The sequence below is a fragment of the Oncorhynchus keta genome, chromosome 34 (assembly GCF_023373465.1).
Source record: "Oncorhynchus keta strain PuntledgeMale-10-30-2019 chromosome 34, Oket_V2, whole genome shotgun sequence".
NCBI lineage: Eukaryota > Metazoa > Chordata > Actinopteri > Salmoniformes > Salmonidae > Oncorhynchus > Oncorhynchus keta.
Genome location: NC_068454.1, coordinates 62,693,623 through 62,765,711, shown reverse-complemented (window position 1 = coordinate 62,765,711; position 72,089 = coordinate 62,693,623). Strand labels below are relative to the sequence as shown.

Genomic DNA, 72,089 nt, shown 5'->3' with positions numbered 1-72,089 from the left:
AGTGTAAGACTTTCCTAAACATGTAATATACAGAATACCGTAGTAGGTATGTTCTGCTCTGCTGGTCAATCTCTTCATACGTACTGTTGATGCCCTCTGTGTTGGCGATGGTACCAGTGGTGCCCAAGGCGTCGTAGTACTGCTTGTTGCTCATCAGTGTGTACATTCCCAGAATAGCTGCAAAGAAATGGGACGGATTTATATATCTGGAACTCTCATCCACCATCCAGTAATATTTCCTCAGTTCAACATAATTAATGGTAGTTGTCAGCTGAGACCTTTAGCATGTTATTGTCCCAGTAAGTAATCACAAGGCCTTAATTATAACTAAACAGAGAGTGTATGTGACTGCAATTATTTATGAGGGCATTGTTTTGACAGGCAGGTCTCCCAATCTCAATTATACTCTACACATCTTCACGTAGAGAGGTGTATCTATTTCAACAACTGAATTGTACGTTTACAGTATACACCCAACACTGTGCAGTACATTGTATCATGAGAAATACTTGGTACAGTATTTACCATGTTATGCACGTGCCTACTCTATGTCTGCTTGACCAGATAAGGACATTGTAGCCTCTCCTCAGTTCTTACAGAGAGAGCTGCAGTCCCTGTCTTTAATCTCAGTGCCTCCAGGCCCTAAGGACGTTATGACACCAAACATGAATGTGAGCCATGCAGACACACCAAGCCCAATGTTATTCTAACTGAAAATGTGCCAACACGTAATGAATGGTTATTCGGCCCCTCATTTAGATGCATACATAGACATAGAGGCCATTGTATTGTTCAGTTTGACACCATGCCCTGGGGACGAGTACTTTGAATTCCAAATATGCGGTGACTTAGCTCAGCACTGCTAATTTTACAAGATGGGACGTAGGATGTAGAACAATGGGCTCCTAAAAATATAGACTGGTGCTGCTGTTGCTTTGCTCAAATCTCCAGTAGAGGGCAGCACTTTGAATGCCTCTCCCAGTCTCATTACAGTCAGCCCCTCGCCACCAAACTGTGTCACACACCAACTGCTGTGACAGCAAACCCCCACCGGCCCCTGCCCCCGGGCTCCGACCTGGGGCAGGCTGGGAATTATGGGAGGGAAGGCCTTGTGAGGAGAGAGGGATCCAGAGTCAGCTGGTCTGGTGCAAAATGTGCCAATGTCACCCGGCTTGACTCTACAGTAGCTTTACAGTACAACCCAGCCTCTCAATAATAACAACAATTCCCAAAATACCATCAGTATTATTAAGAGTAAAAAGTATCCATTAAATCTCTACCGACTGAGGTCTCCCTCCCTTGCTGCTGGTGGAGCCGGCCAGGCAGCTATGCTATTGTGGACTCAGATCCAGCCCTAAACAAAGAGTGACAGAGGCTAACGAAAATTTAATCCTCATCTGGACTCCCTCCAGGGTCAAAACTTTGTTCTCAATGAGGGGGTTAATGACAGGCTAATCTATGTGGACACACAGTTCCACTCCCCAAACTCCCCCACTGTGACTTTCCAGACACCTATGCTCTGTGTGTGTGGCTCTGCCATTAAAGGAAAAGCAGTTAGGAGGCCTGCCCCTCGGACTGAGGCAGGCCTGGCTCCCTTGCACAGTGGGTGGATACGGACGGGGGATTTAACTATTGTGATAAACAGTGTTTGTTCTGGGCCATACTCTGAATGATATATGCATAAGGGTGTTATGGTCTCGAATGGTTGTGTAGCTTAAAAGAGGATTCTCATCGAATTAGATATCATTTGGAAACAAAAAATGTACTCTTGTGATTTTTGGGTGAAAATCTCCTATATCAAATTGAACCATAAATAACTTTGTTGTTTTGAAAACAATGTCAGAGAGCACAGATGCAGTAAATGATGAAGTTCTTGTTAGGCGTTGTTATGAAGTAAGCACAGTGAGAGTGTAAAAACCACCAACAAATCTGGTTGGTACTGTAAGTGTTGACCGCACGAGACCAAAATATCTGTTGAACGCATGTTCAAGCTGAACTGAACTCATTTCACATCTCCATTGGGGTAAACATGAAAAAAAATGAAAACTTGTTGATTCAATGAATTACCTTTAAAACAAGGTTGCCTCTTGTTTGGTATAAATTGATATAGTAGCTTTACCTAACAGACAAGTCTTTGACTCCCTCCCCATCCCTCTTTCCATTCCTTCCTTCTTTTGGTGGCTCTTGGCCAGCTTATTTTCGTGTTGCTGCTGAGCGCATGGAATTGGAGCCCTCCCATGCCATGTCCCACATCCAATGTCTCTGCATGTCTCTATGTGTGGGAGTGGGTCTGTGAAGCACTGGAACAATTATACTATGGATCAATGAGGAATGGAATAATATGGGTCTATGACAAAATAACAAAATAGGCCAGGGTCACTGTAAACAATTGGGTTCCAATACACAGGGCTGGCTGTGAGCCAATGAGGTAACCATGGGCTGTTTTCCCCTAAGGTGGGCGGGGCCACAATGTTCTATCTACCGGCTGGGAGTATTGGGCAACATCACATTGAAACAATGTAAGGACACAGAGGGATAGGGCGGCAGGTAGCCTAGGTAACCATGGGCTGTTTTCCCCTAAGGTGGGCGGGGCCACAATGTTCTATCTACCGGCTGGGAGTATTGGGCAACATCACATTGAAACAATGTAAGGACACAGAGGGATAGGGCAGCAGGTAGCCTAGGTAACCATGGGCTGTTTTCCCCTAAGGTGGGCGGGGCCACAATGTTCTATCTACCGGCTGGGAGTATTGGGCAACATCACATTGAAACAATGTAAGGACACAGAGGGATAGGGCAGCAGGTAGCCTAGCGGTTGGGCCAGGTAACAGAAAGGTAGCTGGTTGGAATCCCTGAGCTGACTAGGTGAAAAATCTGATGATGTGCCTTTGAGCAAGGCACTTAACTCTAAATGCTCCTGTAAGTCGCTCTGGACAAGAGCATCTGCTAAATGACAAACAATGTTTTTTTAAATTATAGATTCTCACCTGCGATGTCACACATCTCAGCATCTGTGGCATTCTTCAAAGCCTCCTCCAGCTCAGGCTCCAGGGTGATCTGCTCATGGTCGGGGATCTTTCCATGGCCCTCCTTAGGAACAAATGCTCTCCCTGGAGAGGAACAGAGAGAGAGAGAAGAAGGAGAGAAGGAGAGAGAAAGGCACACATACAAAGGGACTGTCAGGGCAACAAGTATCCAAGGGGTCATTAGCAGACTGTGTAGCACACGTGTTTGTTTGGTACAATCGAGGGGGAAATGTTTGTTCTCTCAGTAAGTATCTTGTATCATATAACATTCTTTGAGACGATAAAAATTGCCATGATTGTAATTATGCCCCTTACAGTGGATTTGTCTGTTGTGGTAAAAAAAAAAAAGTATTTGGATTGTTTCTGAAAACACTAAGAACACCCTGGTTTATATGGGCTTTGTGAATAAACTCCAATAAACTACATTTTCTATTGTATAATTGTATATGCATCTCATTTCCATATCAATGTTACACAAACTGCTAAAATTGCACTTTTAAGTCATCACTTACCATTACTTATTTATAAAGTTCAAAACATTGGATTGTTTTTCAGTTTAAAGCAGTGGTTCTGAAACTGTGGGTCGGGACCCAAAAGCCACTCATGTAAGAGCCCCGCACCCCCCTTCCCCTTTCTTACCTTTCTTCTCGCCAGTAAAGGGCACCAGGTCGTCTCTGTCCTCGTGCTCCAGAGCTGTTTTCTCTAAGTGATCCAGCAGGGCGTCACGGTCAAACGCCCCCGTTGGGCTCTTCTTGGTCTGGTCACGCTGGCGGTACCCGGCTGGCAGGATAGCATTCTGGGACAGAAACAGTAGGGGTCAGAGGGCATGTGGACATTGTACAAAGAGTTCTGAATCCTCTGGGGTTCTAGTAACTGGTTGTGTGAGACTGTGTTTTTTTAGATGTTGTAAAATGGATTTATATGATTTATGACTACAGTATAAAGCTACGTAATCCCCAGCGAATTCCCAAGTCTTACTATGTCAGAGAACAAGATAACATGGGGATTGTGTTCTGTGTGTATCAGTGAATCTGTTGTACAAGGCACGCCAGGATTGTGGGTTCGGTTCCAGGGCCACCCACACAAAATGTATGCATGGATGTCGCGTATGGAAGTCGCGTTTGGATGGAAAGCGTCTGCTAAATGGCATATTATTATTATTATTATTATTATTATTATTATTATAATATGAGCCTTGTGCATTCCTCAGTCTTTGAGTCCTAAAGGCTTCCCCCATGCCGATATATTGTGTGCTGGAGGTATCTTTTCTACAATGAATTCTCTTTTTTTGTCACCAGGGGCCCTCTGGGGCCCTCAGTACCTCGGGGTCCATCTCCTGCAGCTCACACTCTAGCGCCTCTATCTCCTCGGGGCTCATCCCTTTAAGGATGGCATCCTCGTCGATGTCCCGGGGGTCGCTTTTCGACATGTCTGCAGGCTGGCTGGGCTCCTAGCTAGGGTCACAAACACACCACACACCCCTGGGGTAGAGCAGGGCACTGTCTGTGGGGAGAGGCAAGAGAAAGGAGAGGGTACACTTGTGAGACAGGGATACAGATTGGACAGCTCTTGACAGATATGACCTCTGATAATAACAGTGAAGGATACTATGTGTTGGTGTCCTGTTAGAACTAGCCAGTGTGACAGAACCTGGGTAGCTAGGACTTAAGCACACCAGCTATTTTCATGGACTGTGTCTCGTGAGCAACTTACGATCTCCATTGAGTATTATTGTTGCCAGTCCACAGTGTTGCCTCTATGAGGGTATGATGGTAATAATAACTGTATTTCCAGTGATCAACACACATTTCACTGGAGAACCCTGCGGTACACATGAATGCACAAATAAGCACTACTGGGCTACAATGCACAAACACTGCAACATTTGAACTGAGCACTCCTTTTCCCTCCGGAAACTGAACTGAAATGAACACACTCCTATAGAACTGAAGCTATGGATTCAAAAGGTAGAGGTAGAGAGCGAGGGAGAAGGAAAGAAAACGTGAAGGAGAGGGAGAGAGAGTGCAGGTTCTTTGCTATTCTTAGTTCCAATGTGGTGAGCTGGGGGTTTAGAGTTACAGAGGCGAGGACAGCGGAGCAGAGGGATGCGTTCCCTTATTTATCACTGGCTGACACCCGCTAGCGGCCCCACCCGTATTCCCTCTACACCCACCGGTGGACAAGCCCCGATAGAGACACAACACAGATCTGAGGTCAGTTTCAAGCGAGAGATGAGCTCAACCATGAAACAAACACAAAGCCTTGGCACTCAGTGGAATAAATACAACAACAATATCATACTGTATATACCTCTGGCAAAACAGGTGACTCATAGGTATGAGTGACACACCTATCAAGTGTAGGGTCAAAGCCATTTACATATTCAATTTTAAATCCACATTCATTTCATATTAGTCTTATTAGGAAATGTTTTCAGAATTGATCCTAATTGTTGACCCTGACCACTTATATGGTAAATAAAACACAAAATTGGACCTTTATGTGAGGAACCGTAAGTTTACCATTGAAACCGAAAAAGTTCTATGAGAGCTATTCAAGGTTACTGACAAGCTCAAGTCAATGATTGGCAATTTAACACTCCAAGTCAATAACAGAAAACCTCATTCATCCATCAATAGGAAATCAATGTCCTGAGTGTTGAACACGTCCATTAGCAGCTGATTGTTGTGGTGTCTAACCTTGTTCCTTTCTGCAAAGGTAACAGTGGTGTGCTTTGCAGCCCTAGATCAAGTTACAATGTCAAATGTTATTAGAGTGGCCACACACACATCTTGTGACTTATTGCAAACACACACCGACACACCTTGTGACTAACGAATAGACTGCATTCACTGAATGCTTAGTCTACCTGTAAATAATGCTCTGGGGATGACAATACCCTTTGTGTGTGTGTGTGTGTGTGTGGTGTGTGGTGTGTGTGGTGTGTGGTGTGTGGTGTGTGTGGTGTGTGTGTGTGTGTGTTTTGCCATGTCGTAATTAGTGAGTTATCATAGAATTACAGTAAAACATACCATTACCACAGAAATATTGTAAAGGGTGTGTATAATAACTTCAAGTGTGTGAAGTGTTTTCATGTGTGACGACGGCATGTGTCCATGTATGTTTGTGCTGCATTGTGCTGAGGGGACACCTCGTCAGCTGACGAGGGGACACCTCGTCAGCACAATGCAGCTCTAATGTGTTAAGCCAATGACACAAACATTGGATCAAACAGCTGAGTGTGTAAACAGATGGAAGTGATTATGGAGCAAACAACTGTATGTACCTTTAAGTTGACATCTTTCCCTGATGAGGACGTAGTGCCAAGAAGCATTGGCATTTTGTTTGTTCTTTTGCACATTGCAGGAACAACTTGGACTTGACTGGATGCAAAAGCAGCACGGCTTTCTCCTTTTCTCAGTTGTATGGACAGATGAGAACAAACTTACAACTTCATTGAGCTACATTCAGGTGTAACACAACTGGGCAACATCCAAACATGAATCTCCTGATTCAACTGCACCAAAGCCCTTGAGCCCATGAGGTTTGTTTGAATAAATAGGCTGCGTGAACTATCGCGCTGAGTTTTACAACATCCTTGCCACAGTATACAACACTACCAAGTGCAGAAGTTTTACTGTGTATGAATGAGACTATACCATTTCAGCACAACAGGTGTTCTATCTGAAACCTTAAAAAGCCTTCTGACAAATGTGCTTGATAAGTGTTCAAGAGGCAGAATGCCATGTTTTGATTTATTATGTGATTTTAATGTGCTTTTAAACATACAGCTTTCAGAATTTAATGAGCATGTTTCATATTCCTGTGAGATGTCAGACTGGAAAGTAGTGCGCACACACTGGTCCATAGTATTCTCATTGGGTTCCAATGGGAACCAACCAACCTAGTATCTGAGGGGAACAGTGTCACCTGACAAAGCCTGCTGGACATTTCTTTCAATCTGGAATCTCAACCATTCCCTGCACCTGGGTTATGCCTGGCTAAGAGATTAATTTGGTAAAGATAGTTATTTAATCGCTACACACTACTTAACCACATACCACTTCAAGCATCTTTATCTTAGTTGTGGCCGCTAACCATCTGAGGAGTTGGTTAGCAAAATCCCAGCGACCTGTGCCGCTCCGGGGGACCTCTGGTTCAGCCAATCAAAACTTCAGAAAATTGACACCTGGCTGCACAGAAAGCCACTCGGAGCACATCTGTTGAGAGGAGTGGGGACCACCAAACTGGTGCATCCACTTATATATTCATCATGGCTTTATGTTCATTTCCCATCAACTGCATGGCATGGTGGCCATGGTGTCACACGCTGTTGTGTTAGAGAGGCTCTGCTTTTTCCACTAGTGTCATCTGGTTCTGACAACGCTCACTCCCACTTTGTAATCTCAGCTACTCTGTGCAGGTCCACTAAAAGCTTGTGGAGCCGTGGGACCAAATTAAGGGTCCACAAGCTGTATGGTGATGTCCACTCCAAGTTTAATATCCTACAAAGTCCAAGTCTCTGAGAGGTACAAAGTTACAACAACTCATACAAAACCACTGTCTTGTTGTACAGTCAAAAGTGACTGTTCGTACAATGTTCCGACAAACCACATGACTTGGGTGATACTGGAAAGATCATTAGAGAGAGGGCCCAAAGTGTCAAAGCAGTGAGTCACTCCTCCGTTTGACAGGTCAAAATATTTCACATTATTGTGTAAAATTCCAAATCAACTGCAGCTTAATTTTAGCTTCACAGGTCAGCTACTTCCAATGGTGTAAATCTTTCCCGGCTTTGGCTGCGGCATTCACCACACACTGGAGTTCCACTTGGAGGACTTAAAGCAACTTGTCTGAGAATATCGTCTACTGTCCAACATGGAAGGGTTGTTGTTCCACTGAATTGTGGGAGGAAAAAGAGGCAAAGGTACCTGAAAAATGTTAATGCTCATATTTTTGATTTAGCTGAGGAAACTGTTCTCATCTACATTGTATGAACATATGTTCTTGGCTTCCATGGTATTTGCCATTCACCATAACTACAATGTTTTGATGACAACACATCAATATGGAAGTTTTCATAGCCTGAATGCAAGTAGAATTGCTTTTAAAGTACAAGCAACTGTTCAGAAAATAGTAAGAACTATCTAATAGGTGGGAATATATCTTTACAGCAATACAAGGACATTGTAATTCAGCTCCATGCGTCTCTAAGCTGCCGTAAGTCCACATCGTTAGCCACGGTGAATACACACATTTTGTGCCTGTTTTACAGACTTTAGCACAAATCAGCTGCAACTGGCCCTAAAGACGCCTTGATCCAGCCAACACAGCTATTCAAACGTCATGTGCAACAGTGAAGTTAGCTGAGAGTGGGGTTGAGGGACGACCCCTTAAATCTACCGTCCCCTGAGACAACACCACAAAAGTGTAGAGCGATGGACAGCTATGAGATGACCCCAGCATACCATAAAAAGATCTTCAATTGAGTGACAATACTTTAGCTTAGGGTTTCACTGGACTCCCATAGGAGAAACAGGAAAACGTCTCTGCATACTTCCAGTCAGATGCAAATGTATTTAATTGTGGCTGAGCTTTCGGTCAGTCAACCTTCATCAGAGCACTGGACTCCCATTGGAAATGTCCAACTGTCAACTGTCAAAGCCGTGGCCAAAATAATCCAAGGCAATTAGAAGACCAACACACCAACTTCTACAGTCAAAGTTAAGTATTCAAGCAATACCAACATATTCCAATGTTGGATGAAATTAACCTGCTATAAAGTCGTTCAATTCTAATGATGTCAAACCATATTCACAAACTCGTCTCCCTAACTTTTCTGTCCCTGACACAGTCTCTCACACACAGACACATGCACATTGGGTATAGCTTAGCCCCAAGCAGACACAGAGAGAGAGAGAGATTAAAGAAAGGGCCACCCTCATGCCAACGGTATCCCCACAGTTGAGAGAGAAGCAGCCTCCCACCTACCTTCACAGAGTTGCAGTGCTGGAGCCCTCTACAAGGCAAAGCCTGCTGTTGGAACCTGAGAATGGTGGTTCTCTTTTTTCTATCCCCTCCCACCGGTTGTCTTTTTTCTATACCCCCCTCCCCCCACTCCCTTCTCCAATCTCCCCCTCCTCTTATCTCCCCCTCCCCTCTCTTCTCTTGCTGTCCAGCCTTCTATGCTGAGACATGGATACTGGCAGCACTTTGAGAGATCAGCATTTTATTACTCTGGCTTTGCAAGAGTGACTGTGAATCACTAAGCAGAGGGAGAGGGAGAGAGCAAGAGAGAGAGAGAGGGAGAGACATGAAGGGAGGGGGTTGAGTGATGCCAATGTACTAATCAGTGCCTCAATTAATAGAGAGCCAACCAAGTGTAGTAGGTAACAGTGACATCTACTGGTGCTTTCTGACAAAAGTTGTAACTACAGTTTATCAGGTTAAGACAGTATACAGTGGTACTCTGTGTGTATTCATAATTCCTATCGTACCTTTACTCGACATCTCCATCCCAGACTCCACTTTAATAATATGCTCGGCTACCACATTTAGCGACAACATGTGATTTGAGTATCAGAGGGGCCTCCTTGTCCAATAGGGTCATCAGATGAGTCCATCAAATTGACCAACACTGGGGTGACCTAAACTGTGAACTTCCAGTGACCTGAAACAAACAGAAAGCGTAAGTGAACAGGTTACATGTTTGGGTTCATGCACGCTTCAAAGTAGCTCTAGGGGTCAGTGTTACCCTCAGTTGATACTTTTAGGAAGAGATTAAGGGACAGGAGAAGGATTTTAGACCTGGGTTCTAATAACTGTCACTACAGTCTTTATCTCTTCCCTTATGTAGATATATTCCTTGCCATCCTTTCTCCCAACTTCTTTGATTCATTCTCTTCGTCGATGCATGTTTTCTTCACTGTGAGGAACTGTGTGCTAAGCACCAAGAACTGCCCTGGGCCCATCTGTAAGATTTAATTGCGCCTCTATAAACTCTATTCAGTACAGCAGGTTTGATATCAGGTGCAAGAGACAGTCTAACAAATGCCCACACGGTGGCAGCACATACTCAAAGTTGAGTGTGTCCTAATGATTTATGACTTATAAGAGTTAATATGGGTAGTTTCTTGTATTTGGGGGTTGTTTCTGATAGTATGATGTTTTTGGGTTGTATCGGGTTGCTAGGATCCCAACATATATGGCTTGACATAGAGTCCTCTGCCTTTTTGAATGAACAATAGGTTGGTTTACTGTTGAAGGAAATCAATCATTAAATGTAGGGAAACTGCCTTCTCCAAAGCTAGGTGCCAGGTCGTCAAGGTGGTGTTACCAAGTATTTTCTTTGTTGACTCTACGTCTTATCACAGTATCTGTCTGATGTTGTTTTGCTTCAAGGTTGTGTTTTCCACCCTCTCTGGTTTCATTTTGACGTTTTTTGATCATTTGAGGCTCTTTATCACATACTGTTTTGATCATTCAATGTAAAACTCAACTAAACCTCATGATTTGTTTTGCACATTGGCATCACTCAACCACCCCAACCAGAGAGAGAGAGAGCGAGACACAGAGAGACACAGTGAGAGACACAGAGAGAGAGACACACAGAGAGAGAGACACACAGAGAGAGAGACACACAGAGAGAGAGACACAGAGAGAGAGAGAGAGAGAGACACAGAGAGAGAGAGAGAGAGACACAGAGAGAGAGAGAGAGAGAGAGAGAGAGACAGAGAGAGAGAGAGACACACAGAGAGAGAGAGAGAGAGAGAGAGACGCCAGGGCTATTATCAGTCAACAGGAAACTACACTAGAGTTGGTAGAATGGGGCTCTCCCCTGACGTTCAAACACTCACACCGCACCCGATCCCCACTGAACTAAGCAAATGAAGTGGTTTCTGAAATTCTGTTTATATATATATATATATATATATATAAATTTACAGAAGAAACCCCTCCTGTTTTAATAGTAACCAATGGCTCTAAGATCACCACTTTGAATAAGAAGTGGGTGTATTTTCCCCATGAATTACCATCACACAACTACCTGCTAACTAGAAAAGAGAAGTCACACACACAGGAACGTACACACTTCCCCATTCAAGGCTGTGAATTGAATGTAGAAACCTAATTTCGATGACAGAAATAGGACTGAGCTAAACAGGGGGCCTTTGTCTTAAAAACTCAGCACATCCCTTTTTCAGGGCCCTGTCATTCAAAGATAAAAATCAAAATAACTTCACAGATCTTCATTGTAAAGGGTTTAAACACTGTTCCCCATGCTTGTTCAATGAATCATAAACATTTAAGACACTTGCAGACGGTAGGCATTTAAGGTCATAGTTATGAAAACTTAGGACACTAAAAGAGGCCTTTCTACTGACTGAAAAACACCAAAAGAAAGATGCTCAGGGTCCCTGGTAATCTGCGTGAACGTGTCTCAGATGTGGCCAGGGCGATACATTGCAATGTCTGTACTGTGAGACGCCTAAGACATCGCTACAGGGAGACAACATGGACAGCTGATCGTCCTCGCGGTGCCAGACCATGTGTAACAACACCTGCACAGGATCGATACATCACATCTGCGGGACAGGTACAGGATGGTAACAACAACTGCCCAAGTTACACCAGGAACGCACAATCCCTCCATCGGAGCTCAGACTGTCCGCAATAGGCTGAAAGACTGAGGGCTTGCAGGCCTGTTGTAAGGCAGGTCCTCACCAGACATCACTGGCAACAACGTCGCCTATGGGCGCAAACCCACCCTCGCTGGACCAGACAGGACTGACAAAAAGTGTTCTTCACTGACGAGTCGCAGTATTGTCTCACCAGGGGTGATGGTCAAATTCGCCTTTATCATCGAAGGAATGAGCGTTACACCAAGGCCTGTACTCTGGAGTGGGATCGATTTGGGGGTGGAGAGTCCGTCATTGTCTGGGGCAGTGTGTCACAGCATCATCGGACTCAGCTTGTTGTCATTGCAGGCAATCTCAACGATGTGCATTACAGGGAAGACCTCCTCCTCCCTCATGTGGTACCCTTCCTGCAGGCTCATCCTGACATGACCCTCCAGCATGACAATGCCGCCAGCTATACTGCTCATTCTGTGCATGATTTCCTGCAAGACAGGAATGTCAGTGTTCTGCCATGGCCATCGAAGAGCCTGGATCTCAATCCCATTGAGCACATCTGGGACCTGTTGGATCAGAGGGTGAGGGCTAAGGTCATTCCCTCCATGTCTGGGAACTTGCAGGTGCCTTGGTGGAAGAGTGGGGTAACATCTCACAGTAAGAACTGGCAAATATGGTGCAGTCCATGAGGAGGAGATGCACTGCAGTACTTAATGCAGCTGGTGGCCACACCAGATAGTGACTGTTACTTTTGACCCCCCACCTATGTTCAGGGACACATTATTCCATTTCTGTTAGTCACAGGTCTGTAGAACTTGTTCAGTTTATGTCTCAGTTGTTGAATCTTGTTATGTTCATACAAATATTTACACATGTTAAGTTTGCTGAAAATAAACATAGTTGACAGTGAGAGGACGTTTCTTTTTTTTGCTGAGTTTAGAAGGAGGATGGAACATGGTGAGCCCATAACTGACAATAGGCCTTTGTCCCAAGGAATGTTCCCACAGAGCTGGTGTCGCAGCCTACATAGAAGGATCAGAGCAGTTGGTGCTGTGTTTACAGTAAACAAGCTCTGTACTTCTTGGACTTGACTGTATGTTCCTCCATGTTTGTTATGGTTGAAGAACATCTTCACCCATAGGCTACATGGGATAAGACCACAATGTTCAATGTGTGTGTACTGTATAAGCTGTATCCTTGGTGATCGGTCAATACATGGTGGTAACTCTGTTAAAGTACCAGATCATTGACTAGGATCAGTAGTAGATTCTGAATGGCATGGCCGCTCCCTTTGACTCATCTAAATGCCTATACAAAGTCTAGTGACTATCAGGTACATTGTAGATCTGGGCAGTGTTCAGGGTGGAATTACATTACTTGAATGTCGTAACACATAAATAGCGTTGAGCTGAATATTTGTGTTGTCTGAGTATTGCCAGCACAGCAACGGAGACTCCAATCGTGTGTAAATGACCTTAAATATTTCTTGAGATATCAATAACCTTTTGAATTTCTGTCCTTGCCGCATGATTATGATATCACCTGTCCACAGGGCAGGGTTATTACCTTTGTGTTTGCCATATTTTTATTTATTTAACTAGGCAAGTCAGTTAAGAACTAATTCTTATTTATAATGACGGCCTAGGAACACTGGGTTAACTGCCTTGTTCAGGAGCAGAATGACAGATTTTTACCTTGTCAGCTCAGGGATTCAATCTAGTAACCTTTCGGTTACTGGCCCAACGCTCTAACCACTAGGCTACCTGCCGCCCCTATAGGGAGGTAAGTAATATGGGATTGATAAAGACGGCATAATATGGCTATGAGGTCCCACCATGAGTTGCATGTTTCAAACACGTAAAGAGTCAGCTTTTAGAACTGAGATAAGCCAATTCATTTTAAACCTCTCCCTGTCACCTACCTTTCTCTTCTTTTGAGCATGTGCAGTCCAGATAGCTCAGTTGGTGGTAGTATGATGCAGGCAACATCAAGATACATTTGTAAATAAATACATGTATAAATAAATAAAGGTGAATGGGAAAAAGCTGAATGGAGACGGGTATGTGATCTATGAGTTAGGACATAGCGTTCATGGTCACATGGCTGATCGTATTTCCTTTGTCCCTGAACCTCACAGGGTGCTTTGTCTGTGAGAGGGGATCCGATTCCCCCTCTTGTTTGATGTCTCCTCCTCCCACACCGCTCTCCCCCTATTCCCCTTACACCCCCCCTTCCACCCTCTGTTCAAGCAATACAGAGAAACTTGATATAAAACAGCATCTGCCGTGGCTCTAAATCCTACTGAATTAGCAGTATGCTTGAATGTACCACGAAACACACCTCTTTAGGACAAAATGTCTAGGCACAAAATGGAGAATTTGTGCTATTCCTCTACGTTTTCCTAGCAGGGTTTGGTATGTATTTGGTATGTATTTTTTATTTACATTTTTAAAAAAACACATGACCTGAATTTCTATACCCTCCCCAGACTATAGGATAATCAATTTTAACGATCGAGACGATCTCACCCAATTTATAGTGGAAAACAACATGTGGTATGTAAAGCATCCATTTGAATGTATTGTGAGTGGGTTCTCCTTTCAGGCTAGTGGGCTGTCTGAGAGGCTCCTGCAGACTAACAGGGTCTGCCTGGGTCAGGGGCCTCTTCCCGTAACACAGGCGCCATTGAGCAGCATTACAAGAACCCCCTCAGCGTCCTTCCTCCAGCCAGACTGATGTAAGGGCTGTGGAATGTGGAAAACAGATCGTACGGGGGGCCTTGTTCTCCCTACTGAATAGTCCTTGGGCAGGAATCCAGACCACATGCCACACAGAAGGGGGGCAGAGAAAAAAATAACTTTACTGGAAACTCAGTGTGAAAGTAGTCAGAGAGAAATCAATCAAGGGAGAGAGAAAACATTGGTACACTGTAAAAGAAAGAGAAAAGGAGCGAGGACAAAGTGAAAGCAGTAGTTTGTCAGTAGAAAGGATGTGGATGAAGAGTGGAGGGAGAAAAAAATAACCACTATATCAATCAAAACGGAGAGGGGAAATCCAAAAAAACAAAATGAAATAGAACTATAAACAAATCAGAAGAAAACCTTGAGCAAAGTAAAAACACCTAAAAGTCTAGATGAGCCTAAAGTAGCTGTACAGTGCATTCAGAAAGTATTCAGACCCTCTGACTTTTCCAGAGCCTTATTCTAAAATTGATTGAATAAAACAATCCAATAAATAACAATAAATCAATCGACATACAATAGCCCATAATGACAAAGTGAAAACAGGTTTAGACATTTTTGCAAACGTATTAAAAATAAAAACAGAAATACCTTATTTACAGTGCATACGTGTTCAGACCCTTTGCTATGAGACTTGAAATTGAGCTCAGGTGCATCCTGTTCCATTGATCATTCTTGAGATGTTTCTACAACTTGATTGGAGTCCACCTGTGGTAAATTCAATTGATTGGATATGATTTGGAAAGGCACAGACCTGTCTATGTAAGGTCCCACAGTTGACATTGCATGTCAGAGCAAAAACCAAGCCTTGAGGTCGAAAGGAATTGTCCGTATCGTTCAGAGACAGGATTATGTCGAGTCGGAGTTCTGGGGAAGGGTACCAAAATATTTCTGCAGCATTGAAGGTCCCCAAGAACACGATGGCCTCCATCATTCTTAAATTGAAAAAATGTGGAACCACCAAGACTCTTCCTAGAGCTGGCCGCCCAGCCAAACTGAACAATCGGGGGAGAAGGGCCTTGTTCAGTGAGGTGACCAAGAACCTGATGGTCATTCTGACAGAGCTCCAGAGTTCCTCTGTGGAAATGGGAGAATCTTCCACAAGGACAACCATCTCTGCAGCACTCCACCAATCAGGCTTTTATGGTAGAGTGGCCAGATGGAAGCCATTCTTCAGTAAAAGGCACATGACAGCTCGCTTGGAGTTTGCCAAAAGGCACCTAAAGGACTCAGACCATGAGAAACAAGATCCTCTGCTCTGACAAAACCAAGATTGAAGTATTTGGCCTGAATTCCAAGTGTCACCTCTGGAAGAAACCTGGCACCATCCCTATGGTGAAGAATGTTGGTGGCAGCATCATGCTGGGGGGGGGGGGGTTTCAGCGGCAGGGACTGGGAGACTAGTCAGGATCGAGGGAAATATGAACGGAGCAAAGTACAGACAGAGCTCAGGACCTCAGACTGGGGCGAAGGTTACCTTCCAACAGGACAACGACCCTAAGCACACAGCCAAAATAATGCAGGAGTGGCTTCGGGACTCTGAATGTCCTTGAGTGGCCCAGCCAGAGCCCGGACTTGAACCCGATTTAACATCTCGGGAGAATAAGGATGTAATGTAACAAAGTGTGGAAAAAGTCAAGCTTTCCGAAAGCACTATGTGTTGGATAGGATTCAGTTTGTTCACTTCAGTTCACTTTACCTTATTGGCCTTTGAAATGAATAAGCTCACACTTCTCAAGCACTTAAAAGACAATAGTATATTGAGAATAGTCAACAGGTGAGAGGGAGAGAGATGGAAGTCATGATGTCATACAGTAGGAAATCAGATGCGTTATCAAGGACGGTGGCACAAAGCACCAGTAGGTTATACACACAAAAACAGATGATATCACAACATGAAAATTACATCAACAAAAGCAACATAACAGACAAGAGACAAGTCTATACAAAATATGATTAAATAATGAAACACAGAAAGTGAAAGTGTGACGTCATGATTGAGAAAACAACAACAAAACAAAACAGAAAATGCAAAAGTTAAGCTAATGAAGTCATGGAGTGCAATCCTCCCCAAATTCCCATGACCTCATTTTCTCATCATGGTGAGCTGTTACGCCATGTTTTGAAACTAATGCACATCTTCTGTCTGGAACAAACTGTCCGCCTTACCACTGTACATTTAGTTCCACAATACTGTCCTCATTCTGTAGCAGCATGACATATGACCCCTGAAATGAAGTAGGATTACGGTGTCTGGATAGGTACATTAAACATGTTGACGGTTTACTAAAGAAAGATTAGCATCAATAATAGGGTGTTTGTTTGTTTTGCTGCAGTGGTATGTCATCATACGTGCCCTCCGCTGCCTAACGCTGGAGGATGAACTGACCATGTCATTTCATGTCAGTTCAGCATCACGTAATGTCTGTTAAAGCGGCGACACCTCTCTCTTATGTAAGATTCCTCCTGCAAGCCGGGGCATGCTCCCCGTGCAGGCACGGCCCAATGCTGGATTCCTAACTGCTGTTCGAGACATAGTGTTCCTCCTTTGGCCAGTGATGCAAAGGTTCCATTAGGCATCCACGAGTCTGAAAACAAGCTGAAACAAGTTCCTTTCCCATAGTATTTGTCTTTGTCACACTCACATAGCTGGTCTCGTGTTCACTCCTTCGTGCACAACAACGCACGGTAACAGTGGTGTCATATGAAGATTACTTTTTGTTAATTGCACACAAGGTCCAACCAACATTTGTCTTCCACTTTTACAGGTTTTGGAGAGGTGTGGGGGGCTGCCACACTGGGCGCCCAGGGAGCTGTTGTTGTTGGGGGGTTAAAGAGCCTTGCTCAAGGGCACATATGGTACAGTGACAGTGCAGGCATAGACTAGGGGGAAAGATGGGTTGTGTAAAAACATTGCATGTTTACTGTATCTACATCTGATAGTATACATAGGTCATAGATATTAGACCCTGACCTGACCACTGAAATTACATTTTCGGCTCATGTTATGTTCCTTTTTAGAGGGTTAATACTAGGGGTGGCAGGTAGACTAGTGGTTAGAGCGTTGGGCCAGTAACCGAAAGGTTGCTGGAATGAATCCCCAAGCTGACGAGGTAAAAATCAGTCGTCCTGCCCCTGAACAAGGCAGTTAACTCACTGTTCCCTGGTCGGCCGTCATTGTAAATAAGAATTTGTTCTTAACTGATTGGGTAAACATAATTCAATGGGTTTGAGGGCTGTGTGACTTGTGAATGTAGTTATTCAACGGCAAAATAGTCTGTGGAACCTTGCCAAACTTCCACAGAAATCTACCCATTACCCACCAGATAAATCCCATGTAACTCCCATCTGCAGCCCTGGGTACAATTGAAAAAGCACATAGAGATATTTAGGCCTATCACTAATAAAAACAATGAATCAAATTAAGTGCTGGATGGATTTCAGGCAGAGCTCGTTAGTCAAATTTGCACAAGACAATTCTGAGTATATTCAACAATGAACAATTTCATTGCAATTAAGAAACCAGGAAAACATCCTGGTACTTCGAATCTAAAAACAAACAATCGTGCCTCTGCAGGTGATTTGAAGGAGCTGTATGACTGCCACATGACTAAGAAGGTGTATGCTCCATTCTTTGTTCAATCTTTCACTTAAGAACATTTCAACCATCCTTAGTTTGTTTTAATGGGTGCAGCGTGGCATAATAGCTTGGTTGATATGTAAGATTCTAACAATCTCAATACTAGGAAGGTGTCCTTAATATTTTGTACACTCAGTGTAGGTCTGGCTATATTTACTGTATAATATATATAGCCCATAAAGTGTGTTCATGTACTGTATGGTCTTGGATACTAAAAACTTTGAGATAAGAGGTAACCCTTAGACAAAAACCCATACCTTCATATAAGACATAAAAACATATATCTTTATTGACGACTGGAACACAACACACATTAACATTATTGAGACCATACCGAAATCTTGGGTTTATATAATAATAATAATAATAATATATGCCATTTAGGGTTTGAATGTGTACACAAATCACCTTGGCTTGGAGACAAATCACTTTGCAGAGCCTTCATCCGCTCCTTTGGTACATCTGCCCATTTACATTTCGTCACTGTGGGGCTCACACAGATTTTTTTTTTTTTACAGCTCTGATCCTTCTCCCAGCTGTTGTAAACATGGGATCTGGCAGAGTGTCAGAGTAAATGACACAACAGACAGCAACACTGGGATAAAGGTGCCGCGCTGTACCCGGAGACGGATACACAATTATGGTCCTTTATAGCTCCTTACAAACCATTGAATATCCCTAATTTCTTTTCATTTGTTTAACACTTTTTTTTTAAACACAAATTCATGTCGGAGTCCGACCGACCAAATTGGTCTTTACGATTTGGTCAAAATTTCCAGTAGTGGTGAAGTATTAATATTCTCAATATTTGAATTGTTTTTATACCATTTGATGTACTTAAGCACTTGAAGAGTTTATTTACAAAATGCAATAGACGCCAATTTTTCACATTTGTGTTTTTTCCATCAGAAATTATTGCTTTTGGGTACCTTCATGTGTCTGTAAAATATTGCTGTTATCAGATTCTTAAATCGTAGATTTTAGAGGTGTATGCTTTTTTTTCTATATATCCATTGTACATGTGGAATGTTTTCTTATCCTGTAAATTTGACTGTGATATGTGGTTGCCTCACCTAGCTATCTTAAGATGAATGACCACTTACTGTAAGTACTGTAAGATAAGAGCATCTGCTAAATGACTAAAATGTAAAAGTTTTACATTCAGATCTCATATTACTGTATTGAAGTATAATATATATATATATATATATATTGATGTCACAAATGTATCATTTGTAAATGTCTTCATTAAAAACGTAGACATTTGTTACATTTGACTGTGTATTTCTCTGATAGTGAGCATTTAGCAAAACATTTGTCTCTCTGATGTGAAACCAAGTGTTGTAAATGTATTTTATATTTTGTACTGTCACCCCTTTTTCGTGATATCAATCTGCTGTACAGCACCATTAACCACTGCGCCACCCGGGAGGCCCTCACACTGCTTCTTGACGCACTGCTCGTTTAACCAGGAAGCCAGCCGCACCAATGTGTCGGAGGAAACACCGTCCAGCTCAAGTGATAGATTTTAAACAAATATGTCTGTCATTGAACAACCCCATGCCATGATTGGATCTCTTTTATAATTTCTTTAAACAATAAAGCAATTTAAGCAATAGGGCCCGAGGGGGTGTGGTATATGGCCAATATACCACGGCTAAGGGCTGTTCATAGACATGACGCAATGCAGAGTGCCTGGATACAGCCCTTAGCCATGGTATATTGGCCATATCACAAACCACTGAGGTGCCTTATTGCTATTATTAACTGGTTACCAACGTAATTACAGCAGTAAAATTAAATGTTCAATATATTTATAAACTGGGTGGTTTGAGCCCTGAATACTGATTGGCTGACAGCCGTGGAATATCAGACTGTATACCACAGGACAACATTTTTACTGTTCTAATTACATTGGTAACCAGTTCACAATAGCAATAAGGCTCCTCGGGGGTTTGTGATATACGGCCAATATACCACGGCTAAGGGTTGTGTACAGGCACTCCGCATTGCGTTGTGCTTAAGAACAGCCCGTAGCTGTTGCACATTGTTATATAGCCAAAGGGGTGAAAGTACAAAACAAAAACAAAAAATATCACTTGATGGTTTCAATAAATGTATATTGGCTATATACCACACCTTCTTGGGCAGTATTGCTTAAATATAGCGTTTTAGAATTAAACTTCTATGTTGCGATTTCAGTGCACTTGTTCTACCAATACAAAAAAAAACAATGATTGGAATTCAAGTACAATTTCTGTTGGCACTGAAATCGCTCCATATTCGTCACAAATATACTTTGATTGTGCACCACCTGGCAAAATAGGTACTTTCTGGGCAAAATGGGTACTTTCTGGGCAAGCATGGGTACTTTCTGGGCAAGCATGGGTACTTTCCTCTTGTAAAAGCACAACTACCAAGTAGGTATATGGGTCACTAACTTTTTCTGCTCCACCTAATAGCTTTATGTGACATGATGGTTGATCTGAAACCTCTCGCTAACTAACTGTACACTCTCACACACTAATAGTGGTCTGTTTTACCGCATTCTACCCCTTTCGGAAATGTCTCTTTCAATTCCACCGAGGGACCTTTTTCACATTTCCAGCTGTCTTAACTGGTAGAACAACCAGCCCCCATCCAGTACCCTGCCCTGAACTTTAGTCACCGTCAATAGACGGCTACCACCTGGCTACTCTACCATGCACCAGAGGCTGCTGCCCTATGACCATAGTCATTGAACACTGGCCACTTTAAATCATGTTTACATACTGCTTTTCCCACTTGATATGTATATACTGTATTTTAGTCATGGCCAATCCTATTTAACTATTGCTGTACATATACTATTATTAGGATATACTACATAATCTATCCATAGGCTGTCTAAACTGTCTATACATCCCGTCACATATATACAGTACCAGTCAAAAGTTTGGACACAACTTCTCATTCAAGGGTTTTTCTTTAGTGTTACTATTTTCTACATTGTAGAATAATAGTGAAGACATCGAAACTATGAAATAACACCAATGGAATCATGAAGTAACCCAACAAAGTGTTAAACTAATCAAAATATATTTTAGATTCTTTAAAGTAGCCACTCGTTGCCTTGATGACAGCTTTGCACACTCTTGGCATTCTCTCAACCAGCATCATGAGGTAGTCACCTGGAATGCATTTCAATTAACAGTTGTGCCTTCTTAAAAGGTAATTTGTGGAATTAATTTTTGAGCCAATCAGTTGTGTTGTGACAGGGTAGGGTTGGTAGACAGAAGATAGCCCTATTTGGTAAAAGACCAAGTCCATACTATGGCAAGAACAGCTCAAATAAGAAAACAGAAATGACAGTCCTTCATTACTTTAAGACATGAAGGTCAGTCAATGAAAAACATTTCAAGAACTTTGAAAGTTTCTTCAAGTGCAGTCGCAAAAACGATCAAGCACTATGATGAGTTTGCAGCAGATACCTCTGCTGCAGAGGATAAGTTCATTAGTTACCAGCCTCAAAAATTGCAGCCCAAATGAATGCTTCACAGAGTTCAAGTAACAGACATGTCAACATCAACTGTTCAGAGGAGACTGTGTGAATCAGATCTTCATGGTCGAATTGCTGCAAAGAAACCACTAAAAAAGGACACCAATAAGAAGAAGATACTTGATTGGGCCAAGAACCACTAGCTATGGACATTAGATCAGTGGAAGTCCAAATTTGAGATTTTTGGTTCCAACCGCTGTGTCTTTGTGAGATGCATAGTAGGTGAACGGATGATCTCCGCACGTGTGGTTCCCACCGTGAAGCATGGAGGAGGTGTGATGGTGCTTTGCTGATGACACTATCTGTGATTTATTTAGAATTCAAGGCACACTTAACCAGCATGGCTACCACCGCATTCTGCAGCGATACGCCATCCCATCTGGTTTGCACTTAGTGGGACTATCATTTGTTTTCAACAGGACAATGACCCAACACACCTCCAGGCTGTGTAAGGGCTATATGACCAGAAGGAGAGTGATGGAGTACTGGATCAGATGACCTAGCCTCCACAATCACTCGACCTCAACCCAATTGAGATGGTTTGGGATGAGTTGGACCGCAGAGTGAAGAAAAAGCAGCCAATAAGTGCTCAGCATATGTGGGAACTCCTTCAAGATGGTTGGAAAAGCATTCCAGGTGAAGCTGGTTGAGAGAATGCCAAGAGTGTGCAAAGCTGTCATCAAGGCAAAGAGTGGCTACTTTAAAGAATCAAATATATATATTTGTTTAACACTTTTTTGGTTACTTCATGATTCCATATGTGTTATTTCATAGTTTCGATGTCTTCACTATTATTCTACAATGTAAAATAGTAAAAATAAAGAAAAACCATTGAATGAGTAGGTGTGTCCACACTTTTGAGGTACTGTATATACAGTATTTATACTCCGGACTCAGACATTGCTCGTCCTAATATTTCTATATTTCTTAATTCCATTATTTTACTTTTTAAATTAGTGTGTATTGTTAGATTTAACTGCACTGTTGGAGTAAGGAACACAAGCATTTCGGCTACACCTGCAATAACAACTGACAAATATGTGTATGCGACCAATAAAATAGATTTTTTAGTGATTAGGCTGGAGTCACTTCCTCCTAGCCATATATGGCACTGACTTCCTGAAACAGTCACTGTTAATGCTGTAAAGATAATAGAATGGAATGGGGAAAAAACGTCATTACCACATACTTAGAATGCCTTATCAATTCCGTTCCCACGGCAGCTATAATTAACTTCTACATGCATGACTGTGAACAACAAAGTATGCGACAAGCAAAATATAGAAACATTTTAAAAGATCCAGAATATGTTGACTTGACACCTAATACTTTTTGTCAAAGACAAACTCCAAGCAAACACCTCCCAAACCCTTGGGTAAGTACAGCGTGGTGTCTGCTACCAGGACCTGCATAATCCAACACAATGTGCTCTTCACAGGATTCAGGACTCTCTCCCAGTGTCAGCTGACAATGTTTTTCCCTAAGGTGCTTACAAAGCAAAAACAGCTCATTTTCCTGAGATAGGCGTGGGAACACTGTATTTTAGAGCCAGATGCAGCTAGCTAACAATGAGCTCAGGCAAGACTATACCTCACATTGCACTAATCCTGCTCCTACCTTGCTGGTTAGGAATAACCCTCCTCCACCTGCCACCCATACCCAAAACAGAACGGTGATAACAACAATGAATTGAGCATGTTGGGACTTGAAAGAGGATGCTAATTGCAGCGGCATTGTCAGCAGTTCATTTGATTACTAATGTTTACATGTAAGGGTGTGATATATAGACATTCAAAGTAGTGAGCATAGCCCAAGAGTAGCCCAAATGATTGTACTACTCAGAGGAACTGAAATTAACCTAAACTCGGGTTCATAACTGAATTAGCCTCCAAACATCCATCCTAATTCAATTTGTCCTGCAAATCTAATCACTAATCCAAACTTTGTAACAAATACACATGAAAGAGCTTGTTTTCCTCCAGTACACAGTTCCATTGCCTTTGCTGGCAGCCTGGACAGAAACTTCATTACCACACAGTTACAGTACATGCTTACCATTCCAAGCACTACTCACTAAACAAACAGTCACAAAAACAGTATCTGAGAGAATAAGCTATTTCTTATTTTATTCCGGCTGGTTCGAGTCCTGAATGCTGATTGGCTGAAAGCCGCAGTATATCAGACCGTATACCATTTATTTTTACTGTTTTAATTACGCTGGTAACCAGTTTATAATAGCAATAAGGCACCTCATTGATTTGTGATATTTTCCCAATATAACCAGGCTAAAGGATGTATCCAGGCACTCCGTGTTGCGTCGTGCAAAAGCACAGCCCTTAGCCATGGTATATTGGCCAAACGCCACACCTCCTCAGGCCTTATTGCTTACACATACTGTCCATCTTATTCAGTGGGAAGACTATGTTACTGAACATGGTTTATCAAGGGCCATAACCAGAAGACAACAACACATCAGATGAGAGAGGAGCTGTGTGTGCTAAATCTAATTTCCTGGTATATGGCTTCACCACAGACAAGCCTGCTCTTGTATGCCTGCCTACTGGTAAACTAGCCGGGGTAAATTTGTTTTTAGGAGGAAGCAAACATCATGTGCAAGGAGTGGGGAGAAGGACAGAACGCCTATGGGAAGAAAAGTGGAGGCTGTGGAGAGAGGGAGAGAATATTGACTGACACTTACATTTCTGAAAATAACATTATATTTACTGTCAGTGTCAAATGTCACTGTCTTGTCACGGCAAGGACAAGACAGGTGACTGTGACAATGGAGGGGAAGGGTGAAAAAAAGCAGGAAGTAAATATGAATCCAGGTACACACAATGAGAAGTTTATTTGTTGAAGATTGATGATGTGAGCTGAAATAGGTTAAAAGTACTACCAGGCAGACATGTCAGCTAGAATATGAGATGTTTTTATTTTGCTACTGTGACAGAAGAAAAAGAGATCCAAAGAGTTGGCCAGCCATTTATAAAAGGGGACATGACCAGACAACAGCACACCAGAACAGTTCTATTGAAGTCTCATGAGCATCAGTCGATGCTTACTCATCCAAACCATAATAACACCACTGGAATGTTTAGGGTGAATCATAGACTGGCCTTTAGTGCCACAGAGATTCAGTAAGTTAAAACACTGAATATTGTGTGGGTGTAGTGAAGTGTGTCTAAAAGCCTGAGTGTGTTTGAAACTTGAGAGCCGCTTCCTTAAGAGACTGTGCGTGGGAGGTGAAAGCATGCGGTGAGCCGAGCCAACCTGTCATTTTCTGTAAACGTAGACGTAAATTCTCAGTCTACAGACTCCAACACAATGGCCTTTAATAAAGCTAGCACTGAGTGGGAGAGCCAGAAGTTGATCAAAAACCCTGGAGGTGTGTTTCAGTTCAGAGATGGGTAAATACCAGACCATAATAAAAAGTACAGATCATAAAGGAGGGTGTTTTCCTAGATCAAAACAAAGTGGGAAAATACTTGTGCAAAAATACAACTTTAATCAATTAACAGAGGAAAGATCCCCCTTCTAGAACAAATTGTAAACATACCAAAATAATTGCTCCATTTCACTATGTACTTTTGGGATCCTGCAAAAAAAACACTCCGTTCTGTGTTCATTCATGGGATTCTTTGACCTTCTCTCTTGGCAGCTCATTCAAGAGTCTGTGAAGGGCTATCTACACCTCCCTCCCCTCCCCTCACCTCCTTGAAATCTAGAGGCAAGGTCAACGACATAGGATGCAGGGGTAGTATGTTCTTGAACCATCACTGGCTAGAAAACCCTCCCCTTATCTACAACTTTCCTCCTAGGTGACTTTTACATGTTATAAATGTTTTGTGTTTTTTCATTTAGTATATCTGTCAGCCTATCCTCTCTGCAATGTAATGTGTTTCTCTTCCCCTCAAGTATTTACTTTGTTCCCATATTGTGGGAAATTGCTTGTCCTGGGTTGTTTGGTTCCATTCTCAAGAACCTGCTAATCTGCTGAATTCCTGTGTTGAAAAAAGAGAGAGAGAGAAAGAGAGTGAAACAGTGTCCCTGGATAAAGAACATCATGTCTGGTCACATCAAACAACCTAAGTCTAACATGCTAAAAACATATTTTCATTCCGAAAAATCTACAAGCAAGCGATGACACGTTCTTATCATATATTATATATACAAAAGTATGTGGACACCCCTTTAAATGAGTGGCTTCGGCTATTTCAGCCACCCCCATTGCTGACTGTGTATAAAATCAAGCACATAGCCACACAATCTCCATAGACAAACATTGGCAGTAGAATGGCCTTTCTGAAAAGCTCAGTGACTTTCAATGTGGCACCGTCATAGGATGCCACCTTTACAATAAGTCAGTTCGTCAAATTTATGCCTGCGAGAGCTAGCCCCGGTCAACTATAAGAGCTATTATTGTGGAAATGTATAGGAGCAGCAAAGTGGTAGGCCATACAATTCATAGTGCCAACTGTTAAGTTTGGTGGAGGAGGAATAATGGCCTGGGGCTGCTTTTCATGGTTCGGGCTAGGTCCCTTAGGTCTAGCGAAGGGAAATCTTAACGCTACAGCATAAAATGACATTCCAGACGATTCTGGGCTTCCAACTTTGCAGAAACCGTTTGGGAAAAACCCTTTCCTGTTTCAATATGACAATGCCCCTGTGCACAAAGTGAGGTCCATACAGAAATGGTTTGTTGAGATCAGCATGGAATAACTTGACTGGCCTGCACAGAGCCCAGACCTCAACCCCATCGAACATCTTTGGGATGCATTGGAACGCCGACTGCGAGCCAGGCCTAATCGCCCAACTTCAGTGTCCGACCTCACTAGTGCTCGTGGCTGAATGGAAGCAAGTCCTTGCAGAAATGTTCTACCATCTAGTGGAAAGCCTTCCCAGAAGAGTGGAAGCTGTTATAGCAGCAAAAGGGGGACCAACTCCATATTAATGCCCATATTAATGCCCCTAGCTGTTATTAGTAGTGCCTGTTTAAAAGAGTGAGCTATTAGCCATTGTGCTGAAGGCTAAACTTTAAACACTGATGCCATTAATGTGTGCTGATAACATGTGCTCCTGTGTACCTGCATTTGCATATTTCCAGACCAAAACAAACTTGCTTCAAAACAATGAGTTGCAAATACACTACCGGTCAAAAGTTTAAAGAGCACACACTCATTCCAGGGTTTTTCTTTATTTGTACTATTTTCTACATTGTAGATTAATAGTGAATATCAAAACTATGAAATAACACATATGAAATCATGTAGTAACCAAAAAAGTGTTAAACAAATCTAAATATATTTTATATTTGTCAGGCTGTGTGCTACTGGTCAGAAGTCAGGTGCAGGTGAGCAGAAAGTTGTGATCAGGCGCACACTTTAATTGGCAGAAGTAACAGACGGACGCAACTGCATCAAAAAACCTCCAGCCAAAATGGCAAAAGTGCAAAGCGTGACAACAGTCACAATAATGCATAAGTTAAACAATTAAACACACTCAGGTTCAACACGGTACCAAGGGAAAAACCAGCCTGTCGCGTAACACGAAACGCGTAACAAAACAATTCCACCCAAAGATATGGGGGAAACAGAGGGAATATATATGTAGTGTGATTAGGGAATGTAAACCAGGTGTGCGGGGTAACAAGACAAAAACAAATGAAACAATGACAAGTGGAGCAGCGATGGCTAGAAGACCGGTGACGCCGACCGAACAAGGAGAGGAGTCGACTTCGGCGGAAGTCGTGACAATATTTGAGATTCTTCAAATAGCCACTCTTTGCCTCGATGACAACTTTGCACACTCTTGGCATTTCCACAACCAGCTTCATGAGGTAGTCACCTGGAATGCATTTCAATTAACAGGTGTGCCTTCTTAAGGCAGTTCATTTCTGGAAATTCTTTCCTTCTTAATGCGTTTGAGCCAATCAGTTGTATTGTGACAAGGTATGGGGGTATACAGAAGACCAAGTCCATATTATGTCAACAGCTCAAATAAGCAAAGAGAAATGACAGTCCATCATTACTAACATGAAGGTCAGTCAATATGGAACATTTCAAGATCTTTGAAAGTTTCTTCAAGTGCAGTCGCTACAAACCATCAAGCGCTATGATGAAACTGGCTCTCATGAGGACCGCCACAGGAATGGAAGACCCAGAGTTACCTCTGCTGCAGAGGATAAGGTCATTATAGTTACCAGCCTTGGAAACTGCAGCCCAAATAAATGCTTCAAAGAGTTCAAGTAAAATACATGTTCAGAGGAGACTGTGAATCAGGCCCTCATGGTCAAATTGCTGCAAAGAAACCATTACTAAAGGACACCAATAAGAAGAAGAGACTTGCTTGGATCAAGAAACACGAGCAATGGACATTAGACCGGTGGACATTTGTCCTTTGGAGTCCAAATTAGAGGTGTTTGGTTCCAACAGCTGTGTCTTTGTGAGACACGGTGTGGGTGAACGGATGATCTCCGCCTGTATATTTCCCACCGTAAAGCATGGAGGTGTTATGGTGTGGCGGTGCTTTGCTGGTGACACTGTCGTGATTTATTTCGAATTCAAGGCACACTTAACGAGCATGGCTACCACAGCATTCTGCAGCAATACATCATCCCATCTGGTTTGCGCTTAGTGGGACTATCATTTGTTTTTCTAACAGGACAATGACCCAACACACCTCCAGGCTGTGTAAGGACTATTTGACCAAGAAGGAGAGTGATGGAGTGCTGCATCAGATGACCTGGCCTCCACAATTCCCCAACCAAATTGCAATAGTTTAGGATGAGTCGGATCGCAGAGTGAAGGAAAAGCAGACAACAGGTGCTCAGCATATGTGGGAACTCCTTCAAGACTGTTGGAAAAGCATTCCAAGAGCGTGCGGAGCTGTCAAAGGCAAAAGGTGACTATTTGAAGAATCTCAAATATATTTTGATTTGTTTAACACTTTTTTGGTTACTACATGATTCAATATCTGTTATTTCATAGTTTTGATGGCTTCACTACTTTCTACAATGTATAAAATAGTAAAAAATAAAGAAAAACAGTTGAATGAGTGGGTGTTCTAAAACTTTGGACGGGCAGTATATGCAGATTCTGCTCAAGGATGTTTGTTTGATAAACTCAACTCAATTCATGAATCATATAGGATTAGTTACCCACAGAAAGGGTGTGCGGGTGTGGGATTGAATGGAATTGGTTTGAAAGGGCACAGACTCACGTCATAAATAGAGCTTTAATTATCGATATGGGCATTAAATTGTGAAATACGTCCGGGGTTTGATACCTTGTTCACATGAATAATACAACTTTGGTTGAGTAGCAGGATGACGATAGTAGACAGTGGTGTTCAGTTTCTCTGTTCCCTAGGTAAGTGGGGGGTCAATGAAACTACTGTTTCCTGATTGACTGTCTGTGTGGTCTTTGGGGTTGTTGTTTTCCCTCAATCTATTTCCCTCCCATGGGTGGGAGCGCTCCAGGAAGCAAAGTTATCAGTGTTACCGATGAGAAAACTACCTCCATGTAAACTAGGAGAGATGCTAATAAACAAACTGCTAAACACACACACCTAGGGATTAAGGTTGGACAGTATATTATTATTATTTATATTATATTATATTACTCAGGTGAAATTTTCACGTGATGCATTCACTATTTACCTATTTTCCAGTCACCTTCACCTGATACCACCTAAGCTTCTAGATGTACAAAACAAACCATGCTGCACTGCAAGCTGAAACCATTATAATCAATATTGAAAGCAGTTAAGATGTGAAGCTATGGTCACTTCTTAATCCATTTAATTTCTTAAATTGAATACAACTCAAGTATTTTTGGTTTATGATGTCATAACATTCTATTTTATACAGTTGTTCATTTAGATTTACACCAACAGCTACACTATGTAGTAAAAAATAAAAGGTTAACACTTTATTTCATGGTGTAACAATGGACAGTTTTTTATAGGAATTACATGGCAACATTGTAATTAAAACACAATAATAACCCATGAACCACCATTAAAATAAACACCATAGGCACCACTTGGTACAAGTTAATAACCAATAGTTTAATCTTTTACAAAAAGTACCAGTTGATACAACACATTTCCTAGTAAATACCAGTGGAAACTACCATCAAATAAAGTGTTACCAACAATGTGCTGTTGAGGTTGACTACCTCCAACCATGTATTTATGATGTTTATAACATAGCTTATGATGTAAAAAAAACTAGGAAACAACAAATTAAGCACGAGACAGGTACAGGCCTACTGCTCTCCATTGACCAAAACTACAAACACATGGTTAAGGCTAGTGTAACGGGTGTGAAATGGCTAGCTAGTTAGCGGTGGTGCGCGCTAAATAGCGTTTCAATCGGTGATGTCACTTGCTCTGAGACCTTGAAGCAGTAGTTCCCCTTGCTCTGCAAGGGCCATGGCTTTTGTGGCGCGATGGGTAACCATGCTTCTTGGGTGACTGTTGTTGATGTGTGCAGAGGGTCCCTGGTTCGCGCCCGGGTACGGGCGAGGGGACGGTTTAAAGTTATACTGTTAAAGAAATAACCTGTGGTGGTGAATCACCAGCATTCACCTCATCAAAATGTCCTCCGGTAACCTTGACTGTAGTTTATGATCGAGAATCAGCACTCTCATTGGCTGAAAAAAAAACCACAAGATCTGTCAAAGGTTAACATGGTCATAAAACATGTAGCCCTATGCGCCAAACTGAAACACCTTTCATCAGCATTCAAACCTCATTGTCACGATATGTAACCAACTAGTACTATGGCACACAAATACACGGTGGAGGTTTGGCTTTGAACAATAACCAGTGAATGTATGGTACCATCCTTATTATACAGTCATCTAAAACCATTAGCAAAACTACTTGTCAATAGTGACACGTGTATTCCAAAACATTGGGTGATGACTAGGGCTGTTACATTGACCCTATTACCTCCACACACACCAGTCATGACCAGTCAAATTCCACATGACTGTTTAGTCATGGTAACTAGGCTTCTCCAATCCCTGATGCTGCTGATGGTCATTAGTAGCCTACCAAACTTGCTAACTGCTTGGTATTCAGCTCTCCATTGTGCCTCCAATCACTCTGACATCAATGCAAAAGTTTATGAAAATCAAATAGAACACTTCAAGAGAACCCATGAGCTCATGTTGCACATTTCTATAGGCCTTGCAATTGTGCGAGAAAAAGTGTTTTGAAGCCCTCTTTTAAAAAGAGGATCCCATCAGTGTTCTATATACTATATTTATTTATCAATTTTCCTTATATTAAGCACATTGCTTCGCTTTTACAACAGGAGTATAGCCTACCTGGCTGGCATGAAAATGAACAGGGAAAGCCATTCGCTATTTAAGTATAGATGACATGTATTTTTTTCCCATGCCCCTGTTCTGAGACAGGTGCATGATATTGGTCCATTCTAAATCAAAACTAATTTGACACATTTATTTAGTATATGTAAAGACAGCTTGTGAATGATGCCCAGCGTGTGCAGTAAGACAAGAAACAAGCCGTGCCTTTTTTAGTTGCGCCTTTTTCAAATCATAGTCGCACACCTCATGTAGTCTAGCCCGTAGGCCTGCAGTATGTTTATCACAAGCAAAGTGACCAAATAACTTCTTAAAATTAAGCACATTATCCATTTTGCAACCGGTGTAGAGCCTAACTGGAATAGTTAGGCGGCGCGTGAGTTTCAAGTTTGGGGAAGATCATTTTCGCCATAAAAATGCACCTTTATAATAATATAATAAAGGCATTTGCTGTCACTTTTGAGAACAGTGTTTTCCCACTAATTGATTGGATTTTGGAACATTCATGCTTATAGCGTACGGCTACGCTTATAATATGAAGAAATAGCCTAATAGTTTTACATTTTAGCTAAACGTTCTGATCGGTTTCATCAGCCTCGTTGCTTTTGGAAGCTTTTTTTGATGAGAGTGGTTGTATTAATTGGGGTCTATTGCATCCGACAACTGTCCCAGAGATTGTTTTAAATATTTATTTATTGCACAGAAGGACAAGTTGACCAATATAATAGGTCAACTTTTGTACTATGGGGATAATAGATTGACATAAGCTATTGCTTGTAACGAGTGCGCTGAGTGTCGGGAAGCAAGCACAGGGAGTGAGTGTTTTAATAAATAAACAAAACAACAAACAACTCACCGAAATGAAACATAGTCAATAACACCTGAGGAAAGAATGACATATATAGGGGAGATAATCAAGGAGGTGAAGGAGTCCAGGTGAGTGTCATGAGGCGCTGGTGTGCTTGATGATGGTGACAGGTGTGCGGGATATTCAGCAGCCTGATGACCTAGAAGTCGTAGAGGGAGTATACGTGACACTACCCCCTCCCCTGACGCGCGGCTCCAGCCGCAGGACGCCGATAAGGGAGACAAACCCGGGGATCAGGAGCAGATTGGTCACCGCTGCTGAAGCGTGGAAACCTGTCACGCCGGCTGAGGCGCGGGAACCTGTCGAGCCTGCTGGGGCGCGGGAACCTGACAGACCAGCTGAGGCATGATATCCTGACAAGCCGGTGGAAGCAGGGGAGTCTTGCGATCTGGCAGAGGCATGGAAGCCCGACGAGCTGGCTGAGGCAGGGGAGTCTGGCGATCCGGCTGAGGCATGAAAGCCCGATGAGCCGGCTGAGGCAGGGGAGTCTGGCGATCCGGCTGAGGAATGAAAGCCCGATGAGCCGGCTGAGGCAGGGGAGTCTGGCGATCCGGCTGAGGCATGAAAGCCCGATGAGCCGGCTGAGGCAAGGGAGCCTGGCGATCCGGCTGAGGCATGAAAGCCCGATGAGCCGGCTGATGCAGGGGAGCCTGTGGCGGCTCAAGGACCCAACGTAATTTACACTGACACCCCTTAGGTGAGGTGTTATTCTGTAATGAGTGTGCTGAGAGTCGGGAAGCAAGTTCAGGGAGTGAGTGTTTCAATAAATAAACAAAACAATAAACACGAAACACAAACAATGTACAGATATGAAACAGAGTCAATAACACCTGAGGAAAGAAGCAAGGGGAGTGACATATATAGGGGAGATAATCAAGGAGGTGAAGGAGTCCAGGTGAGTGTCATGAGGCGCTGGTGCGCTTGATGATGGTGAAAGGTGTGCGGGATAACCAGCCGCCTGATGACCTAGAGGCCGGAGAGGGAGTATACGTGACAGCGCTTTTGCTGTCCGTTAGGGCATAATAATTTTGTTGGCTGACGTAAAATAGGCTAAATGTGCAGTTCTTCCAGCATCGTCAATGTGCACCTCGAAATTCGATATTCGAGAAGCGCAGTTGCGTCCCCAATGTGTCAGTCTTCACTTAGCTGAAAGGCCTGTGAAAAGGACCTGATCATGTGACAGGCATTGGCGAATAAGAATTGAGATATCTGAGAGAGCGATGTGAGTGAGAGGTGCTTCGGAGCATGGCAGGCAGGGGAAGGGAATTATAATGATTATATTCAGCCCAAGAGCACCACGGCCACTTTGGCAGCAAAAGGCATGGATTTTTTAGGGGGCATTACGGCCACACAATTGGGATGCCGCCAGGAAATTCAAGACCTGGTGAGATTATTATCAAGTACTTGTCAAATTGTAAATGAGAGACTGATGAAGTGTGTGCAGCCTGCACAAGAAACAAATCAGAGCTCATGCCTTTCATGCATTTTTTTTTCAAATCATAATTTGAGTTGCATCATGTAGCCTTTGAATGTATTAAAAATCAAAACATATAGCTGAACGTTTGTTTCACAACTAAAGTTGCATGAATAACTCTAAATGAAGCATATAGGAGGACCGGTTTCTTTGTTAACCGCTCAACACAGAATAGCCGCATTTGCGCACTTCCATGGAAATCATTTGAAGAAAATATCCTTTCTATGTTATTCAACTATCTTCAATTGTATTCTTCATACTATAAAACAAAAATAATGCCATGTAATTCTAAGCAAATATTTTCTGCTAAATGAACTTGTGTAGCCCACAGCCATATCATATCAACATAATGACAACTAGACTACATTTTTCTTCATAACATGTTTTTTTTTAGACCTGTCTAAAATAAATCATGGACTTATTGTGACAGTGTGGAGGCTATATTAAATGGAATTAGACTTTTTAAATGCAGATGTTTCAAACGGTCTGCATCAGTGGCTTGTAGGCTGGGTGGAAGCCAAGAGATGCTAAACGTGTTTATGTTAATTATGTTAATTACCGTGAGCCCGTTAATTGCTTGGCAATCCCCAGCTGACAGAAATGTCATGATTGCCACAGGCCTAGTGGAAGTGTTTCATGGTTAAACTACTGTTCAGCCAACAAACATAAGTATTAGCCTTTTAGGAGATGAGGATTTTATGTTTTTCATCATGTTATAAACCTGTAGCTGATGTAAGATGAACAACAACATAAAAAGCAACAGGCCAAAGTATAGGGATCATTTGTTAAACGGCACTCTTGGAAATCGCTTTTGACAACATCACTGTCTCGGTCAAGGAAACAGGTTTGAGCTGGTCTGGCTTTTTCTGTCACTTAACAGTAAAGCACTTATTTTGACTGTGTTGTAATCCCCCAGTCATCTACAGGGGGAGGATAAAAGTGCTGACCCAAATTCATATGTAGGCCTATAGAGACAAAACACACGGCAACAATAAGAAAGATACCCTCTAATTATTTTTCTTTATAAGGGTAAGACACAGATAAACCACATAACAATTGAATACATGTTAAACTTGCTGAATATAGACTACAGCGTTGAAATAAATCACAAATAAGGCTGCCATTTGGATTCCCAACAGATCATAGATGATTTGAGATTAAACCAAGACCATTGATGTTTGATTTGTAGTCACAATTAGGCTATTGCCATTTCTGTCTTTACTTGTATAAATCCCTCACAATGTTACACATTGAAAACATGCCATAATAGTGTATGCTCAGCAGCTCTAATGATTCCAAATAAAAAAATAGTAATAATTATACTAGTTATTGTGAGGTCACTTCTATTTTTGGGGGACAATGCCATGGCTCATCATCAACCTTGATCCCTGTGCTAGATAATAGATGTCCCAACACTTAGTCATTCAGACTGAGTCACATCCTGTGACATCCTGCTGAATGGAACATGTGGTACATGATGTCCCATTAAAAATGGTGGGAAAAGTACAGATCATTTAAAAGTAAAGATCATTAATATAAAATGACTAAAGTAAAAGTCACCCAGTAAAATAACCCGTTGACCCCCACCCACTTAATGGACTCACCATATAAAACAACATCACACCTGAGAGCGTCAAGGGCAACCAAGTCTTGGCCTGTTGCAGCTTGACCTCAAGAGGCTAAAAGCCATGGAACAGGTCTGTCTACAGGTCGATTTAAATGTTTGCCACAGAATCTCTACGCAAACATGACACCAAGGCACCATTCCAAAGGCACAAATGGTTACAGTGCAATGGGTTCCTATGAGTTTCTGTAAAGTCAAACAGTGTCTAGTTTAAAAACTGCATTTTCACCTAGTTTCATGGTAATTAACAAGTACACATAGTGACTCTGTGTACAAACACATTACACTGTGGCAGTTGAAAGAATGCAATTGTGACTCTTAAAATAGTTACACAGTAAATGGAATGACCACCTATGCATGAAATGTGAAACTAATTATTAAAAGGTAAAAGTAAACCATTGACAAACACAATGGTGGATGTCAAAACACTAGAGGAGCCTATAACCACTGCAGGGGGTGGAAATGTCCTCAAAGATGGGTGTTGCCTGGTCTCCAAGTTAGAATCCACAAGGAATGCAGTGTTCTGGCTAGATTGGTATTCTTAGTAACATAACATCACCCACTGCTTCCTTCCGGGCTGTTATGAGTTGGGATTCTTGGGAACATGTTACACCCCTACTGTAGGGAATATTTGTCTCTGGACTGCACTGTTGTCCTCTCACAGAGGGTGGGGAAACAGGCCCTATCTGGAATGGCCCAATGTGCCCTCACATCTGAGGTTACTGCCCTCCCTGAGACTACATGTACTGAGAAGGGATAGTTAAAATGTATCTCTTGCACCAATAAGTTTGACAAAGTAAACTTATACTGAACAAAAATATAAATGCAACATGTAAAGTGTTGGTCCCATGAGCTGAAAGAAAAGATCCCAGAATTGTTCCATACACACACAAAGCTTATTTCTCTAAAATGATGTGCCCAAATTTGTTTACATCCCTGTTAGTGAGCATTTCTCCTTTGCCAAGATAATGCATCCACCTGACAGGTGTGGCATATTAGATGACCCTTACACAAGTGCACCTTGCGCTGGGGATAATAAAAGGCCACTCTAAAATGTGCAGTTTTGTCACATAACCCAATGCCACAAGTGTTTTGGGGGAGCGTGCAATAGGCATGCGGACTGCAGGAATGTTCACCAGAGCCATTGCCAGATAATTGAGTGTTCATTTGACTACCATAACCCCCCCCCCTCCCCAATGTTGTTTTACAGAATTTGGCAGTACGTCCAACCGGCCTCACAAGCGCAGACCACGTGTAAACACGCCAGCCCAGGACCTCGACATCTCGGTTCTTCACCTGCCGGATCATCTGAGAAGCCACCGGGACAGCTGATGAAACTGTGGGTTTGCACAACCAAATAATTTCTGCACAAACTGTCAGAAACCGTCTCAGGGAAGCTAATATGAGTGCTTGTCGTCCTCACCAAGGTCTTGACCTGACTGCAGTTTGGCGTCATAACCGACTTCAGTGGGCAAATGCTCACCTTCGATGGCCACTTGCACACTGGAGACGTGTGCTCTTCATGGATTAATCCCCATTTCAACTGTACAGGGCAGATTTTAGACAGCGTGTAAGTAAGTCATTGTGTGGGCGAGTGGTTTGCTGATGTTAATGTTGTGAACAGAGGTCCCCATGGTGGTGGGGTTATGGTTTGGACAGGCAAATGCTACGTACAACAAACACAGTTGCATTTTATCGATGGCAACTTATGCACAGGCATACCGTAACAAGATCCTGAGGCTCATTGTCATGCCATTCGTCTGCCGCCATGATCTTATGTTTCAGCATGATAATGGAAGCTGAAAATGTCCCAGTTCTTCATTGGCCTGCATACTCGCCAGACATGTCACCCATTGAGCATGTTCATGACGCTCTGGATAGACGTGTACAACAGTGTGTTCCAGTTCCCGCCAATATCCAGAAGTTTCACAGAGCCATTGAAGAGGAGTGGATCAACATTCCACTGGCCACAATCAACAGCCTGATCAACTCTATGCAAAGGAGATGTGTCAGGCTGCATGAAGCTAATGGTGGTCACACGAGATACTGACTGGTTTTCTGAGCCACACCGCTACCTTTTCTTTTAAAGGTATCTGTGAGCAACAGATGGTCTGCATTCCCGGTCATGTGAAATCCATTAGTGCTTAATGCATTTATTTCAATTGGCTGATGTCCTTATATGAACAGTAAATCTTTGAAATTGTTGCATGTTGCATTTATATTTTTGTTCAGTGTAAAATTAACTTGGCCTTAATGTTGGTAAATGTGGAAGAACAAGTTATTCTGTTGAAGGCAAGGTAGTCCAAAAGTGGAACAAGTTATTCCTACAAAAGCAAGACAGTCCAATGCAAGATTAACAGCTCAACTGACAGACAATGAATGTGCTTTACATTTGATGACATGACACAGCGTACCATGTGGATGAGATGTGATCTCAGCCCAACGGCCATGCAACTCTGGGTGTGTGGGACTGGGTTCAGAGTTCACACTGAGGTGGCCTGTGTTACAGCACTTCTGGAACTGGGAAAACTCCCTCTAGAATTTCCTAAGGCTATGCTCTGGCCCTGCACGACATCTCAGGTCATATTAATCCAAAGTATGAGTGCACTATTTGATTCAGAAGTAAATGGACTGCGTAGAAGAGTAGTCTCTCCATTCTCTCTGCTGTCACAGATAGACTTCTGTGTCAGCTGACTTCTGGGAAACTGTTGCTTTTTTAAGTATCAGGGGCGGGACTTAGTTGGCTGTTGCTAAGGGGAAGTGGAGAAACTTTCAGCTAATCTTCAACTTTGCTTTATTGAACACTGCAGTTAAAGCCAGCCCTCTTGTAGAAGTTACATAAACTTGCAAACAGCCTAAATCCCAATCTTGTTGAGAAAAAGCTTTTGTGTGAGAGGAACTTTAGTGAATTAAAGATAGTGAACTGATTTAAAACAGAAAAATGTAGCTTTTAGCCTGTTGTGGTTATAGTCAGACATTTTCTTTTCTCATAACATCAAAACTCCATGGTTTCATCATACTCAATGATCAAAACATTCCTTGATGTTAAAGGTAGGCCCGAATGGAGAGGGTAAATCTTCCACATTCCAGAAAGAGATAATGAAGGCTACAAACCAATTAAAAGCATGTAAACTACAAAGTCTTTGATGGCATAGAAACAAACCTGTTTACAACATGCTCTAAACCTGTATAACACTACAGGTGACAAACCTCTGCTGTTCAGTGTTGACTTTATGCACAGGCAGGAAATGGCAAGAGAGAATAAAGGTATAATCTGGGACACCTTATCTAGTGCACTACCTATTTTTCTTTCCTCCGGTAAAGTCTGCTTTAACATACTGTAGGTAAACATGCCTTCAAAAGTCACATTTATAGAATGCTTACCTTGCAACCACTGGGTGAAGAGAACACCACCACAGGTATGCTAGTAATCCACTCCTGAGCTACAGGTATTTGATTCTGTGTTGGTGGTTGGCTAGTTTCACAGGAGTGACTAGGCAGAGATGAGGCATGATTAAGAACAGTTATTATTACACAAAGATACCAAATGTACATGTATGTTAACAGGGTTTTCCAGTCTGGTCCTTGTGAGTGCATATGAATAGATGCGATGCAAATAAGGTTTTATATGACACACATTTATTTTTAAAAATGCAACAGTGTTTGGGGGGGGGTGGACTGCATTAGTCTGCGAAGTCCTCCTGACTTCAGAATCTGGAAAGTCTCTCACTCACACCCACATGGCAATCACCTCATGGCCCCCCTGAGCGCCACCCCCTTCCAATAGAACTGTTGGACTCTCTCATCCAAAACAACTTCAGGATTTTTGTCTCCCTAGCTGTCTAACACTTGAGTCGCATCAGGAAGTCTAGGACTGCGTAGGGTGGATCGCCTGGACACTGAAGTATGTGTGACATGAAGCCAATCTGGTACAATTTACACTGAAACTTCCTTGCCCAACCTTAACAATGAGCCTGGTCACAATGAGTAGGACTTTCATGAGAACTCAGGCCTGGCTCCAGGAGCGGAGAAACTTGTACCCCCCTCAATTTTTGTTTTATGTTCCTATATAAAATTAGCTAAAAAGCCTCCCGGGTGGCACAGTGGTCTAGGGCACTGCATCACTAGTGCACTGGTTTCCATAAAAAGCGGGAAAAACATCTCATCTTTTGTAGACATCACATTTCCGGTCACAACTTGGACTCGTTCATAGAAAGAGAGTGGTTGGAATACTTGGTTAATGCAGAATTTAATATAATTCCAATGTAAGAATCCAAATAACACCGCTGGGTATAGCTACATTTCAGGTTGTTGTATTGATGAGCGGCATGATTTTCAGTCCAACGCTTAACCACTAGGCTACCTGCCGTGCCATGCAATTATCGATCTGATTTTTTGTTTACTAGGCCTACTTGGTACGGTTGTTTTGTTCTGATCGCATTCATTCGTTTGCATTCCCAGTTGTGTCGGTATTCTAAGCCAAACTGCTATTCAGTATTTTTGTTTGCATGCATGAATAACTAGGCTACTACTTTCAGCATGTGTACTGCTGCATTCACATAGGCTGTTGTAATAGGTGAATTACCATATCAATCTTGTAGCCTATATTCATTACCAAAATGGCCTTGCTTTAGTCTATAGGACGCTGTCCATTGTGCTGATACAACGCAGCGGAGATAGGTTGGCGGGAAAACTGTAGCCTGTCATTTCAAAAGCACTCAATGGTCTCTGAGTCTCGGCATTTGAACTTTATATTTATTGTGGCATAGTGTGATATAAGTATAATATAATTCCAAATGGAAGAAACCCCCACAATTATGCCCCTCAGCGATTTCAACTGCCCTAAGACTTCCACACACGTCAGCAAAACTTGGCTAGTTGCACTGAACGAATGTGCTCGCATACACCCTTAAACCTTTGCTAGAAAAACGAGAAACGTGGCAACACTGTTTGCCCATCTTGAGACGCCATAGCATGCATGCATATATATATATATATCCCAAAAATATGGGGGATTGGAAATTATGCAGACAATTACATTGTTGCTTCCATCAATCTATCCGCAATTATTAAAGCTGATCAAAGTCTATAAGACTTTTAAAGCTGATACACACACACTTTCTCAAAAATAGTCCGAATTGATCTAAGATGACTCAATACATTTTATTAACTTAGGTGTTTCTGCAAAGTTAATCTTTTAGTTGTGTTGGTGCAGTATGTCTGAAGTCATTTTTGGGGGATGAAAACAAGTGGTTTATAGTTGAATGACAAACACGTAATTGAAGAATCCCTACTGTTGACCAATGACAAACAAAAAGGCATAGACAACTACTCTTTACCTTAAAAAAAAATCCACTCTGAAATAACAGTTTAGTTACGGTGTCATATGTGATTTGTGCTTAATATCAATCTATTTTTATGGTGTAATATGTGGCTGCCTCAGCAACTCCAGTCCTCTGGGACCTGATTGGTGTCACAATTTCCCCCCATCCCGAGCAAACACACCTGATTTAAACTAATTGCATTTAACTGAAGATCACGATTAGAGTCAGGTGTGTTAGCTGGGACTGGTTCAAAAGTGTGACACCAATAAGGCCCATGAGGACTGGAGTTGCCCAGGCCTGATGTAGCTAGTGCCTGGCAAGGCCCACTTGAACTAGCCCTTTGATGATGGTAACCACGGTGGTTGCCAACTTCATTAGCAGGAGGATTAGGGGAGGTCTGAAGTGAGCATTAGTCACCATGGAGAGGGCCTACCATGATTCCCCATAAGACCTCTATGGGTGTGTGTTTGTGCTGTAACCAGAGACGACAAAAGAGATCTGAACAAACAGAACTACCACACACAGAGTGATCATTAATGACTAAGCGCAACATAACCCTTTGAAAGGGTTCCCTTAATTGAGGCTTGATATAGCTGCAGGCCTCCTGCACAACCTTGTTCACATGAAATTAAAGTACATTGTATGTTTACTCTAGCATATTGGTTGTTTCCATACCCCTTCTCATTACCAAAGAAAATCCTCTTTATCGGAAGTACGGCATGCTCTGACACAGGTAATGTGAATTTGTTGCAAGATTAGCCTAGGTGAGACTAGTGAGTCTTCTACAGATGTCATTTTCTCATTGACAACATCATGAGTTACACATACTACATTTGGAGAACGGTTCTTATGAGGCAGAGCGCAAACAAAAGTGAACTCAAATTTCCTCTCAACTTCCGCCACTACCCTGTGATATCTCCAACTTTGCTCGGCCCAGCAGAAGTCAAACAATACCTGCTCTGTGGCTGATTTCCATAGCTGTCTAAAAGCATGCCTGATTAGATTGTACATTGCTGACCTATGCTTCCTTCCGCCATTAGCCCCCGATCTGCTCCAGTTCTCCTTAAGCTTCAGGGGAAAGCGTTATCTACAATAACCAGTCTGGTTCTGACCTTTCTATACATCAGTGACGGACACATATGCAAAAGGAGAAGTGTGGTATTTCCGGGCTGTCGCTCAAATCAGCCATTTTATGGCCTATGCGCAAGAGGGTTACAATGTCATGTCATTTTAAATGTGCACATCATTAAATAAATTGAGACTGGATGCATCTCACCTGTGGCACTCGGAGATAAAATACTGCTTTGGTATGCAGAAGAAATTCTCTAGCTGGTATATTAGTGTGAGCAACAAAGGACGTGGTTAATATTTGCTTCAACTGTTGCAATGCTATGATTGTGGTGCAGAATGAACTGTCAGATGCAATTTGTGGAAACATCTCTAAAGTGTAAAAGATCTGTGGACTTACTGTCAACTTATTTTATTGGCCCCCAACGGGTTCTGGCAGTCTTAATTTAATTATGTTTCTGACAACTGAGGCTGCAGCAATACAGTGGTGGCCTGCCTATGACACATATAGGCATGGTTATCACAGAAGCTTAATTTCTAGGAAATAACCTCACAGTGTATGTCCAGGGGGTATGGTGCGAATAAACATGTTTGACTGCATGTGTGTAGATGACTATGTACAACACAGGAATTCATTTATGTATGTGGTTACTTTTCATCACCAGAAACTAGCACAGTGCAGATGTCACTGCTGTCTTTTCACAACCCCCCCCCCCTTCTGAGATGTAGTCTCAAAGTTGACAGCCAAACTTCTGCTTTCAGACAATTGCTGCCACAAAGTGAATAAAGTCACAGTCTTTATTCATTGCAGTCACAAAAGTTGCATGATTTTATCATTTAATCATATAACTTCAGGAGATTAAAGGAATTTGCCAGCAAGATGCATCAGGGTTAGTGCTAATTTGTTAGGTGGAACTGCTGTACACATTTACAGTCCAGACAATCTTGCCTCTATTGAACCAATGCCAGATACCATTTGCAATCTTTAAGCTCATATTCAAAACTTACACCTGTGAGCACATTGCATTTACATGGATATAACTTGGAAATTAAACGCTTCAAATACAAAATGAGCATCGTCGAGAGTGGAATTTTGAACTGACTTTAAAATAGGTTCCCCCTTCCCCCTCCCAGTGCAACAGCCACAAGATTTCCTTAACCAGGAAGTCACATTACATCCATGCAAATGCAATGCCAGGCATCACTGGCAAATCTACCCCAAGGAACAGCAATATGATCTTACGAATTGGGCGTAGGCGAGATGACATGCATGTAAGGCAATTAATTGCACGTAGAATACAGTCTTCCCTGCTGTAAGAACTTTACATTTTCAATGCCCATAAACTGGGTATACCTTAGTTGAATTCTAAGGCCCTTACTGGTCAGTTCAATGCAGATTCTGCCTTTCTTACACCAATCCCCATGTGTACATGTATGACTAATATCACAAGTCATTTGAGCCAACTTAATGGTCAGAGGTGGAACTTTGCCATTGTGAAGTATAGCTATTAGCTAAGGCTTTTCCATCTTGATTACTTAAAAACAGTGAGTTGAAAATTTGCAGATTAATTAACTGTTTCTATACATTTATTACAAAAATAAAATGTCTGTACTTTTTACATTAAATAAAAGCTCCATTTAACAAGTCCGTTAGATTTAAGTAGTCAGATGAATATATTTGGAGACTGTTCCAACAACTACCAAATATCCTCAAATAGCCACTCAAACAACAACAAAAAACAGCACCAAAACATGATGCGGAGAAAAACTAACTTGTGCTTGACACCAAAGCACTGTCCCAATTCAGTCCGCCACTATAATCCAACAGACTGACCCTCTTCTTTGACTAAACAGGACATCATTGGGTAGTCATTCCAATCATGGTGATATTAAGGATGTCAGAGAACTTGCGGGAATAGTCCATTTTCTTTGTTGAAAAAAAGTAAGATGTCTTTTATAGTTCAATTCACCTGATCAACATGGCGAGTGTTGCCCCAAGCCCAGCAAATCCAGCAAAGGCTATGAGGGTGTTCCTTACTGAAGACTCTGGATCTTGCACATGAAAGAACTCTACAAATCCATTCTGAGTAAGAGACAAAAATATAGAGTTAGGTTTATGATTAGCTACTGGACAAGTAGGCTAAATAAGATTAAACGTCCTCATTTAGATTTGAAGATGTGAGCCAATGACACATGGGCCACATAGAAGACTCACCCAAGCATTGTTTTTGACCAGCCAGTCCCTTTGGTCAGAGAGGAGGTATGTGGAGATCTTTTGGCCCACCGACTCAATGCAGTGTCCCCTGCCCATCTCCTTCAAGTGCTGGCTCACTACTGCTCCAAATGCCACCAGGCTGGCGATGCGACCCCAGTTCGTGGTCCCATCACCGAAGAGTGTCTTGGCCACAGAATTGATGAAACTCATGTCATCGCATCGGTCATCTAAGTCAAGTTTGGCGATCATACCTAAAAAATAAAAACAAGTCTGAGTAAAAACGAACGAACCACATTCCTGATAATATTGCTGTTATTAACCAAGTTAACGCATTGTGAGCTCAATACGATCTTTAAAACAGACTATACAGTTACTTAGCTAAGTAGTGCCAGTGATTTGGATCTATAGAGAGGATTACTGTAAATCTACGTACCATTGTATGCGTATCGGTGCTTTGCTATTATATCCTTCACCACTTGCTTCATCGTCGTAAGAGCCTTGCTTTGCTTACAACGAGACGGAGACAGTCCTGTATAGTCCTCCAATACGTTTTCAATTAGTTGTATTGTATCATGTTCCAATACTTCATCGCCCGATTGACAATTCGATAGTTCAGGCCCACATTCTGACGCCATCTGAGGAGTGCAGGGCAAAGAACCGTCAGAGTCGTCATTGTTGCTTCGGTCTGACAAATGATTACCCAGGACGTTGCTTTTCACGACATTCATTCCTAACTTCGTGGGTCGTGGTGGAGTGTCGCCAGTCCCATTACCCAAGTCAGTATCCACTTTTGACTTCGGTGACGCCCCAGCACGTACAACCCCAGTCTCGACCAAATAGCACAAAGAGCTACCAGCAGGGTACGAAGAGCCTCCAACGACTCCATTTTGAAAATTCAACATCGTAGTTGTGGCTCGTGTAATCGACTTCGACAGACTCATCTTGACTTTATCTAAAGGTTAAGAAACAAGAGTTTGAAAAATAAAAGTACGATTCTAGCAGTTATTTTACGAAAAGCTAGCGCTTAGCTACTTTGTTGCTCAAATATCCCACATCATTGACTGCTAAGTACAACAGTGAGCCCGAAGAGGAAATGCCCAACCTTTTGTCGTGTAGTTAAGAGGGAGGGGAGGTGGGAGGGACTTCGATGACTTTCGACTCTGCCTCCTCCATTGGGTCTCCCCTCTTCCTTGAAGTAGTTTCACAATTCTATCTGGGATGGTTTTCCATTAACATTCAGATAAATACTTCCACGAAGAGAGGATATAAACATGTATTTCTCTGCATTGAGCGGTACAGATAAATAACACATATTTATGTACACTTTGCTGTAGCCCTTCAGAGACCATTGGTAGTGAATGCGGAGTTCTGCTGTCCCCTAGTGGCCAATGACGGGTTGTAATATAGACTCATTTATTAACATATAAAACGGTGATCCTAGACTTTGTCATTTATCAACTTAAAGTGGCGGTATCCTGCCCTGTGTGGTTGTAAAGATTACTGTAGCTAGAAACAGTTGGTTGGTTATTGGTTTCTAATGTAAACTTCACCAGCACTGGTGATCAAATCAATAATGCTGGGACCGAGAGACTGAAAAACAGCTTCTATCTCAAGGCCATCAGACTGTTAAACAGCCACCACTAACATTGAGTGGCTGCTGCCAACACACTGACTCAACTCCAGCCACTTTAATAATGGGAATTGATGTAAAATATACAGTGCCTTGCGAAAGTATTCGGCCCCCTTGAACTTTGCGACCTTTTGCCACATTTCAGGCTTCAAACATAAAGATATAAAACTGTATTTTTTTGTGAAGAATCAACAACAAGTGGGACACAATCATGAAGTGGAACGACATTTATTGGATATTTCAAACTTTTTTAACAAATCAAAAACTGAAAAATTGGGCGTGCAAAATTATTCAGCCCCTTTACTTTCAGTGCAGCAAACTCTCTCCAGAAGTTCAGTGAGGATCTCTGAATGATCCAATGTTGACCTAAATGAGGAATGATGATAAATACAATCCACCTGTGTGTAATCAAGTCTCCCTATAAATGCACCTGCACTGTGATAGTCTCAGAGGTCCGTTAAAAGCGCAGAGAGCATCATGAAGAACAAGGAACACACCAGGCAGGTCCGAGATACTGTTGTGAAGAAGTTTAAAGCCGGATTTGGATACAAAAAGATTTCCCAAGCTTTAAACATCCCAAGGAGCACTGTGCAAGCGATAATATTGAAATGGAAGGAGTATCAGACCACTGCAAATCTACCAAGACCTGGCCGTCCCTCTAAACTTTCAGCTCATACAAGGAGAAGACTGATCAGAGATGCAGCCAAGAGGCCCATGATCACTCTGGATGAACTGCAGAGATCTACAGCTGTGGGAAACTCTGTCCATAGGACAACAATCAGTCGTATATTGCACAAATCTGGCATTTATGGAAGAGTGGCAAGAAGAAAGCCATTTCTTAAAGATATCCATAAAAAGTGTCGTTTAAAGTTTGCCACAAGCCACCTGGGAGACACACCAAACATGTGGAAGAAGGTGCTCTGGTCAGATGAAACCAAAATTGAACTTTTTGGCAACAATGCAAAACTTTATGTTTGGTGTAAAAGCAACACAGCTCATCACCTTGAACACACCATCCCCACTGTCATGTCAAACATGGTGGTGGCAGCATCATGGTTTGGGCCTACTTTTCTTCAGCAGGGACAGGGAAGATGGTTAAAAATTGATGGGAAGATGGATGGAGCCAAATACAGGACAATTCTGGAAGAAAACCTGATTGAGTCTGCAAAAGACCTGAGACTGGGACCGAGATGTGTCTTCCAACAAGACAATGAGCCAAAACATAAAGCAAAATCTACAATGGAATGGTTAAAAAAAAACATATCCAGGTGTTAGAATGGCCAAGTCAAAGTCCAGACCTGAATCCAATCGAGAATCTGTGGAAAGAACTGAAAACTGCTGTTCAAATGCTCTCCATCCAACCTCACTGAGCTCGAGCTGTTTTGCAAGGAGGAATGGGAAAAAATTTCAGTCTCTCGATGTGCAAAACTGATAGACATACCCCAAGCGACTTACAGCTGTAATCGCAGCAAAAGGTGGCGCTACAAAGTATTAACTTAAGGGGGCTGAATAATTTTGCACGCCCAATTTCAGTTTGATTTGTTAAAAAAGTTTGAAATATCCAATAAATGTCGTTCCACTTCATGATTGTGTCCCACTTGTTGTTGATTCTTCACAAAAAAATACAGTTTTATCTTTATGTTTGAAGCCTGAAATGTGGCAAAAGGTCGCAAAGTTCAAGGGGGCCGAATACTTTCGCAAGGCACTGTATCACTAGCCACTTTAAACAATGCTACTTAATATAATATTTACATACCCTACATTATTTATCATATGTATACGTATATACTGTACTCTATCATCTACTGCATCTTTATGTAATACATGTATCACTAGCCACTTTAAACTATGCCACTTTGTTTACATACTCATCTCATATGTATATACTGTACTCGATACCATCTACTGCATCTTGCCTATGCTGCTCTGTACCATCACTCATTCATATCTTTATGTATGTATATTCTTTATCCCTTTACACTTGTGTATAAGATAGTAGTTTTGGAATTGTTAGCTCGATTACTCGTTGGTTATTACTGCATTGTCGGAACTAGAAGCACAAGCATTTCGCTACACTCGCATTAACATCTGCTAACCATGTGTATGTGACAAATAAAATTGGATTTGATTTGATTTAATGTGAGAAGATAATTGAAAATAGCCAAAAGTAATTCATATTCATGTAAAAGTTTATTTCAAATACTGACAAATTTGCTCCACTACTTCCACACAACAAACATTATTCGTACTCATGTACTTTCTAATTTCTTAAAATCAATCTTTTGTTTTGTCTCCAGCGCCACAATACACATATCCTAAGTAAACCCCCAGTTATTGGGAGCAAGGGTGCTCCAGATATCCCTGCAGTTATCTTGGGCCAGGATAAACTTTTGTTGTAGTTATGTAGTGATGTAAGAGAACACTAAAACATATTCACTGTATGCAAAACCAAAAACAGTTTCAGTAAGCAGCACAGTCATTTTCATTTGTTTACATTCTGGCACATACTTATGGTTGAACAGGAGACATGGTATTTTAACATACCCTGCTATATCCCTCATTGCATTGCTCCATACAAAGCCAGACAGTGCACAAAAACATAGCAATCAATAATTCCTCTGTTGTTTCAACAACCTTAATTTCAGCAGCATATCCAATTATATTAGGACACTTTTTAAGCCTGCAATGGCAAGCTACAATTATTTAGGACTCTAAACGGTCTTTCTGTTCAAATTCAAGTAACAAGTCGGGGTCAATTAAATTTCAACTCCTGCTGGCCAGTTCCCAAAATGGATTGCATTGGGCATGGGTAGAATTTCAATTCATATCCTAATTGAAATGAAATTATACCCCCAACCCTGGAGGGGTTAGTCAGTCTCCAATTGGCAGACATTATTCATGATAGGAGTGGGTCCAATTGTTTGAATCCTGGGACAGGCTTTCTTTATAGGGTAATATCTCAGTTTAAGATTTGTCATCGACTGAATCAGCAGCATTTACACATTCATATTATACAGATGAAGGTCTCTGTCGTAAAAAGAAAAAGCAGAAGTAGTGTTTTCACCGACAGGAGAAAGGAAACATTGAATCAGAGAACTACAAGTAGTGAAATCAACAGAAAGAAAAAATATCCTCAACCCCCAAGTCTATTTACACCTGCTGGGACAGAGAACAGCAGCACATTCATACTAACCCAGACAAACACACTATCTTCTTCCCTGCAATAGGACACAGGTCCGTGTCTAATATTCAAAAGCTGCCAAGATGGGAGTGATAAAGTGTGTATTTTATCATTTGTGTGGAGTGTGTGATACATTGAGATAGATAAATCATACAAAAGTAAAGGCTAGTCGTCCTAACACACCCCTGACCATAATTATTTTGCAAGTTGAGCCATCCCAACAGGTGTGAGCAGGGTCAACTAAATACACACACAATATTCCCCCTCTCCTCATGTCATAAAATCCCTTCCCTTTGCCATGTGTCAAGTGAGCATATCTCTAAAGCGCGCTGTGTGTTCCAGTTAGGTGTGTGTGAGCCAGGGGCCTGTTTATCAGGTGGCTGACTGTTTACCCCATTACTGACATCGCTGATTTTTTTTATTTAGAATGTAAATACGTGAGGCTATATGCTTTAGCAGTACGCTGTGAGGCTCCTGCTACGTTGAATTTGAAGGAGAGACCGAGAGGTTTAGCAACTAATGTAATTGGGAACTAGGCAGTAATCTTCTGTTACTGGAAGAGTTTCTCAACAGGAACTGCCATTAACAGTGAAGAGCCAGATTGTAGTAAATGGCTAATGCGTGACAATGAACAAACCCATTATAAAGACACAAATCATAGCAAATGTCAAATTTCTCAACACAATACAGAAATATACACTGAATTGATCCCCTACAAATCATTTAGGCTTTTTGATGTAATTGCCACAGAACTGAGATTTAACTTGAGTATTATACAGTTGCTTATTTTCCCAGCCTTAAAATTATAAATGGGTATTTAGTTTGCTTTGCCATTGCTTTCGCCATGGGCAGCCTACAGACAGTGTGTGGATTGTCAGGACATTGAGAGGGAAGGAAGGAAGGTGTGGAGAGTGACCATGGACATTCCAGGGCTCCATTTGGTTGCTTGCTACTTCCTATGAGTCGTCTAACCCCTCCAGATTTGCACATTTTTTTACATGTTACAATCATGCAGCATATTTAGAAAAAGAAGAGCAACAGGGAGTCAAGAATTAAAGCAACACGAACAGAAAATGTGCAGTTTCACATCCGTTCGTTCAGGTCAGCGTGGATGACCTTGGATTTTTGTTTGACAAAACATGAGATAAAGGAAACCTCAAATCAGTTTCCACATTTCCCTCTGATTACCACTACATTCCTTTGGATACTTCACCATGGTTCCCTTCCCTCCCAGATTTGGTGTGCAAGCAAAATATGCAAACATCTACCCCCAGCTTTGACGAGAACACAACATCGAAAAATGTGGAGCGATCATGGTTCCTAACTCCCTCGTCAACAATATATTTTGGTGTCGTTTCGGGATGCAAAAACGAACTGTACATAATACAAAGTGCATTAAACTCAGCCTCCCCGATGGCACATCTACTTTATGTACCTCTGAACACCAAACCAAGACATAAGGGAGGCGGTAGAGCAGAGTGCGCAGAGGGCAGAGCTGTGTGGAGAGATGGTAGAAAAGGTCCCAGCTCACCTCCCCACCCTACCCACATACAAGCAATATGTACTGACTTTCACAGCTCTCCCCGATATGTTAAAGCCAAGTGGAGCCTGGAGATGACTAGGGGTGGGCATTGTTGGGGGACAGGTGAGGAATGTTAGCTGGGGGCCTGGTGGATGGGTGGAGGCTAGGCTAGCCTGCTAGTTTGCTGGTCACCAAGGAGGACCTCCTCTGGGGCAGGTCCTGTGGCGTGGGAATGTGGTCCCCTGTGACGAGATTCTTGTCAGGGCCCGCCACGGGCAGCTGTTTGTTCTTCATCTTGGCCTTGGCCATGTTGTAGTCACCTGAGTCAAAGTATTTTTGCTAGGTGGGGGCAAGAAAGAAGGAATTCAATTCTGGTTGTCTGGAGTTGATCTGCTAGTTAAAGTTAATTGGCAGGTTTCCATTGACGCCGGTTTATTCACCAAAAGCAATCTCGCCCCAAAAGAATCTTTGCGACGTGTCATATAGGAGAAACGTTCCAAAGATCGACAACATTTTTATCCATTCAACAGGGGTGGATTTTATTTTGTCTAACTTTATTGCGACAAATGGAAACAATGTTTTTGGAATAAATTGTGATTGTCGAATCATTTTGAAGTGAACCTATGATGAAAATTATAGGCCTCATCTTTTTAAGTGGGAGAACTTTCACAATTGGTGGCTGACTAAATACTTTTTTGCCCCACTGTATGTAGGAGGGCATAGAGAATGCTCTTTAATAGATTGACGACAATTTGTCTAAATGGGTAATGGAAACACCTCAACCACTATATTGTTAGTTGACACTAGGTTTTCGCGGAAATTTATATTTTTTTATAGGTGCGAGGTCATTAAGTATAGCTGTTTTTAATGACATAAGATAGTTATATGGAAATGCACCATAGAAGGTAATTGTCACATCTATTTTCTTTGTGAAATTTCTAAAATGTGGACAAAAAATAATAATAGTATCACTGGACAAGTTAATTGGAACATAGCTACTGCCACAGGTACAACAAGGCAATCTGAGATCCTCATGAATGCAGAACGTATCGATATGTCTTAAAGAAGAATATTCTAAGCCTATGCGATTTCCTAGTCAAGTGGTCAACAAGGGTCTGTCGGCATTTGTTCCAGCCTAGCACGTCACTAACATGTTGAATCAAAAGCATGCATTATCTGTGGCTCGCCGGGAGAAGCGTTCCACCTACCCCTTTCTGTAGCCTCTTCATGAGGAAGTCGGAGCCTCCAGGCTTCTGGCCCAGGCCGGGGTACTTGGCCTTCAGCTTGACCTCTTCGCCCTTCACAAGGTTGGCATTCTTTTCCTGAGAGTCCTGTCCAGACAAAGAAAACATTGATGTGCCGTCATATGGGTACTACTTGCTACGTGCAAGGAATTTAGCTAAAGAGGAGAAACATCTAAACGATAGGCCTATGTAGCCTACACATATATATGCGTCATCATAATGTCAGCCATGATGCGCAGAGAAGAACAAGCATAGGGTTTTAAAATAGACATTCTCCATTTAACTGTCCAACGCCTTGTGATATGCAGTAACATGTCCTGATGCCTTGTCACCTTACCTCTACAATTATCTACCTCTATCACTCCAGTATCCCTGCACAATGTAAATATGGTATTGGAACTGACTGATCCTGTATATATTATGCTTACTTACTTCCTTGTGTTCTTATTTCCATTTCTTGTGTGTTTATGTTCTACCCTATATTATTTTTCGTATTATATTGTTATTGATTACAGCATTGTTGGGGTTTGAGGTTACAAGGACATTTCACTGAACTTGTGAAATTAAAACGAATAAGAAGGTTATAAGATGGTCTGATGATGACAAAACAACTAGGTTACTGGGCTGGCACTGTGCTCTTCAGAAAGGATTGCATCTGAATCATATAGCCTAACCCTACTCATATTCAGCTGTGAAGTAGGCTCACGCCATGAAAATGAGTTGAGGGAGTTGAAGCGTCTTCATAGTTTGAGTCACTCTCTGCATGCTCTCCTGCAACACTATCTCTCACGCCCTCATGGTTGCCTGCGATGAACAACTCACACAGAAGACGAGTGTTATGATTGAGTAAGAATTGTGACTAGAAAGCAGTTCAAATCCATTAGTTCACCCTCTCGCACACTTTTCTTCAGCTAATGTGGACAAAACAGCCTTGTTACCAGTTTCCCCATCACTGACATGTTATTGGTGCCATAAAAACAAATTGTTTTCCTCTCATAAAGCCATTTGTCTGCAAATATGCACAAGCCCAGTGTGGCCTTACTTTATGGTTATTGAAAAAAATATTATACAGAAACAGGCCTTGAGTAATTGCTGACCAAAGTCTAGGTACACAGAGCTTGCAGAGTGGTTCTAGTTTTCACATGACACCTTCATGCTAAAGCTTTTTGTAAGGTGTAAGCCTATGATTTACTGGAGGCAACTCCTGCACTAGACAAACTGGTTTACCCTTTACTGCCAGTGTGGAGTCCATGGACAGATGCCAGTGAAAAGAGGGTTAACAAGACACACCTTGTTATTGCCCACAGTCCAGATAGACTGAGCAGAAGTAAGCAAAACATTCTCTATTGGGGCAATTCCACAGTAACGGAATGAATGATGAGACTGATTTTTCACTTTAAAATGTCAAACAAAAACAAATGATTGCAAAGTTAAATAAACCATACAACTCTATGCAGAATGACTACTTTCAACAATTTCCACATTTCTTTTACAAAAAAAAACATGTAGTTACAGAACAGTGCAGATGCAAAGTTTGGTAACAGAATTACAGCACAAACACAACCCGTCATACTGTTTGTATCTGCATTGTTCTTCAAGTAAATGTGTTTTTATAAATTTTTTTGTGGAAACTTTAAAAGTAGTCCTTGTGGATGCATGCTTTTTAACTGTGCAATCATTGCTTTTTTGTTTGGCATACATTTTAATTGGAAACATGAGTCTCAGCATCACTGTTAACATGGAATTGCCCATTGTTAACTCACAACACATTGTGACTTATCTGGCTAAATAAAGCTAAGAAAACATTGAGAAACCCACAAAACACTGCAATTTAAGTACATGAGAATATCTGCCATTCAATGTAGAGGACAGTGAACGCAAAGCTAGCAGGGGCAGGGACAATAAGTGGCTCAGGCTAGAGAATCCAATTAACAGATTCTGTTACTGATTCAATTGGATCCATAACAAAAATGTAAAGGTTACTATATTCAGGCCCAATGAGGGAATATGCAGTGGACCGGATACTTCCCACTCCCTCAAACAGTTCCAAACTGCTAGACTAGACACATAGTAGCTAGCTACCATGAGATGATTTTTTCTCACATGACCGGTTTCTCTTCTTGTCATTGTATCAAAATACCATTGTATTATTAGCACCTATTATCATTGATAAGACAAAGTATAGCATCAGTAACTTCCTATGTTGACATGCTAGTCAATGCATATTGATATGACCAGTGGGTTTGTCAATAGACCTCTGACCTTCACCAGCATCCACTCAGGATGCTGCCTGTACAAGTGCCTTTTCAAATGTACTCCATTTGATAGGTGTCACAATTGATATAGATAGGCCTATATTATATACAGCTAAGCCTCATATCAGTGCCACACTTTAAATAACATTCACAAAGTATATGGGACTGAAAACGAGTATGAATCAATAGATCTAGCTTATACATCCTTATAAGCTTTGTGTGACTGATCAGCTAGCACATACGTGACTGTGATGATTAAACCTGGTTTCCATTAAAACACAAATTTCAAAGGATAGGCTACAATATTATTGTTTGCATGACAAGTATCGAACGCCGGTAGACTCAACCTCAACTACTGCTGTGTCAGGATAGACCAATGAGGCCCAGGCATATCTCATAACCTATGGACCAGCGAGCCAATGGCACAAGGGAAAACTCAATAAATAACTCAATAATACAGTACCTATGTTATTATTGATTATTGGGAGCCACGTACATCTTACTCAAAACCTTTCCAAAACATTTATACACACTGTCATTGTTGGTAAAAGAGACGTTTACAGGTTTGATGCCATAACGAAAGCTAACTAGCTAGCAATCAATTCAAACACGTTACTTGTAACGCGTTACAACAAACAGAGCTAGCGTTATAGCTAACTGACAAACTCAAGATATAGTCATGATATTAAACCCACCTGTTTTTCATCCTCATATTCCATTTGAGTATCTGACAGATTTTCGGACGACATTACGCAGCTATAATGGACTGGAAGTCCGATTTGCTTGAAAACGCAGGTTAGAATGTATGCAGGGGTGCTCCTCTAGCTTCCACAAAATCTAACCTGCCTCTTGTGAACAAGACTCGTCGACAAAAAAAAAGGCTAAATAATTTCTGACGTCGTCGTGTGGGTTTGCCATTTGTGACAGATATATACAGTAACCAATTGTATAAGGAAACACGCTGTATTAGATACCAAGAGAGCCAATGAAATGCTACTACTCGTAGAGAAATGCTGATTGACAGGGCTGTGTCCAATAGAGTGCGGATATTCAATTTGTGCGCAGCGTTGCATCAAACTACACCAACAACAAAGCAAATTCCATACAGTGCCGCAACATAAACACCTTAATTTAAAACTGATGTTTACCTCGCCCAGGACTGTATGTTGTGGTGGCAAGAAAATGTACGTTATCTAAGGCTGCCCTCTGATTGGCTACTTTAGCTGTCCTTTTTGGCGGGTAACTGCGTCTGGCGCGAGTTTGACCCAACATCCAACAGTTTCTTAGTAAATTCGGTCTGGCTAGCTAGCTAACTTGTTTTTGGTAGTTATTTTTTTAACCAAAAAAGCAGGTTGTGTGACTGCGCTCTATCTAGGTAGTAATAGCTAGCTATGTGAGCTATGCAATTTCATACTAATCACAAATAGGTTGTAGAGTAAAGTCAGTGACATCAGTGGCTGTGTGTATTGCTGCAAGCTACGTTAGCTAGCAAATTTAATGTAGATAGCTAGTTAGCTAAATTAGCTAGCCAGATTAGTATAAAATATTTATGTATCTATCTGTGTAAACTAGTACTTAGCTAACGAGCTACTTATTTCAACATAGCTTTACCTTGATAGCTAGCTATCTGGCTTATAATTGATCTTTATTTTGTAGATTTGTCAACTTGTTATCAACTAGTTTTACTACCATGGCATGTGAACAACGTTTGCGGGCTGCTCAGGTAAAACCTCTGGCTATCCATAGCCAGACCTTGGTCCTATTGAATTGCTGTTTTATAGCTAGCAAATGGCATGTTCTAATAACGTTAGCATGGATATCTAAATGCCTCTATTTATTCAGACATCTTCAAATTGCCTTAGTGTAAACGCCTGCCTTTGTTATATTTTATAGGGCACCCAGTTGCTACCAAATGTAGTTTCAACAGAGCAGCAGTCCTTGATTGTTGTGAAGAAACTGCTGGCAATTGCAGTCTCCAGCATCACTTATCTCAGGGGTCTTTTCCCAGAAAAAGCTTATGGGAGAAAATTTGTTGAAGGTCAAACACATTTTATGTTCTTTTTAAATGTACTCAATTGTTATTGAAATTATTATACTGTAGCTAGCCAACATCTTCAAGAAGTAGACTTACACTTTCTTGTCTCTATGCCACAGAGCAGAAAGTTATGATCCTCAGGGAGGAACGCACCTGCCCTGGTGCCAGTCAGATTGTACAGTGGTTAGTATACACCACGAAGCCTCAGTCGGGAAATTCCAGGACAGTGTTTTCTCTGTGGCCAAATCCTTTCCCTTTATCCTGGTTAGATTATTTATTCAGGGTTGATTAATTAAGACTATTTTATACACCTCCCAGGATGCAGGGATGCTTTGATGCCCTTCAGAGAAAATATGTAAGTGAGATACTAGCATTTAGTTGTTTATTTATTATCTACATGTTATTAATGTTAATTAATGACATATAATGAATGTCTTGTATTCCAACAGTTGCGGACGGTCGTTATGTCTGTGAGTATATCTCATCAAATATTTTCTTCAGCATATAAAGCATTTTAAGTTGCTAAAGTTTGTATCCTTCCACTTTCTATAGATATACACAGACCCAGATAATCCAAAGGTAATAGACAACTTTTTAACCCCATAGGTATCGATCATAGTAATGCTTTGATTCTCTGCACTAGAACAAACTACAGTATATTTATTTTCTCATTGTGACACTGGTCTTTCTTTGCGATTTGCAGAAGGTTACTGAATGCTACCAGTTCAAAGTCCAATACACTGAAAAGGGACCCAAAATTGACTTTGAAAGGTATAGCTTTGTGAATGTGTATTAGGGTTGAATGGCAGGAACCCGGTTACTGAGATTTACTGCCCAAAACCACTCCCTTTTCCCGGGATAAATAACTGAGAAACCGGTAAATTATAATAAATTATTTATATGAACAGCATGACGTGAAATGGAACTGTTAAATTATATACAATGTCTAAATCTGGATTCTGTAAGGCCTTCCCTCTGGTCACTGCATAATGAATCATCAACTCTCAGGGTGGGAACCGACAGCCCATCTCAGTATGTAGACCTTCCCTTGGTAACTTTTTTTTTATTGTGATCGGTAGACCTACATTTGCTGCAGCATAGCCTACACTACAGTAATATAAAGACAGAATGCGCATCTAATTTGCACATCACCATCTGGCGTTCGGGGATCACCTTATTTTTTTTTTTATTGTAAAGGTTATATATTTGTTTGATTGCAGAGTTTAAAACACTCCTGTATCGTTTCTTTAAATCAGTGCATGAGTGAACACTTTCTCACTGTCTTTCTCTCTCCATCAATTCCATTCAAATTGCATTCAAAATAGATAATCGTGTTCAAGATTGATAAATATAGGCCTATATATACAGTGCATTTGGAAAGTATTTATAACTGTAATGAACATGACGGGAGACAGCTGGTTTCAAGCGCAGGGCGCAGCAGGTGTTTATTTGTAAAGGACCACAGGAGGAGGCAGGTAGCTGGGTCCAGGGGCAGGCAGAAGGTCATACACAGGGGGTCCAAAAAAGGCAACAGTACAGGCAGTGAAAAGGCTATAGTAACGTCGTCCGGGGGATCAGGCAATAGGTTAATAACAGGAAATCCGATAGGCTAAAGTACAGGCAGGAAATATCACATTTACAGACAGTTGAAGTCGGAAGTTAACATACACCTTTTGCCAAATACATTTAAACTCAAGTTTTTCACAATTCCTGACATTTAATCCCAGTAAAAATTCAGTTTTAGGTCAGTTAGGATCACCACTTTATTTTAAGAATGTGAAATGTCAGAATAATAGTAGAGAAATTATTTATTTTAGCTTTTATTTCCTTCATCACATTCCCAGTGGGGCAGAAGTTTACATACGCTCAATTATTATTTGGTAGCATTGCCTTTAAATTGTTTAATTTGGCCCATTCTTCCTGAGAGGGCTGGTGTAACTGAGTCAGGTTTGTAGGCCTCCTTTCTCCCACATGCTTTTTCAGTTATGCCCACAAACGGTCTCTAGGATTGAGGTCAGGGCTTTGTGATGGCCATTCCAATACCTTGACTTTGTTGTCCTTAAGCCATTTTGACACAACTTTGGAAGTATGCTTGGGGTCATTGTCCATTTGTAAGACACATTTGTGACCAAGCTTTAACTTGAGATGTTGCTTCAATAAATACCCATAATTTTCCATCCTCATGATGCCTTCTATTTTGTGAAGTGCACCTGTCACTCCTGCAGCAAAGCACACCCACAACATGATGCTGCCACCCCCGTGCTTCACGGTTGTGACGGTGTTCTTCGGCTTGCAAGCCTTCCCCTTTTTCCTCCAAACATTACGATGGTCATTATGGCCAAACAGTTCTATTTTTATTTAATCAGACCAGAGGACATTTCTCCAAAAAGTACGATCTTTGTCCCCATGTACAGTTGCATACCGTAGTCTGGATTTTTTATGGTGGTTTTGGAGCAGTGGCTTCTTCCTTGCTGAGCGGCCTTTCAGGTTATGTCGACATAGGACTCATTTTACTGTGGATATCGATACTTTTGTACCTGTTTCCTCCAGCATCTTCACAAGGTCCTTTGCTGTTCTTCTGGGATTGATTTGCACTTTTCGCACCAAAGTCCGTTAATCTCTAGGAGATTGAACGCGTCTCCTTCCTGAGCGGTACGACGGCTGCGTGGTCCCATGGTGTTTATGCTTGCGTACTATTGTTTGTACAGATGAACATGGTACCTGCAGGCGTTTGGAAATTGCTCCCAAGGATGAACCAGACTTGTGGAGGTCAACTATTCTTTTTCTGAGGTCTTGGCTGATTTCTTTTGATTTTCCCATGATGTCAAGCAAAGAGGCACTGAGTTTGAAGGTAGGCCTTGAAATACATCCACAGGTACACCTCCAATTGACTCAATTGATGTCAATTAGCCTATCAGAAGCTTCTAAAGCCATGACATAATTTTGTGGAATTTTCCAAGCTGTTTAAAGGCACAGTCAACTTAGTGTATTCAAATTTCTGACCCACTGAAATTGTGATACAGTGAATTATAAGTGAAATAATCTCTGTAAACAATAGTTGGAAAAATTACTCGTGCCATGCACAAAGTAGGATTCCTATCCGACTTGACAAAACTATAGTTTGTGAACAAGAAATTTGTGGAGTGGTTGCAAAACAAGTTTTTTAATTATTCCAACCTAACTATGTCAACCTACGACTTCAACTGTAAGTATTCAGACCCTTTGCTCAATACTTTGTTGAAGCACCTTTGACAGCGATTACAGTCTCGAGTCTTCTTGGGTATGACACTACAAGCTTGGCACACCTGAATTTGGAGAGTTTCTCCCATTCTTCTCTGCAGATCTTGTCAAGTTCTGTTAAGTTGGACGGAGAGCGTCGCTGCACAGCCATTTTGAGGTCTCTCCAGAGTTGTTCGATCTGGCTCAAGTCCAGGCTTTGGCTGGGCCACTCAAGGACATTCAGAGACTTGTCCTGAAGCCAATCCTGCGTTGTCTTAGCTGTGTGCTTAGGGACGACAGGGCTGCAGCGGAGCAGGTTGAGAGCTTCACCAACAAACTAACATATTCCAAGCACACCAAGATAGTCATGAAGAGGGCACGACAAAACCTACTCCCCCTCAGGAGACTGAAGGGATTTGGCATGGGTCCTCAGATCCTCAAAAGGTTCTACAGCCCCACCATCGAGAGCATCCTGACTGGTTGCATCACTGCCTAGTATGGCAACTGCTCGGCCTCCAACCGCAAGGCACTACAGAGGGTCGTGCGAACGGCCCAGTACATCACTGGGGCCAAGCTCCCTGCCATCCAGGACCTCTATACCAGGCAGTGTCAGAGGAAGACAGTAAAAATTGTCAAAGACTCCAGTCACCCTAGTTATAGACTGTTCTCTCTGCTAGTGCACAGCAAGTGGTGCCGGAGCGCCATGTCTAGACAGCTTCTAAACAGCTTCTACCCCCAAGCCATAAGACTCCTGAACATCTAATCAAATGGCTACCCAGACTATTTGCATTGCCCCCCCCCCTCTTACTCCGCTGCTACTCTCTGTTGTTATCATCTATCTATAGTCACTTTTAAAAAATATATATATATATTTTGCATTTTCCAATTACGAACACTCAAAACAAAAGTGAAAAGATATTAGACAACGATAGGACAAAGTGACAGTAACAGATGAACGTAACAAAAATAAATTATAATTATAGTTATATAAACAAACATACAATAATAAAACATTTAAGAAATTTTAAAAAAAAATATAAAAAATAAATAACGAGACATTGGATCACCTGCCGTAGGCTACATAATATACATTACGTGTGAAACATTGTGTGAGGATTACATATAGATTCAATCAATGAGATGTGGGGGAGATTCTCCATATAGTCAATAAAAGGTTGCCAAATTCTGTAAAATGTCTTTAACTTATTCCTCAAGCAGTAAGTGATTTTCTCCAAAGGGATACAACTATTAACTTCCGAAAGCCACATTGCAACTGGCAGGGAGGAATCCAATTTCCATTTCAAGGCAATACATTTCTTGGCAATCGCTAGCAATATTTCTGTTAGCTTTATAGTATGGCTTTGCCTAAGATTGGTGTTAGTAAAGTTACCCAGTAGACAGACCTCCGGGTCTAAAGGGAATGCAACCCCGTGAATTGAGGATATGGTATCGCATACCCCCTGCCAGAAACCGTGTAGTTTTGAACACTGCCAAGTGGAATGGAGGAATGTTCTTTCATCTGAGCCACATCTAAAACATAGGGAGGAGATATCTGGGTTGAACCTGTGCAGTCTAGATGGGGTGATATAGAGCTGATGGAGGAAATTAAACTGGATCAGTCTGTATCTGGAGTTCAATGTGGATGTAACGCCATCCCTGCATAGGTCACTCCATAGATCCTCATCAAGATCAATACCCAGATCTCTCTCCCATCTAAGTCGGGGTTTATCTAGCCCAGGCAGTGTTAGTCCTGACACAAGAGCATTGTAAACACGGGAAATGGTCTTGAACAGTGGTTGGTCTGCGTGGCAGAGTTGTTCAATAGGTGACATCTTAGGTAGGTTCCATTGTCTATCCATAGTCACTTTAATAACTCCACCTGCATGTACATATTACCTCAACTAACCGGTGCCCATGCCTCCCGAGTGGCGTAGTGGTCTAAGGCGCTGTAGTAGTGGTCTAGCTGTGCCACTAGAGATTCTGGGTTCGAGTCCAGGCTCTGTCGTAGCCGGCCACGACCGGGAGACCCATGGGGCGGCACACAATTGGCCCATCGTCGTCCGGGTTAGGGGAGGGTTTGGCCGGAAGGGATATCCTTGTCTCATCACGCACTAGTGACTCCTGTGGCGGGCCAGGTGTAGTGCACGCTGACATGGTCGCCAGGTGTACGGTGTTTCCTCCGACACATTGGTGCAGCTGGCTTCCGGGGCATTGTGTCAAGAAGCAGTGCGGCTTGGTTGGGTTGTGTTTCGGAGGACGCATGGCTCTCGACCTTTGCCTCTCCCGAGTCCGTACAGGAGTTGCAGCAATGAGACAAGACTGTAACTAACTCCAATTGGGGTGGGGGGGGGGAACTAACCGGTGCCCTCGCACATTGACTCTGTACCGGTACCCCCTGTATATTGTCTCGCTATTGTTATTTAATTACTTGTTACTTTTATTTCTTATTCTTATCCATATTTTTTTTTAACTGCATTGTTGTTTAGGGGCTCGTAAGTAAGCATTTCACTGTAAGGTCTACACCTGTTTTATTAGGCACATGTTACTAATAGGATTTGATTCGATTTGAACTTTCGCCCCCAGTCTGAGGTCCTGAGCATTCTAGAGCAGGATATCTTCAAGGATCTCTCCGTACTTTGTTCCGTTCATCTTTCCCTCAATCCTGACTAGTCTCCCAGTCCCTGCTGCAGAAAAACATCCCCACAGCATGATGCTGCCACCACCATGCTTCACCGTAGGGATGGTGCCATGTTTCCTGCAGACGTTACGGTTGGCATTCAGGCCAAAGAGTTCAATCTTGGTTTCATCAGACCAGAGAATCTTTGTCATGGTTTGAGAGACTTTAGGGGCCTTTTGGCAAACTTCAAGCTGGCCGTCGTGACTTTTACTGAGGAATGGCTTCCATCTGGCCACTCTACCACAAAGGCCTGATAGGTGGAGTGCTGCAGAGATGGTTGTCCTTCTAGAAGGCTCTCCCATCTCCAAAGAGTAACTCTGGAGCTCTGTCAGAGTGACTATCGGGTTCTTGGTCACCTCCCTGACCAAGGCCCTTCTCCCTCGATTGCTTAGTTTGGCCGCGTGGCCAGCTCTAGGAAGAGTCTTGGTGGTTCCAAACTTCTTCCATTTAAGAATGCTATTGTCTTCTTGGGGACCTTTAATGCTGTTGAAATTGTTTGGTACCCTTCCCCAGATCTGTGCCACCATCCTGTCTCGGAACAGACACAATCCTGTCTCGGAACTCTACGGACAATTCCTTTGACCTCATGGCTTGGTTTTTGCTCTGACATGCACTGTCAACTGTGGGACCTTATATTGGCAGGTGTTTGCATTTCCAAATCATGTCCAATCACTTGAATTTACCACAGGTGGACTCCAATCAAGTTGTAGAAACATCTCAAGGATGATCAATGGAAACAGGATGCACCTGAGCTCAATTTCAAGTTCCATGGCAAAGGGTCTGAATACTTATGTAAATAAGGTATTTCTGGGGGGGTTTCTAATTAAGTTTTCCAAAATTTCAATAAAACTGTTTTCGCTTTGTCATTATGGGGTATTGTGCGTAGATTGATGAGGAAAAAAATAAGTGAACTCAAGGGGTCCGAAAAGTTCTCGAATGCACTCTAGATGTGCTAACCTACCTCTTTCAGGAAATAAATCCAAATGCAGTATTATTCTTATATTTATGTAATGAATGACGGTTAATGCATAATACGTTTCTAACTTATATCCTCGGTCTCTTGCGCAATACACAAGCACCTGTGCTCTGTTGGACTCTGTAAAAAAATGTTCCTTAGCTCTTGGAGCTCCATGCAGGAAAATCTAGACTAGAATAATTTGCTGGAAATTTTGTTTTTTGTATTTCTAACACCAATAGACTATTCGAAGAGGGACACAAGCTCTTGTTTTCCGAATGTTAAATACAGGAGCTAATAAAACTCTTGGTTAGTTTGAAAGAAGAGCAAATGCGGGATGGGGGTAGGTTATATAGCAGTTAATTATGCAGACCCATAACCATCCAATCCTCGTAAATAGTCCTATATTATTCAAGCATGTCATTAGAATGATGAAGATAAGGACAACAACACTTATTTCATTTAACTGTTGGAAGCAAGGAAGGAATGAAGCAACACTAGAGAGAGAAAGAGGAGGTAGGCTAATAACATTAGGGGAAATATTATGAAAAATGTCAATCAAATTCACTAGCCTATACTTGTAACTTTGTAGGCTGCATGTGCTGCACCAGAATCACACGTTCTCTACCTGCTTTATCATGGTTTGACCAAGGTGCGTAATTCCAGCCCATATAATACAGTGTAAACAATGCAGTAGAGTAATACAGTTCACACTCAAAAAGATTACTGGAGCTTGTTTAATTTATTTACCAAAGAGAGCATATACAGTGCCTTGCAAAAGTATTCGGCCCCCTTGAACTTTGCGACCTTTTGCCACATTTCAGGCTTCAAACATAAAGATATAAAACTATTTTTTTGTGAAGAATCAAGAACAAGTGGGACACAATCATGAAGTGGAACGACATTTAATGGATATTTCAAACTTTTTTAACAAATCAAAAACTGAAAAATTGGGCGTGCAAAATTATTCAGCCCCTTTACTTTCAGTGCAGCAAACTCTCTCCAGAAGTTCAGTGAGGATCTCTGAATGATCCAATGTTGACCTAAATGACTAATGATGATAAATACAATCCACCTGTGTGTAATCAAGTCTCCGTATAAATGCACCTGCACTGTGATAGTCTCAGAAGTCCGTTAAAAGCGCAGAGAGCATCATGAAGAACAAGGAACACACCAGGCAGGTCCGAGATACTGTTGTGAAGAAGTTTAAAGCCGGATTTGGATACAAAAAGATTTCCCAAGCTTTAAACATCCCAAGGAGCACTGTGCAAGTATAATATTGAAATGGAAGGAGTATCAGACCACTGCAAATCTACCAAGACCTGGCCGTCCCTCTAAACTTTCAGCTCATACAAGGAGAAGACTGATCAGAGATGCAGCCAAGAGGCCCATGATCACTCTGGATGAACTGCAGAGATCTACAGCTGAGGTGGGAGACTGTCCATAGGACAACAATCAGTCGTATATTGCACAAATCTGGCCTTTATGGAAGAGTGGCAAGAAGAAAGCCATTTCTTAAAGATATCCATAAAAAGTGTTGTTTAAAGTTTGCCACAAGCCACCTGGGAGACACACCAAACATGTGGAAGAAGGTGCTCTGGTCAGATGAAACCAAAATTTAACTTTTTGGCAACAATGCAAAACGTTATGTTTGGCGTAAAAGCAACACAGCTCATCACCCTGAACACACCATCCCCACTGTCAAACATGGTGGTGGCAGCATCATGGTTTGGGCCTGCTTTTCTTCAGCGGGGACAGGGAAGATGGTTAAAATTGATGGGAAGATGGATGGAGCCAAATACAGGACCATTCTGGAAGAAAACCTGATGGAGTCTGCAAAAGACCTGAGACTGGGACGGAGATTTGTCTTCCAACAAGACAATGATCCAAAACATAAAGCAAAATCTACAATGGAATGGTTCAAAAATAAACATATCCAGGTGTTAGAATGGCCAAGTCAAAGTCCAGACCTGAATCCAATCGAGAATCTGTGGAAAGAACTGAAAACTGCTGTTCACAAATGCTCTCCATCCAACCTCACTGAGCTCGAGCTGTTTTGCAAGGAGGAATGGGAAAGAATTTCAGTCTCTCGATGTGCAAAACTGATAGAGACATACCCCAAGCGACTTACAGCTGTAATTGCAGCAAAAGGTGGCGCTACAAAGTATTAACTTAAGGGGGCTGAATCATTTTGCACGCCCAATTTTTCAGTTTTTGATTTGTTAAAAAAATTTGAAATATCCAAAAAATGTCGTTCCACTTCATGAATGTGTCCCACTTGTTGATTCTTCACAAAAAATACAGTTTTGTATCTTTATGTTTGAAGCCTGAAATGTGGCAAAAGGTCACAAAGTTCAAGGGGGCCGAATACTTTCGCAAGGCACTGTAGCTAGCTACATCTATGTGCTTTTATGTTTTTCTGTCTTATGTCATGTTCAGTAGCTGTAATGGATAACGGTACAATCATTTGGGCGTTTTTGGGCTTGGGCTCATTAAATGTCTTTAATGTAGGGCTCATAACATTTATTTAATCAGGTTTAGGTTGCATCAGGCATGAATTTTCGATCAAAGCTATAATAAAATCCAAACATAGGTCTATTTATATGCTTTGTAATGCTTTTGAATGACACATCCAGTTTTGGCAGGAATTACCGGCTTCACAAAAGTGATTTATTCTCGGGATGGAACATTTGTAAAATACCGGGAAAATATTCAACCCTAATGTGTATAACATAATGATAACATGGCAGAATTTAATTGAGAAACATTGAAGAAAGAACCTTTTAATTGTCTAAAAATGTTTACATTTATTCTTGTTTTAGCAAAAACAGCAAGAATCTGGGAAAGATGGCTTGCAGCAACACAAAAAAGTCCAGCCTCCTCCTGGTGCGTAAACTCTACACACTGATGCAGAACCTGGGTCCTCTGCCAGACAATGTCTGTCTCAACATGAAACTCTCTTACTACGACGACGGTAAAGACCACACAATGATGGGGATGATGTGACGCAGTACGCTGCGCAAGTGACATCATACTTCCGGGGTAATGTCCTGGGTCTTTTAAATGGGCTCCAAGATTATATGATCAAATTCATTTAATTACACTGAGTATACCAAACATTAGGAACACCCCATTGACCTCAGAACAGCCTCAAATCATTGGTGCATGGACTCTACAAGGTGTCGAAAGCATTCCACGGGGATGCTGGCCCATGTTGACTCCAATGCTTCCCACAATTGTGTCAAGTTGGCTGGATGTTCTTTGGGTGGTGGACCATTTTTAAATTATATATTTTTTTACCCCTTTTTCTCCCCAATTTCATGGTATCCAATTGTTTTTTTTAGAGCTACACACTTGCCTCATCGCTACAACTCCCGTACGGTCTCGGGAGAGACGAAGGTTGAAAGTCATGCGTCCTCCGATACCCAACCAAGCCGCACTGCTTCTTAACACAGCGCCATCCAACCTGGAAGCCAGCCACACCAATGTGTCGGAGGAAACACCGTGCACCTGGCAACCTTGGTTAGCGCGCACTGCGCCCGGCCCGCCACAGGGATCTCTGGTGCGCAATGAGACAAGGATTTCCATACCGGCCAAACCCTCCCTAACCCGGACGACGCTAGGCCAATTGTGCGTCGCCCCACGGACTTACGACAGAGCCTGGGCAGTACAGGTTCTGTTGTAACAGTACAGCGCCCTTAACCACTGCGCCACCCGGAGGCCCTAGTGGACCATTCTTAATACACACGGAAACAGCATTACAGTTCTTGACACAAACCGGTGTGCCTGGCACCTACTACCATACTCCATTCAAAGACACTTCAATCTTTTGTATTTTCTATTCACCCTCTGAATGGCACACATACACAATCCATGTCTCAATCGTCTCAAGGCTTCAAAATCCTTTGTTTAACCTGTCACCCTCCCTTCATCTACATTGATTGAAGGGAATTTAACAAGTGACAGTAAGGCATCATAGCTTTCACCTTCCATATGTCATGGAAAGAGCAGGTGTTTTGTATACTGAGTGTATATTTAAGCAATAAGGCCCGAGGGGGTGTGGTATATGGCCAATATACCACAGCTAAGGGCTGTGTCCTAGCACAACCCCTGTTGTACCTTAATGCTATTATAAACTGGTTACCAACCTAATTAGAGCAGTAAATATAAATGTTTTGTCATAACCATGGTATACCATGGCTTTCAGCCAATCAACATTCAGGGCTCGAACCACCCAGTTTTTAATTGTGTATTGATTTGCTCACACCCGATGCCTTTTATCAAAATATTTGAAGCTGAATAAGTAAGACACATCACGAGAGTTAGAAAAGTCTCATTTTAACTACATCTCCTGCAGCGTTGTTAGCATGCTGGAGCATGACTGTTTTAGCTGAAGACTTACAGGAAGGTAACAACCTGTTAGTTACAGGCTTTTGATGTGTTTTATATTAGATTAGCTGGGAGTGTTTTTCACTGAAAGTTGCCAACTACTGCCTTTTGATTTGTAGTTTGTGTGTAGTTCAAATTAAACGGTTGTAACTTTTCCGCTTCGTGCTTATTGAGTCTCAAATACGTTGAAAACCGGCATATGGTATATAAATATATACAAAACACTTTAATATATTTCTTAAATGACTGCGTTTTTATGAATTTGACAATAAACATTTTAAGCCCATTCTTAGCCTACAAAACCCGGATGGAGTACAGAAGTAAAATTGAAGCGCAACTTTCATAGGGTATAACAAGTATATGTTTTTTTTTTTTTACACATAAAGAGTTTGTGTGTGTGTTTGCATGTGTGTATATATCTCAGTCACTCCCCAGGACTACCAACCCCCAGGCTTCATGGAGGGGGACAGCGATAGCATGCAGTTTGAGAAGGAGCCTGTCAACCTGACCATGGGTGAGGTGGACACTCCCTTCCACACCCTGAAGGTGGACGTGACCACAGAGAGAGAAAGGCTGGAGCAGGTATGAAGGAAAGGGGGGAAATAACTAGTCAGAGTAATGTCAACCAGACTGGCAGGTGACACGTTGATTAACAGCTGTCCCCTTTTCTCTGTAGGTTGATGACGAGCAGCCGATCTGCATGAGGGACAAGTGGGAGCTGAAGATGGAGGAAGGGACAGTGACCAAGATCAGCAGTCAGCAGGTGAGACTTGAGGCCTCTAGGCTAATTTGACTGGGTGCCGATGGCATGGCGCTATTGTTTTAACCCAGTAGGGGGTGTTGCTGTCTATCCCATGGGATGTACCTATAGTCTATAACATTTTTAATGGGGTTTCTACTTTTAGACTCGCATGATAAAAGTAATGGAAAATCCGGACAACAACCTTTACTTGGACAATTCCGGTAGGACCTCCTCTCTCAAATCTTAGTATAAAGCAGTTTCGCTGAACATGATAACAGTAGTGCTATTTTCTCTTTTAATAAGTCAAATGCAGTCGGAAATCCATGTTTGGTTTTATTGTGTTTTCATCATGTTTGATGCTCAAAGAGGTCCAGGTGAACTGCCAGGAGAAGATGGAGGTGTGTGAGGAGAGCACAGAGAACTCTCAGGTAAAATAACAGCAAAATGTACATTCTGCATAGTCACAACTAAGATAGGCCTTTGTATCAAGCAAATACAAATACAGAACAATACAAATATATAGGTGGGATAGTACTGTAAGTAATATAGGTGCTGCTCCAGTTGTGAAGGTAACGGTCTGTCGTTTGATTGACCTGTCTGTCTCAGATGGATACTTTGGGAAAGAGGACACCTGACCTGGAAGTGGCCATTAAGATGACCAGGAGCGGACGCGTCACCAGGTCCACCCTGGTCAGTGCCCCCCAAAACATACAACACTATCTAACTCCTACTGGCCCTGTTCAAATGGAAGACATTTTTGTATAGCGTAATGTAAAAATGACCACGAAGGATGTACAGTTGAAGTCGGAAGTTTAAATACACTTAGGTTGGAGTCATTAATACTCGTTTTTCAACCACTCCACAAATTTCTTGTTAACAAACTAGTTTTGGCAAGGCGGTTAAGACATCTAGTTTGTGCATGACACAAGTAATTTTTCCAACAATTGTTTACAGACAGATTATTTCACTTATAATTCACTGTATCACAATTCCAGTGGGTCAGAAGTTTACATACACCAAGTTGACTGTGCCTTTAAACAGCTTGTAAAATTCCAGAAAATTATGTCACGTCTTTAAAAGGTTCTGATAGTCTAATTGACATCATTTGATTCAATTGAAGGTGTACCTGTGGATGTATTTCAAGGCCTACCTTCAAGCTCAGTGCCTCTTTGCTTGACATCATGGGAAAATCAAAATAAATCAGCCAAGACCTCAGAAAAATAATTGCTGACCTCCACAAGTCTGGTTCATCCTTGGGAGCAATTTCCAAACGCCTGAAGGTACCACGTTCATCTGTACAAACAATAGTACACAAGTATAAACACCATGGGACCATGCAGCCGTCATACCGCTCAGGAAGGAGATGCGTTCTATCTCCTAGAGATGACTGTACTTTGGTGCGAAAAGTGCAAATCAATCCCAGAACAACAGCAAAGGACCTTGTGAAGATGCTGAAGGAAACAGGTATAAAACTATTGATATCCACAGTAAAACGAGTCCTATATCGACATAACCTGAAAGGCCGCTCAACAAGGAAGAAGCCACTGCTCCAAAACCGCCATAAAACAGCCAGACTACGGTTTCCCCATGGGGACAAAGATCGTACATTTTGGAGAAATGTCCTCTGGTCTGATGAAACAAAAATAGAACTTCCAATGTTGTGGCAAAATGGCTTAAGGACAACAAAGTCAAGGTATTGGAGTGGCCATCACAAAGCCCTGACCTCAATTCTATAGAACATTTGAGGTCAGAAATGAAAAAGTGTGTGCGAGCAAGGAGGCCTACAAACCTGACTCAGTTACACCAGGTCTGTCAGGAGGAATGGGCCAAAATTCACCCAACTTATTGTGGGGAAGCTGGTGGAAGCCTACCTGAAACGTTTGACCCAAGTTTAACAATTTAAAGGCAATGCTACCAAATACTAATTGAGTGTGTGTAAACTTCTGACCTACTGGGTATGTGATGAAATAAATAAATTCTGAAATAAATCATTTCTCTACTATTATTCTGACATTTCACATTCTTAACATAAAGTGGTGATCCTAACTGACCTAAGACAGGGAATTTTTACTAGAATTAAATGTCAGGAATTGTGAAAAACTGAGTTTAAATATATTTGGCTACGGTGTACGTAAACTTCCGACTTCAACTGTATATCTATGGGTCTAGCTTCACAAGCACTTCCCTGCATTCTGTGATTTACTGTCTTTGGTCTGTGTGTGTGCAGGAGAGAAAGGCTGAGACTGAGGTGCACAGCGTCAGCAAGATGACTCCCTCTCCCATCGAAGACAAAATGGTGGGAGACACCCCCCCTCGAGCATCATAGATTTCATCACCCAGTCTTACTCACAGGAGTGATAATAATGTGCAAATTTTCTTTTCAAGATAAAAGTTCCCTGACCTACATGTTTTTTAACAAGTCAATATGACTCATTCAATCCATCCCATCTAGATGTTTACAGAATATTGTTTGGCAATCATTATTCATTTTAGAGTCTTGCATTAGTTAGTAAACTGTCTGACACTCTCTGATTAGCAGATATCGCAGTTCGAGTTCCCCTGCAGTCAGGATGTCCAGGCCTCTGTGTCGAAGAAACGCAAGTTCAGCGAACCCAAGGAACGCTTCTGACCTCTGACCTTTCCACTTTACCTATAAGATACCTTTCAAGACAAGAACCGATTTTCTAATTTGCATGGGCAAAAGCTCTAGTCTTTTTTAGTTGTTTTAAAGGAAAGGTGTAGTGCCCACCGCCAACACCACCATAGTACTGCTGCATTCTGTTGTTACAATGGAAAGGATAAAGGAAATGGTTCTTTCTAGTCCACCTTGTTTATGTTTATACTTTTTTTTTCATTGTTGAGTTTCATGCTAGTGTGTGATTTGGAGACTGGGGAAAATGTATTTTCTACAATTGTATATTGGGGTCTGTGAAGTGCGAAACTCACAGTTTTATTTATTTCAAAGGATGGCATTTTTATTGTGACAATACTGTTTAGTTTGTTTTATGATTTACCATGAACTTTACACTGTGCAAAATTGTGTTTATATTTTGTATTGTTATATAATGTATCAATATACAGTACCCTCCAGTTGTAAGTTATTTGATTAAATGTATGTTTCTAATAAATTAAAGTGCCTTTTCTCAGTTTTGAAAAAGGTTTGTAATTTCTACACACTAGTGCTGAACCTCAGATATAACTGCTTCCATCAGCAGCAAACCTGGGTGCACCTGTTTTAGTGTCGTGGTTGGAAAAAGGAAACAAGTTCTTGCTACAATTCAAGATCAAAGAGCTTCAGCTTCTTGTCTGCAAGACCTGATGCTGTTAGCATGAGCGCAAAAAAATCTATACAATACCGTATAACCTTATTAAATAATAGCCAACCTTAAATAAAGGGACTGCCAAATGGCAGCATTTGCATGAGGTGTGATTTAAATTAAGCTGTTAAGTGAAAGTGGATTATATCTGTACACACTGACCTTTGGGCTGAGATAACCGGCCATCAGCAGCCTTCTGCCAGGCTGCTGTGTGTTTTTAATCAGCTGTTATTTTTCCCAGAGAGGGACATTTGCTGATAGACTGCCTTAACCCACTGCAGATCAATACTGCAGGAAGCCTTTGTGATGCATATCCAAACAGGCCCTCTCTTCTCTCCACCACATCGGCTGGTGGGAGAGGGAGAGTCCATCAAATCAGCTCCTACATCCAAACAGGGCTTGTCTTCGACACTGGAGAATAACCTCATTTCATTGTCTCTTGTTTTTTATGGGCACTGGAGATAACATTCAAGTGGAAAGTGGAATGGACTGCAAAATCTAGTGCAATGCCCTCTGCACCTTTGACAATACACACATAGCAGCAAATTGACAATCTGAATGAGCTGTGAAAAGCATTTTTCAACTGTTTTTATTATATCGACAGCCCACTGTCATAAAATGACAGTAAGAAAGTCTCTCTAGTCATGTTATACTATATTGTAGTTACAGTACCTGTGTATCCAGGTTGATTATTCTAACTAATACTTCATCTAATAGTGCACATTGAACAGGTGGCTTTTATAATTTAAGGTTAACTCCAATCGCTTGGTAACAGTGGAGGCTGGTGAAGGGAGGACGACTCATAGTAATGGCTGGAATGGAGTGAACACATGGAAACTTGTTTCATTCCAGCCACTCCGTTCCAGACATTACAATGAGCCGTCCTCCCTTCACCAGCCTCCACTGCTTAGTAATTATTGGCAACTGGCTACTTTGACAGCATTGATGGGACTTAAAATGTAGCTACAGTTTTAACGTGTAGTTTATAGTAAGGTTTATTTGCTGTTGTACACATTAGTGTCTAAAAGCTGAATTGCAGTGTATATCAGGTGTGTGATACATCAGAGAAAATACAGTATGAGTGAAGCTCTTCAGCCTACTCCAAAGGTAAAGTGCACAAATTAATCAAAAACGACACGCCAACATCAGCAGACAACATCTGAATTACAATGCTACTTACCTCCACTCCCTCAAACAAGAAATGAATTCTGAAATTAAATTCAGGGACACACATCGAATGGCAAGTGTTAACAGATCAATCAGCTGGTCAAACATGAGGCTGGTTTCAGAGGCTGTCTCTCCCCCTATGTGGAGCCAAGTCCCGGGTCTCTGAGTCAATATGAACCGGCCGATGCGGTTCGTGTGATGAGAAGGGAAGCCCTGTCAGACAAACAGACAGAGGGACTGATAGACGGATGGACTGGCCCATCCCTGGGC

The 72,089-nt window shown here is 41.8% G+C and overlaps 4 protein-coding genes across 11 annotated transcripts in view; 1 reads left to right on the top strand and 3 right to left on the bottom strand.

Annotated features, from left to right (window-relative positions):
* The window catches only part of LOC118367497 (tropomodulin-4-like), a 10,913-nt gene extending 1,773 nt beyond the window's left edge, over nt 1-9,140 (bottom strand). Inside the window, exons 1-5 of the mRNA XM_035751024.2 lie at nt 9,018-9,140; nt 4,348-4,529; nt 3,666-3,822; nt 2,988-3,110; nt 85-177 (exon numbers count right to left, since the gene is read on the bottom strand). Of these exons, the coding sequence (XP_035606917.1) occupies nt 85-177; nt 2,988-3,110; nt 3,666-3,822; nt 4,348-4,455 (481 nt within the window). The 5' untranslated portion in view covers nt 4,456-4,529; nt 9,018-9,140. The remainder of the gene's footprint in view (nt 1-84; nt 178-2,987; nt 3,111-3,665; nt 3,823-4,347; nt 4,530-9,017) is intronic.
* A 32,915-nt stretch (nt 9,141-42,055) lies between these two features.
* On the bottom strand, nt 42,056-44,584 carry LOC118367496 (induced myeloid leukemia cell differentiation protein Mcl-1-like). Its single transcript, XM_035751022.2, has 3 exons — nt 43,920-44,584; nt 43,487-43,737; nt 42,056-43,354 (listed from the first exon to the last, which is right to left on the bottom strand). The coding sequence occupies exons 1-3, from the start codon at nt 44,425-44,427 to the stop codon at nt 43,238-43,240; spliced, it is 876 nt and encodes a 291-aa protein (XP_035606915.1). The 5' UTR covers nt 44,428-44,584; the 3' UTR covers nt 42,056-43,237.
* A 2,703-nt stretch (nt 44,585-47,287) lies between these two features.
* On the bottom strand, nt 47,288-54,200 carry LOC118367495 (alpha-endosulfine). The gene is made up of 3 exons (XM_035751021.2): nt 54,014-54,200; nt 51,028-51,150; nt 47,288-50,158 (listed from the first exon to the last, which is right to left on the bottom strand). Exons 1-3 carry the CDS (start codon nt 54,065-54,067, stop codon nt 49,988-49,990), a joined length of 348 nt encoding a protein of 115 aa, XP_035606914.1. The 5' UTR covers nt 54,068-54,200; the 3' UTR covers nt 47,288-49,987.
* Nucleotides 54,201-54,408: 208 nt separating this feature from the next.
* On the top strand, nt 54,409-70,492 carry LOC118367493 (HORMA domain-containing protein 1-like). 8 transcript variants are annotated; one of them, XR_008090406.1, is made up of 17 exons: nt 54,427-54,502; nt 54,975-55,041; nt 55,212-55,356; nt 55,473-55,536; nt 55,672-55,708; nt 55,803-55,823; nt 55,906-55,932; nt 56,057-56,124; nt 65,027-65,178; nt 67,018-67,175; nt 67,270-67,356; nt 67,499-67,556; nt 67,702-67,763; nt 67,942-68,025; nt 68,456-68,615; nt 69,563-69,631; nt 69,875-69,944. XR_008090406.1 is itself a non-coding variant. In XM_035751019.2 (16 exons), exons 2-16 carry the CDS (start codon nt 55,009-55,011, stop codon nt 69,962-69,964), a joined length of 1,158 nt encoding a protein of 385 aa, XP_035606912.1. In that variant the 5' UTR covers nt 54,409-54,693; nt 54,975-55,008; the 3' UTR covers nt 69,965-70,492. The 8 variants fall into 8 exon arrangements, 7 of the variants coding, with proteins under 7 accessions (XP_035606912.1, XP_035606911.1, XP_035606910.1 ...); XM_035751019.2 differs by lacking the exon at nt 68,456-68,615 and having other exon boundaries at nt 54,409-54,693; nt 69,872-70,492; XM_035751017.2 differs by lacking the exon at nt 68,456-68,615 and having other exon boundaries at nt 69,875-70,492.
* Nucleotides 70,493-72,089: the final 1,597 nt, after the last annotated feature.

Bases quoted from the DNA above. Each gene is read 5' to 3' on its own strand.
- LOC118367496 (XM_035751022.2), bottom strand. From the start codon at position 44,427: ATGAGTCTGTCGAAGTCGATTACACGAGCCACAACTACGATGTTGAAT. The intron at 43,738-43,919 runs GTACGTAGATTT...TTTATTTTTTAG, and splicing joins GCACCGATACGCATACAATG to GTATGATCGCCAAACTTGAC. The intron at 43,355-43,486 runs GTGAGTCTTCTA...TCTCTTACTCAG, and splicing joins TGGTCAAAAACAATGCTTGG to AATGGATTTGTAGAGTTCTT.
- LOC118367495 (XM_035751021.2), bottom strand. From the start codon at position 54,067: ATGTCGTCCGAAAATCTGTCAGATACTCAAATGGAATATGAGGATGAA. The intron at 51,151-54,013 runs GTGGGTTTAATA...TTGTCTGGACAG, and splicing joins AATATGAGGATGAAAAACAG to GACTCTCAGGAAAAGAATGC. The intron at 50,159-51,027 runs GTAGGTGGAACG...GCCCCCACCTAG, and splicing joins TGAAGAGGCTACAGAAAGGG to CAAAAATACTTTGACTCAGG.
- LOC118367493 (XM_035751016.2), top strand. From the start codon at position 54,459: ATGTTTACCTCGCCCAGGACTGTATGTTGTGGTGGCAAGAAAAT. The intron at 55,357-55,472 runs GTCAAACACATT...TCTATGCCACAG, and splicing joins TGGGAGAAAATTTGTTGAAG to AGCAGAAAGTTATGATCCTC. The intron at 68,026-69,562 runs GTCAGTGCCCCC...GTGTGTGTGCAG, and splicing joins GCGTCACCAGGTCCACCCTG to GAGAGAAAGGCTGAGACTGA.